General features: G+C 43.2%; 1 protein-coding gene across 3 annotated transcripts; it reads right to left on the reverse strand.

Moving 5' to 3' along the window:
• Nucleotides 1-9,370: 9,370 nt before the first annotated feature.
• Nucleotides 9,371-36,649, reverse strand: LOC106556150 (gap junction beta-3 protein-like). Of its 3 annotated transcripts, none has more exons than XM_087727022.1 (2): nucleotides 36,466-36,649; nucleotides 9,371-12,470 (listed from the first exon to the last, which is right to left on the reverse strand). In XM_087727022.1, the coding sequence occupies exon 2, from the start codon at nucleotides 12,434-12,436 to the stop codon at nucleotides 11,633-11,635; it is 804 nt and encodes a 267-aa protein (XP_087583148.1). In that variant the 5' UTR covers nucleotides 12,437-12,470; nucleotides 36,466-36,649; the 3' UTR covers nucleotides 9,371-11,632. The 3 variants fall into 3 exon arrangements, with proteins under 3 accessions (XP_087583148.1, XP_087583149.1, XP_087583150.1); XM_087727023.1 differs by lacking the exon at nucleotides 36,466-36,649 and adding an exon at nucleotides 34,987-35,064; XM_087727024.1 differs by lacking the exon at nucleotides 36,466-36,649 and adding an exon at nucleotides 34,200-34,272.
• Nucleotides 36,650-72,089: the final 35,440 nt, after the last annotated feature.

Consider the following 72,089-nt stretch of genomic DNA (forward strand, 5'->3'; position numbering starts at 1 on the left):
CACCCAATTATGGGATGGAGCCTACTGCCTTCGCTTTCACCTTTCAACCCCAATCCAGGAGCCTTCACAGGCTAGTCACAAACTATTTTTTTTGTTGAATTTATATTTCCATCCATTGCTTTTTGCCCTGCCTTCAGGTGCTTTGGAGAAGAGCTTGACACCCTCTTCTCTGTGGCAGCCCCTAAACTATACTGCTATCATGTCTCCCCTAGTCTTTCTTTTCATCAGACTAAACATATTCAATTTCAGCAACTGTTCTTCATACGTTTTAGCCTCCAGTCCCTTAGTCATCACAAAAGAGAATAACTCAATCCAATCTGAGTCAGTGACTGGGACCAGAGGTGTTTTCTTCCAAGTTTTCTCACTTGGATTCGTGTTTGAGGTTGAAAAGTTCCCTGAGGATGGGCTCCACAGCATGAGTGCAAAAGCTTGGAAGAACGAATCTCTGGTCCCAGTGTTTGACTCAGATTAGATCCTGCAACGTTATCCTGGGATACATATATTTGCCTTCCTTCACGAGAATGACAAAATTAGAAGGGACTTTAGAGGTCTTGTAGTCCAGCCCCATGCTCAAGCAGGGGACCCTATTCCTGTGATGGCGAATCTATGGCACCTGTGCCACAGGTGGCATGCGGAACCATTTCTGAGGGCACACGAGGCGTTGCCCTGTCAGCTCCAGTGCACATGTGCATGTTGGCCAGCTGATTTTGGGCCTTGATTTTCAGCCATTTTTTTCCCTCCGGAGGGAGAAAAATGGCCCAATGGGCAACCCGGAAGTCCATTCCCGAACTTCCGGTTTGTGTGTTGGGCTGTTTTTTTTAAAATAATTTTTTTGTTTTGTTACATAAACAACACATACCCACAACAGTGGGGGAAAAAAAGTCATAACAGAAAAGAACAAAAAACAAAACAGAGAAAAAAAACACAACAAGTATATGTTATAAAAAAGTAAGCTGGTTACAACAAGTTTTTGTGCATCTCTTCTATTAATTCATATTAATTCAAATATCTTAATGCAAATGTTTACCATATTAACATCATCATACCTCCACTTTTAGTTGACTACAGTTGTTTAAACATCCTTCATCCTTAACTATACCAAAAATTTAATCCATAACCACATGCTGGCATTTCATTTACTTGTTTATAAAATCCTCCATTAACATCAAATCCTCATATCCTGTTTTAGCTAAACATCCATAATATTTAATACCAAAAATTTCATCCTCCATGTATATAATTTATTATCATTCTCCTTTCTTTATTTAATTATATCGTATATCATAGCATTTTCCCAATATTAGTTAAGATTTAACTATATATAGTTTTCTTTTATTTTTTATAATAATAATTATTGTTATTAATAACCTTTATATATAGTCCAAAGATATTTCTAACCTTCCCTTCTCATATCCAATTATTATTTATCATAGCAACTCAACATTATATACATTACTATCATTATCTATTATTATTCAACTATATCTATTACAAATGAATTTAACTAGGTTTAGCTAGTTTTAAATTATACTCTTCCATCTATCAGCCTGTGTCTCTCCAGTAACAGAACCGCCTTACATCTGTTGCCATTCGTGGGTCCAGTTCTCCAAACATATTTATGAGCAAGTCCATATGAAGAAATCTTTGCACCTTTTTGCTTATGGTGCCTCTCATATAGTGCTGCCGCCCTACTTTTATTTCCTTTATCAGCTTGTCTTTAATTCTCAGTGGTGGTATCAAAACTTTTGCAGATGGTATTTCATAAAGTATAAATTCTTTAATGCTTCTCACTCCTCCTGCGCCCTGTCTTTCGAAGTAAATCTTCTGTGTGGCTGTTCCCTCTTCAGACATTCCATCTTTTTCTCCCTCAGATGTAAACCAGTTGCCCCGAATATCAGCAAATTGAGAATCTTTATTTCTGACATCCTTAGTTTGTATTTGAAGAACATTCTCAATTTTTCCCTCGTATTTTGTTGCTAAAAACACAAAATAATCCAATTTTCTCTCAATTCTAGCCTGTGTGGCAGATAATTGCTGTAGCGGTGAAAAAATCATTTGAATAGGCGCTTGAATAGACACCATGTTTATACGCAGTTAGTATTTTTTCTTGAGAACTCTGAGGTATTTGCAGGCTCGGAGCTGTGCAATCTTATCAGATCTTAGACCGATACAGCCAAGCAATAAATGTGTCAAGTTGTAAACAACCAAATTATAGTGAATTGGTTTACAGCCCGCTTGCAGAGGATCAGAGGAGATGTTGGAGTAATCTATCCTTTGTCCGTGTGAATAACATTTAAAACATTTAAAAAGTAGAATAACCACCTCCAAAAACCAATAAAAAGATCAAAATCGCTGCTAGATTCTTCTGTTCTTTAATTTAAATTAGCTTGAATTTTTAGGCGGACTGTTTATCTCTGAGTAATAAAATAATCTTACCAGTTGAAAACACTTTCGTCATTCTTTGGGGCTGCCTGCAGTTTCAATTAGCCTTATGGCTAATCCGGAAGTCACTGGCAAAGGAGGTTATTTTCCAGTTCCCCAGAGACTTAGCGAACATCTCTGGGACCACTGGATCTCCTCCTACCTTTCACTGTCTCTCCGGGACAGCTTGGGTCCAAAAAGGGACCATCCAAATGCTTCGGAATAGAGGAATTTCAGGAGTAGCCTGAAAGCCCGTCTTCTCACTGCTAAGCCCCGCCTTCTCCCTGCTAAGCCCTGCCTTCTCCCGTGTTGGGCTGTTTTTTGCCCTCCCCAGATTCCTAGAAAGCCTCTGGAGCCTGGGGAGGGTGAAAATTGGACCTACCAGGCTCACTGGAAGTCAGGTGTGTGTGTGTATGTCAGACATGCATGCACAAGGGGGCACGGCATGGGGGGGCATTAAATTATGGGGATGGGCATGTGCATGCTTTTGGCACTCGAGGCAAAATCACCATCCCTGCCTTATTCCATTCCAGGCAAATGGCTGTCCAATCTCTTCGTAGAAACCTCCAGTGGTGGAGCACCCACAACTTCTGGAAAACACTGTCCCACTGATTTATTACTCTCATTGCCTGAAATGTATCCAGCAGTTGTCCAGATGTGGCCTCTTTTGGCTTAGCACAATGAAAGGAACCGGTGTTTCTCAATGTTGGTTCAACTTGAAGAAGTGTGGACTCAGTGGTGAAATTCAAATATTTTTATTATCACTTCTGTGGGTGTGGCTTGGTGGGTGTGGCATGGTGGCCATGGCAGGGTAAGGATGCTGCAAAATCCCCATTTCCTCCTGATTAGCTGGGACTCGGGAAGCAGAGAATAGATAGGGGCGGGGCCAGCCAGAGATGGCATTTGCCAGTTCTCCGAACTACTCAAAATTTCTGCTATGGGTTCTCCAAAACCTGTCAGAACCTGCTGGATTTTACCCCTGTGTGGACTTCTTCCTAAGCTAGCATGAATTCTGAGAGTTGAAATTGCACATCTTCAAGTGGCCATTTGGAAACAAAACTATAACCATTGCTCAATTTCTTCTTTCTGGTAACTTTCTTTAAAAGCTTTAATGGCACTTTTGGATCCTGGTTTTCTTTCCTTTCTTATTTCAATGTCAAATATTTTCATCTGCCACCATTTAAACAAGCTGCAATTACAAGAGAAGAAATTTTATCTAAATTTATGCAGCCCCAATATACCAGAAAGGATCAGATAAAGCTAGTATATTTCCTTTCTCCACATTTTACTTCCTTTTCTACGTTTTTAGATTTGCCTGTGACTTTAATAACATATTTTTTAAACTCAAAAGCCCAGAATATTGAAGCTTGGTCTCTTCCTCCTCTTCCTTCTTTTTGGAGAAAAGGTGAGATTATTAACCTTCTCTTTAAAAAGAAAAGAGATTAAAAAGAGAGTCGAACCATTAAATGTTCACCTTGGGGATAGAGAAGCTGAGATAATTTATATGTTTCTTTTTTTAGAGGATCTTTTAAAAAAAACAAAATAGATTTATTAAAAGATTTTACTTGCTTAATAAGAAATAGCCAAAGGAAAAAAATATAGCAAAGTAAATGTGGAAAAGAAAAAAAAGGAAGGAAAGAGAAAATGTGAATGTTCAAATTTGAGAGGGTCTCCAGCCCTTCAAATCTAGGATTACATGCTTACTTAGACTAAATGCTCTTTTGCATCTATCAATGGTGGGATTAAAAAATATATATTACTGGTTCTGTGAGCGTGGCTTGGCTTGGCTTGGTGGGCGTGGCAGTGAAAGGATACTGCAAAATCTCCATTCCCTCCCGACTCCAGGGCAAGAATACTGTAAAATCTGCATCCCTCCACTCCAGGGGAAGGATACTGCAAAATCTCCATTCCCTCCCCATTCCCGGGGGAAGGATTCTGTAAAATCTCCATTCTCTCTCCACTCCTGGGGGAAAGATACTGCAAAATGCTCATTCCTTCCCCACTCCTGTGGGAAAGATACTGTAAAATCTCCATTCCCTCCCCATTCCCAGGGGAAGGATTCTGTAAAATCTCCATTCCCTCCTCACTCCTCGGGGAAGGATACTGTAAAATCTCCATTCCCTCTCCACCCCACCCCACTAACCTGCTCTCCCGCTCCATACTCCTGTGCAGGGCAGCAGAAGAAGACCCAGCCGATCAGCTGGGACTTGGGAAGCAGAGAAGAGATGGGGGAGGGGCCAGCCAGAGGTGGTATTTGCTGGTTCTCCAAACTACTCAAAATTTCCGCTACCAGTTCTCCAGAACTGGTCAGAACTGGCTGAATGCCACCTATGTTTATGTGCCTTCCATCTTGAGATGATAGGCAGGTATAAGTAGTCCTTGACTTACAACTCTTTGCTTAGTGACCATTCAGTACTGAAAAAAGTGACTTATGACTGCAACTGTTTCATATTTATGACTGTTGCAGTGTCCCAGGGTCATGTGGTCCCTTTTTGGGACCTCCTGTCAAGCAAAGTCAATGGGGAAGCCAGACTCACTTAACAACCATGTTACCAACTAAACAAAGGCAGCGATTCGCTTAATAATGATGGCATGAAATTTCTTAAAATGGAGCAAAACTCATGTAACAAATGTCTCATTTAGCAACAGAAATTTTGCGCTCAGTCATGGTCATAAGGTGAGAACCACCTGTATATTGTTTTCTGTCAAACTGCTGCATTCTGCCAGAGGTTGATGGAGTGAAAAAAGTAAATAATCAGTCAAACACAGCCATTTTTTAAAATTACTAGACTCTGGATCCAAGGTTCCAGGAAGTTATGTTTTTAGAAAATAACAGGGAGGCTAGTGTTAGGCTGAAAAATACCCAGGAAAAAGACAATGGCAAGCCACTTTTCCATTGCTACCACTGAAAGTGTACCGTTGGGTCCGTGAACTCATCAAGGGGTTGAACTCAACTTGAGGACATGTTTATCTTTGCTTTGATCAGCTCTACGGCCAGTCAACCGATGTGTAAGCCAGAGATGACTGAGCATTAGATACCGAAATGCTGACATTCCAGCAAAGAATGTGTTTCTTGAGAGTCAGGAGGTCAGAGTGGGTGGCACACATAACTTCTTGGTTAGCTGCTTTGAAGGCCCCTTGAAAGAAGAAATGAGGTGGAAATCTGCTTTTGTTTATAATAGTTATTAAGTGTTGTGAGTAAGAGTGGATTTCCTGCTGCGAGCTGGCACTTGAGGAAGCAGAAAGAAAGAGCAAGGGAGGGAGAGGCAAACCTGAATGGGCCTAAATTCTCCTGCTCCTTGAGTTGATGGCAATGAAACTCTGGATAAAACTGCCAAAAATTAATCATTTTTCATGAGCTGAGAGCTGCATTTAGCTAAGAGCGGTGCTTCAAGATTAAGTGGGGCCAGAAGAGGAGACAGCTTGGTCAAAGGCTAAATAGATATTAAAAGTCAACTAAGTGACAGTTTAAATGATTCTTCCCCATGTTCTTAATAGCGTTTCCTCTTCTGTTCCATTAATGATCACAATTTCATTTCGGGAATCTAGGGAGGTTCTGGGCTACATCCTTGACCAAAATGTATACAACTTGAGGAAGTTCAGAGGTAGTTTATTCAGATGGGTAACATTTCTCTCGTAACGTGCATTTAATGGGATTCCTCAGCGACTGACTCATTGGCTTGGTGTGGCTGCCTACCCGTATATTATGATTCAAACTCTAATTACAACTGGAGAAGAAGACAGTAGATAGTTTTGCCGATAAAGATTTGGAGCAATACATGAATACCCTCTTATCACACTTGGGTGTGTTCAAGAAATGTTTTAGCTGCTGAATAATCTTCGTTTGTCCTTGAAGACTCATCTGCAAGGTAGTTAGCATTGCCTGGACATGATTTAGGCAAGGAGAGAGAGTGGAGAGAGAAGAGTTGGAAGGAAAGGTTCCAATTGATGTTTCCAGATTTCAGGAAGGACTAGATGGTCTCACTGATCTCAAGAGGCATTAATACGAAGAAGGATAGGATAGAAATTGTGGAGAAGGAGCCAGTTTGGCCTAGCGGTGGAGGCTTCAGGCTATAAACCAGGAGAGTTGTGAATTCTAATCCCATGTTAGGCATGGAAGCCAGCTGGATGATTTGGGGGGGGAGGGTTGGACTAGATGACCTGCAAGGTGCCTTCCAATTCTGTTAATCTATAAGTAGGTCTGTAAGTAGGAGACTGTGAGTTCTAGTCCCACCCTAGGCATGGTAGCCAGCTGTATGACTTTGGGCCAATCATCAGGAGAGTGTAAGTTCTAGTCCCACTTTAGGCATGGAAGCCAGCTGGGTGACTTGGGGTAATCACCAGGAGATGATGAATTCTAGTCCTGCCCTAGGCATGAAAGCTGGCTGGTGATATTGGGCCAATCACCAGGAAGTGATGAGTTCTAGTTCTGTCTTAGGTATGACAGCTGGTTGGGTGACAACCAGCCCCTCTTTCTCAGCTGAACCTTCATAGGGATTTGTCTCCTATGAGGAAACTAGAAAGAAGAAGAAGAGGGAATATTATATATGTATGCCGCCTTGAGTTATTTATATATAAAAAAGACGGGATATAAATAAAGAAGTAAATACATTTCTTCAGTTCACATATTAATATAAGTACCTTCTTCACATTTCCAGAAGCAATATCATAACCAAAGGGTTTTTATCTTCTAAGATTTAAGTTTCCAGACCATATTTGATCATTGGTATATCACTCTGGTCTTGATTTCTTTATTATTATTATTTCTTTTATTCATTAAACATAAAACTCAGTCTACTGAACATTTAAAGATTTGTCACAAATACCATTGACTTGTACTAATGGTTGATATGGGTTGCTGCCAGCATCTTAGGTATCAACCAAGGATCTTCTTAAACTATATGATGTTTCTAGTAGCACAGTTTTTTGCAGCTCTGCTGGTGTTATTGCAGGAAGCTGCAATTTGCTGATATATCTTATAAAATACTTGGACATGGTGCCAAGTGCCCCGATGACAATGGGTGTCACTGTTACATGATTCATCCATAGCCATGTAGTTTCGATGGCCAGGTTGTGATATTTCGTGTTTTTTTCCAGTTCTTTTTCTTCGACTCTGCGTCTCCTGGTACAGCGATATCAATAAACTGTACAATGATGATGATGATTATCTGGAAATATAATGAATGAACTGGAACTGGTAGCAGCAATGCTGTGAAGCCCAACAATTATGGAAAACAGCTGTTGTAGAATGGAACAAATGTTAAAATTCAGAATCCAATTTCCTGATAGTTTTTTTCCCTTATTAAACTTCCCTAGGCCATACATTTCTTTAAAATACACTGTGTTGGCATTGTATAAGCTAATAACTTTATAATAAAAGGATTTTATTTTTAAAAAATCAGGGAAAATCTTTCCCTGTGGAAGAATGTAGATTTTGATGGCTGGAGAAATTTTGTAAAGTAGATTATTCAATTCTGTCTGAAAACCAGATTTACACTACAATTTTTGTCCATGCAATTGTGCCACATTCAAAATTTGGGTTTTAGAGTTTATAGTCTTATTTGACATACAGTATTATCAGTATATAATTTACAATGCTGTTTTAATGTATTGTTTATCACATAATTTTTCTTTCTCCTTTCTTTAATGACTTCAACTATATTATCCAAATGTTTTTAAAGTTGGATAGAGACATATTTTGATTAAAATTGGATATAGTACAATATGTACTAGACTACATACATTACATCTTAAACTATGGGAACTTTCAAATGGTTGTCCTGGAATATGTTAGTCCTGATATTTTGCATTTGCTAGCTATCTGCCTGTATTTTGCTGTTTATATTTTTATTCATAGTATCTATTTCTTAATGTATTCTTTAAAACTTGTATTTTTATACCTATGATGATAATAGAATACACAATAGAATGCAGAATAACAGAGTTGGAATGGACCTTGGAGGTCTTCTAGTCCAACCCACTCCTCAAGCAGGAGGACCTACTCATTATGGAAAATGGTTGTCCAATCTCATCTTAAAAGCCTCCAGTGATGGAGCACCCACAACTTCTGAAGGTAAGATGTTCCACTAATTAAATTGTTCTCAGTGTCAATTAAGAAACTTCTCCTTAATTCTAAGTTGGATCACTCTTTGATAAGCTTCCATCTGTTACTTCCTATCCTGCCCTCACATGCTTTGGAGAATTATGTTGACTCCTTTATCTCTGAGACAACCCCTCCAATATTGGAAGATTGCTATCGTGCCACTCCTAGTTCTCTTTGTTAGATCAGACATACCCAGTTCCTACAACTGTTCATTGTATGCTTTAGCCTCCAGTCTCCTAATTATTTTTATTGTTCTTCTTTGCACTCTTTCTAGAGTCTCAACATATTTGTTGTATTATGGTGACCCAAAGTAGATGCAATATTCCAAGTGTGATCTTACCAATGCAGTGTAAAAAGATTGAAAGTGTTTGCAAGTGAAAACGAGCTGGCAAAAATGTAGCTGATTGAAATGTGGTAAATTTATAATAATTATTCTCTAGAATTATCCTCCTCCTCCTCCTCCTCATCATCATAAAAAATGAAATGAAAGAAACTTAAGGTTAAAGAGATAAACTGAACAAACCTGCCATTCCAAAGTTTTTTTTTTTGTTTATCTTTCCAGTAACTTCTCTGCTATTTCTGCTTGGATAAGCTGGAAGTGTCAGGTCAGTGTCAGAAATAATTGGAACGCCTGCCGCTTCTCTTATAATGGAGAAATGGTTGGTGACGACGACAAAATTTGCAGAGACCAGTTAATAAAAACGTCTGTAAGAAAAACTAATAAAAGAAAGGAACTTGTGTCTACTCTCTGTTGCTAACTGATCCAAAATGAGTCATGAGCCCTGCCTAAACTTTGTCCATGGTGGATTTTATTTCCCGCAGCAACAAAAGCATCAGCCAAACAAACACTTTAAACATGATTTTAATTCCTGCTCTGCATGGAAGACAGTCAGAAGACATGGAACTCAGTGAAGGAGACTCACAATCTATTTACAAAAAATCCTGTAGTCATAAGATTCTATAGTCATGAGATCCACAGTTGTCTCAAAATAGCTTAAACATTTTTGCAAATAGCAAAATTTGTTCTGTTGCTTGATTTGTTCCTTTTGGCTAAATTGAGCAGTAAACATTGATTTTGAATAATGTTTCCCTCTATTTCTCTTCTTAAGACATGTTCTCCCATTTTCTCTGGACTAATCCTTCCAGAATCCTTTCAAATGTTACATCACACTTGATTTCAGTGGGAATTTCAGTGGGAGTTTCAGACAAGATGAGAGACCAAGAGTAGAGAATTGGGGAAAGTTTCATCAAAATAATGAATAAAAAGTAGGAGAAAATTCAGGAAGAAGAAAAACCAGGGATGCTCTTCCCCCTTTTTTATGCCCTCATCATTCCTTCTATCTATACGGAATTTAGCTTTCTATGTCATGATACCTCTGTCTTTTCCCAAGAATAGAAGGCCATGTCCTGGCTAGAAGGCTTTTGAGAAGAAAATACTGTCTCATTCCTTTTCAACTCAACTCAACATCTTTGTTGTTGTCCAGTAAATAATTATCATATAAACAATGCTTTGTTAAAGTACTTTCTTTTGAAAAATGGGTACTGTCATCAAGACTCAAGCTCAACTATAAATGGGATAGGAATGGTGTAAGCAGTTTCTCTGTTCTGTTTTGCAAAATTTTGCCTAGCTAGCAAGACTTTGTTTCCCTGGGAATTCCTCGAAAATGAACTCCAAATTCATAGTGGATTTCCTCCAGGTGAAATTCAGGAGAGGAAATTCAGCTAAAACAACCTTTCAGTGTGTTCTGTTTAGGCTAGTGGTCACCAACTGGTGGTCTGCAGGAAAATTTTGGTGGACTGCAAAAAAATTATTTGCATTTTTTATATTGCACTAAATCAGAGGTCCTAAAACTATGGTCCTTGGGCTGGATACATGCAATGAACTTTTGTGTTTATTGCAGAAAGTCTCCCCCTTCAGGGTCTTTTTGTGTGGGTCGGAGGAGGGCAGAAATTCCGACTTGGTGTCTGCTTCAGCTTCCTGGTGTGGGGCTTTGGGTGAAGTCTGGAGGGAAGTGCTGCTAGTGGCGAAGAGCTGGAGGGCCTTGTTTTAGTGGGACTGCATCATGGTCTGGAACTGTCTGACCAGCTCAGCCCACTGAGCCTCCAGGCACCAGTACCTGGCCTTGCATTCCCGCAGGTCTTCCATCTGCTTGGAAAGCCTATGCTCATAGTCCTCAGTGAGATGCTTCTGCTGAGCCAGCTGTTTTGCCAACTGTTTCTCATGGTGGCTGCTTAGCTCCAACAACTACTTCCTGTTGGGGCTCTAAGGAGCCCAGGCAGGCAGGCGAGGAGTTGTTGGGTGTGGAGGGGTGAGTAGGGGCCGGTGAGGCGCCCCTTGACGTGAGTGACATAAGTTGGCCACATCCACCCAGTCACATGACCATCTAGCCACGCCCACCCACCCAGTCATTAGGCAGATCATATTAATGGTCCATGCGATTTAAAATTATGAATTTAGTGGTCCCTGAGGCCTGACAGGTTGGTGACTCCTGCTTTAGACTACTTTGCAGATTGCATTAGCATCTGTTATTTCAGAGAACTCTGGTGTGCAAGAGAAAGGAAGATATCTAGGTTAAATTATCCATGTTTACTTAATTTCTTTAATTAATTTACTCCCCTCCTTCTCAGGCAATTCAGTGACTAACACTCTATAAACAACTCTACAAACAACTAAATAAACCAGTTGAAGAAATCAAGGGTCATAGATTTTGGCTGTCCTAGGTTTTAAAGACGGCAACATAGTGTGCTCAGATGTCTATCTATCTTCTGAGAGACTTTCAAAAAGTAGAAAGCATAAACCTGAGAATGTAGAAGGTTACAACTTTTCTAGAAGGGTTTAGAGGAACAAAACCCAACACAGATTGCCAGAGCATATGAAGTGTGCATGCTTAGCTTAGTTATAACGTGTAAACAAATGGACTTGACTTTAGCCCTGAATAAACATGGCAGTGTTCCTGTCAGCTCCTCTTCAATCCTTGTGGCCCTTCCCTTGTGGAAAATTTGCTTAGTGATTCAATGGAAGTCCTCCCTCCCTCCCTCCAGTTCATGTTTGAAAAACCATTCATGTGTCCTGGCATGGGGCCATTTTGGCTTTGTTTCTTCTCCCTCTCAGATAAAAGTCAGGTTAGGCGCAGAAGCCCTGAGGCCATCTAAGGGGGAATTTTTTAATTTCCCATCCTGTCCGTGCTCCATCTTTGAATGGCAATGACATGTGGAGGCCTTGCTGTAGGTCAAGGACTTCTTGTTGCTCTTCCATTTGTTCATTGAGCGGATCATTCTCTTGAAGATGAGGTAGAAGATCTCACACACAGTAAGGACGATGCAAAGAGCAGATGCCCCTACCATGAAGTATGTGAAAATCCTCTTCTCAGTCGGCCTAGCAATGTAGCAATCAATTGTATTGGGGCAAGGTTTCAGATCACACTTGACCAGGCGTGGCAGGTCAAAACTGTCCCAAATTCTGTGGAGCAGATAGAGGAAGATGATCTCAATACCCAGCTTGAAGAAGAGTGTCAGGAGATAAGTCCACCAAAGACCACCATGTTTCCTTCCAGTGTTGCTATACAGTTTGGGACAGTTTTCCCCATTTTTTTCCCGGTTCTTCCTTTCCCTGTCCTCACGGTATGCCACGTGCATGATGACGAGCAGGGATGGACAGGTGACAAAAATCAGCTGCAGGGCCCAGAGACGGATATGGGAGATGGGGAAAAAATAATCGTAGCAAACATTGGTGCAACCAGGTTGCCGATGATTGCAGTCGAAATCCTTCTGCTCATCTCCCCACACCCGCTCAGCAGCTACCACATAAACAAGGACACGAAAAACAAAGACCACAGAGAGCCAGATGCGGCCAAAAGCAGTGGAGTATTTGTTCACGCCACTCAACAGGCCCTGTAACGTCTTCCAGTCCATGGTGATAGAAGTTGGAGGCCCAGCTCACGAGCACCTGGAAAGTCAACAGAAGCGTATAGTTAAACAGGTTTCCTAGCGTTCAGTTGTTAGGTAACTTTTTAATGCTTACAATACAACATAACATCTTTTAGGGCGTTACTCAGAGCAGTAGTTTTAACCCAGAAAGAAGGTGGGGCTCAAAGAAGTAGTTGGAGCAGAGCAGGAAGAAAAGGCAATTGATATTTAATAATTGAAGTACGTGCATGAACTAATGCTCTGCTTTTCTTCCTGCCAAAATGTGGTTGAATTGGACTACAATTTCTCTGAAATGGCATAGGGCCGGGATGGTGAACCTATGGCACGTGTGCCACAGGTGGCACGCAGAGCCATTTGTCAGGGCACCTGAGGCGTTGAGGAGCCGAGGTGGCGCAGTGGTTAGGGTGCAGTACTGCAGGCCACTTCAGTTGACTGTTATATGCAATTCAGCGGTTCTAATCTCACCGGCTCAAGGTTGACTCAGCCTTCCATCCTTCCAAGGTGTGTAAAATGAGGACCCAGACTGTGGGGGCAATATGCTGACTCTGAGAGGGCTGAAAGCCCTATGAAGCGATATATAAGTCTAACTGCTATTGCTATTGCTGTCAGCTGGCCAGTGCGCATGCGTGTGCTGGCCAGGTGAGTTCATCCTTTTTTAAAGCCATTTTTCACCCTCCCCAGGCTCCAGAGGCTTTATAGGAGCCTGGGGAGGGCAAAAACAGCCTCCCCTGCCCCCCAAGAGGCCCTCCGGAGGCTTCAGGAGCTTCCGCAGCGCAAAAAACAGGCCCAAGGGCAAACTAGACATTTGAAACTGACTTCCAGTTTGCTCGTAGGGTTGGTTTAAGCCTTCCGGAGCCTTCAGGGGCTCGTAGGGTCATTTGTAGTCCTCCAGAACCTTCAGGGAAGCCTCCTGAAGGCTCGGGTGGGGGAGAGACTGTTTTCGACCTCCCCAGGCTCCTATAAAGCCTCTGGAGCCTAGAGAGGGTGAAAAAAGCATGCAAAAAAGTGGGGGGGGGACCGCCTGTCATGCATGCATGCGCACTGGGGGGATCGTGCATTGCATGACCCCCCTGCACTTCCCCCGCTTATGGCACGTGAGTCAAAAAAGGTTTGCCATCACTGGTGTAGGATTTCCTGCTTGAGCAGGGGGTTAGCTAGAAAACCTCCAAGGTCCCTTCCACTTCTGTTATGTTTCCTTTCAAAATACCACTGTCCGGAACTCTATCAATTGGTAATTTTGAAAAATTTCCATCAGAATTATGTAGGAATGGACTGTGGAAGTCATTTCTGCATCAATAGGACAGAAAGAAGTTGATAAGAATCCTTGCATGGCCCATAGGGTGGGTTCACACAATATCCTAAGCTCTAGAGGCACCAAAATAATCTAGACAATGTAAGGTTTCCTTCTGCAGCAAGGGGTTGGACTAGATGACCTCTGAGTAGACTCTAACCCTAAATAGCTGTGCTGTTTTTTTTTTTTTTCTTTCTTTCTTTCTTTCTTTCTTTCTTTCTTTCTTTCTTTCTTTCTTTCTTTCTTTCTTTCCAGTTTGTTCTGGGTCAGCTGACCCAGAAACAAACTGCAGAATGTCACTTTGCAAACCTCCTTCCAAGCAGCTTTTCAATTTAAAATCCAAAGTTTGCAGCTTTAAGACTTGTGGACATCAATTCCCAAAATCCCACAGCCAGGCATGCTCAGTTCCGATTTAAAGTGACAGCATTTGTTTTTCTTCTTTGCTGAATCTGCCAGCTGAAAAGTGAGTTTCCTTCTTTCTTTCCTTTTCTTTCTCTCTCCCCTCCCTCCCTCCTCCACCCTCTCTCTTTTACTTTTTAAAACCCTTTCCCCTTGCCTGAACTGGCAGAGAAAAAAACTTTTAAAAAAGCTTCTGACAAAGCTTCTATTGGGAGAACAGGTTCGGGGGAGTGGCGAAGCCACCATTACTACCAGTCCTATCCAGTATGCCAGATTTTTACTGCCTCTTCTGGTGTACTGTACTGTATTGGGAGGAACCCACCTCTGATTCATTCATTCCAAACCAACAAGCCTACAAATAAATCACATTCACTTGAAATTATCTTGGTCACTTTTCTTCTCTGCTTTTATTTCAGGCAGATAGTTTGCTCTGGCTGAAAATGTCAGTACCACAATATTTATTCACCAGGCCTGGAGATAACTCATTATTCAGTTATTATGTTTAGTTGACTCATAGCTTAGTGGTTTCCCGGCATATCCTTGAAATAAATTATTGGAGATAAGCAGTTTCCAAGATCATAGTTGAGGAAGGTTTTGACTTAATACACCCTGTCTCCCATTCAGCAACTGGTACTCAGGGATGTGAAAGGACATAGGGTCTCAGGCCCCCACTACAGCATGGACATACTGCCTACCAAGAGTCTAACTCAGTGTTCCTCAATCTTGCTGGTTGGGGAATGCTGGACATTGAAGTCCAAATGTCTTAAAGTTGCCAAGGTTGAGAAACACTAGTCTAACTGAGCTGGGAGAAATATCAACAATCTCAAGTCTCAATCTAAAGTGAAGAGGAACTAAAAAGCCTTGATGCAGGTGAAGAAGGAGAGTGCAAACATTGGCTTGAAACTCAACATTAAGAAAACTAAAATCAAAGCATCCGGCCTTCTCAATTCCTGGCAAATAGATAGGGAAGAAATGGAGGTAGTGACAGATTTTATTTTCCTGGGCTCCAGGATCACTGCAGATGGGGACTGCAGCCAAGAAATTAAAGACACTTGCTCCTGGGGAAGAAAGCTATGGCAAATCTAGACAGCAGACTAAAAAGCAGAGACATCCCCCTGCCAACAAAAGTCAAGGCTATTGTTTTCCCAGTTGCAATGTACGGCTGTGAAGGTTGGACCATAAGGAAGACTGAGCACCAAAGAATTGAGGCCTTTGAACTATGGTGTTGGAGAAGACTCCTGCGAGTCCCTTGGACTGCAAGGTGATCCAACCGGTCAGTCCTAGAGGAGAATCAACCCTGAAATCCAGATCCTGAAGAGGAAACTCAAATACTTTGACCACCTAATGAGAAGGATGGACTCACTGGAGAAGAGCCTAATCCTGGGAACGATTGAAGGCAAAAGAAGAAAGGGATGGCAGAGAATGAGGTGGCTGGATGGAGTCAGTGAAACAGTCGGCTTGAGTTTAAATGGACTCCAGAGGATGATAGAGGACAGGAAGACCTGGAGGAATGTTGTCCATGGGGTCGCAATGGGTCAGACACGTCTTTGCAACTAACAATAAAAACAAGTCTAACTGACTGCTCTTTGGATGCTCGGGTAAAGAATGAAATGCTTTAGGATTTCACATTCTCAGGATGTGATTGCTTTCCTGACTGCCACCTACCTATTTTTTTTTAAAATAATGTCCTCTTAACTCATTCAAAGATAGCTTACCATAATCAGTTCAGACACAATGCAATCAGAAAATATGGAGCTAATTTTTGTCCCAAACTTTAACAAGATAGTCCTAAAAAAATTCAGGTTTAGTTGAGAATTTGCATCAGACATCCCCATCCATGATAAACAATCATTTAGGACTAGTGGGTGGTTCTCAGTCTTTTTAAAAGTTGTTGCCCATTGGACAAAGAGGAAAATGCATAATATGCTTGTGAAGAAACTGCATTTTAATGAGGTGTCAGTGAAGTCAAATTGAATTTTGCTCTGGCCTCACCGACTCATCCCAAGTCCTGCTCTGCTGCCCCATTGTGGTTGGGTGGTGGGTGGTTGATGTTGGTTTTCCTGGGAGGGATAAGCAAAGAATGATGTAAGTGTATGTCAGGAGCATTACATTTCCAGCAGGGTCATCCAAGGTGTGAAGGTCATCCCATCTGCCCAGGAAGCAGGTATCTATCTATATTAGGCAGCAGCAACACAGGAAGATGCTGGAAGTGGGTGATCACTTTAGGGACAATGGCAAAGCCATCAATTCATACTATCCAGGGGAAGACAATGGTAAAATAACTGTGTATTATTTTTTTTTACCAAAAAAGCACATGGAGAGACAAAGCAAAGAAGAACTGTAAGACTAGATTAGGAACAGATCATAGAAAAAAATCTATGTGGTTGTTGACAACTTGATGGCATATATAGCAATAGCAGTTAGACTTATATACCGCTTCATAGGGCTTTCAGCCCTCTCTAAGCGGTTTACAGAGTCAGCATATTGCCCCCAACAACAATCCGGGTCCTCATTTTACCCACCTCAGAAGGATGGAAGGCTGAGTCAACCCTGAGCCGGTGAGATTTGAACAGCCGAACTGCAGAACTGCAGTCAGCTGAAGTAGCCTGCAGTGCTGCATTTAACCACTGTGCCACCTTGGCTCCATCCATCCATCCATCCATCCATCCATCCATCCATCCATCCATCCATTATCTATCTATCATCTATCTCTATTACATTTCTTCACTGCCCATCTCCCTCAGAGAGAGGCTCTGGGTGATGTACAATAAAATCAATAAAATTAACATTAAAAATCAGAATTAACTTAAAAGTTAAAAGTTTTACAATTATAAAAATAACATGATAAAATTTCAAAAGGTGAAAAATTTCAAGATTGGGGTGGGATGGGATGTTAGCGGTTGTTAATAAAGGCATTGGGGGGGGGGGAGGGAATTCTTATGAGGCCATCCAGGCTCAGGGTTGTGCGGGCTTCTGTGTCCCCCAGGCAAGGCCACATAGCCATGTTTTGGCTAGTTATTGGCAGTGTGCAGCATTTTCTTCCCCCTTCATCTGTTCCTAATTCGTTCTTTCCCCTCCTCTCTCAGAAACTTCATTGCTGGAAAAAATATTGACAAAATGCTGTCTTGATGTAATCAAACTATCAGTTGACCGACTCCTAGAAGGATGTGGCATTTTAGCAGACGTGCCTGTATCCCCTCTTTTTTTCAGCAGTTTGGTACAAGTATCTTGTGGACCCAATCCCAGAGAATGTTAAGCCTTCTAGTTTAATGAGATCCTGGTCTTTAAAAAAACCTGGAATTTGGAAGAGGGTGGCCCATGCAACACCACCGCTCCATGAGCTGCACTGGCTGCTGGTTTGCTTGTGGGTGCAATTCAAGGTGTTGGTAATTGCCTTTACAGCCCTTCATGGCATGGGTTCAGGTTAATTAAGGGACCATCTCTTGGGATTGGCCTGCTTCACCTGTGCCAGCAAAGGAGACATGATGTGGGTCCCATTGGCCAAGGAATTCTGGCTGGTGGGGTCCAGGAGAAGGGCCTTCTCTGCCATTATATATATATATATATATATATATATATATATATATATATATATATATATATATATATATATATATATATATATATATATATATATATATATATATATATATATATATATATATATATATATATATATATATATATATATATATATATATATATAAATAAATGGGAACAGTGGAACTGGGAGGGCAGGCACGCTGGTGCACTTATGCACGCCCCCTTAGGGATCTCTTAAGAAATGCGTAAGGTCCAGCTTAAGGTCAAAAGTATGGGGGTTAGAGGAACTAAAAACAGGTTCAGGTAGGGTGTTCCACACATTTACTACTCTATTGCTGAAATCGTTTTTTCTGCAATCAAGATTAGAACGGATTACATTAAGTGTGTATCTATTGATAGTCCTGGTGTTACTGCAGTAGAAGTCAAAATTAGTTGCTAAGAGGTAGGACACTATGGCAGATAATCTTGTGTACTAAGCTTAGGTTGTAGAAGGCACAGTTCAAGGTTATTCAGGCCTAAAATTTCAAACCTGGTGGTATACAGAATTGCATGTTGGAAGTGACTGATAGGTTCATATGGCATCCCACCTCCCCAGTGGTGGGATTCAAATGTTTTTACTACCAGTACTGTGGGCGTGGTTTGGTGGACATGGCATGGCTTGGTGGGTGTGGCTTGGTGGGTGTGACAGGGGAAGGATACTGTAAAATCTCCATTCTCTCCCCACTCCAGTGAAAGGTTACTGCAAAATCAGCTGGGGCTCAGGAGACAAAGAATAGATGGGGGCAGGGCCAGCCAGAGGTGGTATTTACCGTTCTCTGAACTACTGAAAATTCCTGCCTCCAGTTTTCCAGAACTGGTCAGAACCTGCCGAATACCACCTCTGCACCTCCGCCCTGCTCATCCTACCCCTTCCCTCCCCATCTTTTAGCTTCTGTACTTTTATATTTTTGCAGTATTATATATTTATAGTTCTGTCTTTCAATATTGTAAGTCGCCCAGACGTTCCCTGCGGTAAGATGGGCAACCAATAAAATTGACAAATAAATAAATAAAAAATAAAAGTGTGGTTTTTTTAACCATCCTAGGCTTAAGCTCAAATTTGCTTCTGCCTCATTTCCTCTTTCTTGCCTGTTCATCTCCCCTCCTTCGCCACCCACTCTTTCCTCTAGGTCCTGTTCTTCTGGCCATGATGGATTTCATCCCACTCTCTGGGTTACACCCATCAACGGTCAGCCTGCTTCCTCCAATTCACCTCTCATCTCTAAGTTAGAACTGGGTGACACATGCCCGCCCACTGTTTCCAGACCCATCTTGAATGACATTTCCTCTACTTTCTGCTCCTCCTCCTTCATATGTCATGATGTACGAATGCCTCTTCTACGTTCCCCTGCCAAATGCCATTTCTTACATAGCAACCTCTTTGTTTTTAAATTATGTCTTGGATTTTCCTGTGTTTCAGGACCCGTTCCAAGTCTTTCACCTTGTTTTGCTTGGGATTTAATTACTTTTTATGTATTACTTTTATCTTTCTCATCTGTTACACAGCCTTCTCTTAATGGTGTCATTATTATGATTATTATTACTTTGAAATTATGATTATTATTACTCTGTTGCTTTGCATGTAAACTGAGAACCTATGTACACAATATCTTGTGTGTCCAATCACACTTGACCAATAAAGAATTCTATTCTATTCTATTCTATTCTATTCTATTCTATTCTATTCTATTCTATTCTATTCTATTCTATTCCATTCTATTTTACTCTACTCTACTCTACTCTACTCTACTCTACTCTACTCTATCTACTCTACTCTTGTGGAATGTTCTCACTGAATATTTTGGGGGGGGGGAATATTGGACTGCCATCTGTCAGAAATGGTGTAGGGTCTGCTGCTTGGGCACAAGGGGGTTGGACTAGATGGCCTACAAGGTCCCTTCCAACTCTGTTATTCTGATAAATGTTTGAGTTTCTCTGATTCCTTTCTCCTCATTATTGGTGTGTAATATTGGCCATTTCAACTAGTTAACTTCTTGGCAACTTTGTCCAACTGGCACTTCTGCTCATCATTACTGCAATTTGTCTGTCAAATCTTGGTTTCTGAAGAAGTCATAGAGGGAAAACAATGAAACCCATTCCAGGTAAGAGATTGTTTATTCAATAAATTTGACCTCCTGCCCACTGCCACTTGACTCAATTGGATTTGTTAAGTGACAACATTAGTGTTATCACAATTATTTTATTGGGTGTCCAATATGGGCTGCTTCTAAGCTGTTCATGGATGAAAGTAACATAATATTCTTTTATAGATTGGTTCACATATTTTATTAAGTTGTGGTTGATTTAACCTGCCAAAAAGAAATTTAGTTCATAAACTGAGCTAAGCAATTGGGTCATGGTTTGTTCAAGCATAGTTAGCTGAACAAACTGCAATTTTCTGGATATACGTAATACACTGAGTCACGGGTGTCCAACCTTTTGGTTTCTGTGGGCTGCATTGAGGGAAGATGAATTGCCACATATAAAATATTTCATACTAGTTGATAATCCGGTGTTGCCGTGGTATTTATTTATAGAGGGAAAATATTCAGATCAAAAATAATTTCTAATGTTGGATTTTCTCCCTTGTGGAGGGAGCTCCCTTGTGGAGTACTGTGAAGCCATTACCATGGCAACTCCACTGTGCTGTACAGCAGAAGCCATTTTACGGCAGTACAGTAGAAGTCATTTTAAGGCACAACAGGCTGTATCTTAACAGAATACACACCCCAAGGGTTGTTAGGAGTGTCTTACTCCCATAGTATTTTTTTCCCGAGAGTAAATCATTTGTGTACCAAGTTTGGTTGAAATTGCTTGAGGCGTTCCAGAGTTATGCTGGAATACACACAGCCATTTATATAGAGATAGATTGTTTGTGTGTGTGTGTGTGTGTGTCTGTGTGTGTCTCTGTGTGTGTCTCTGTGTGTGTCTGTGTCTGTGCATGCGTGCGTGCGTGCGTACGTACGCGCACACACACACACACACACACACACACACACACAACTAATTTCTTTTATTTTTTTAATCTTGTATTATATCTTGTGGGGCCACATTCCTAGCTGTCCAGGACTACATGCGGCTTGCAGGCCACAGATTACATATTCCTGTCCTATGTCATAAAGCACAGTTTGCAAGATACAGTGGCTAGGCTCAGATCTGGTGGAATGGGGCAACTCGCCGCAGCCAACTTGCCAGAGTCCACCTGCCATGGTCAATTCATTATGGAATAACTTGCCATGGTCAACTCACCATGGGACAACTTAAAAGATAAAAGGTAAAGTTCCCCTTGCACATATGTACTAGTCATTCCCTACTCTAGGGGGCGGTGCTCATCTCCATTTCAAAGCCAAAGAGCCAGTACTGTCTGAAGACATCTCCATGGTCATATGGCCAGCATGACTAAACACTGAAGGCATACAGAACGCTGTTACCTTCCCACCAAAGGTGGTCCCTATTTTTCCATTTGATTTTTACTTGCTTTCGAAGAGCTAGGTAAGCTGGGACAAGTAATGGGAGCTCACTCCGTTATGTGGTGCTAGGGATTCGAACCGCCAAACAGCTGACTTTTCTGATCGACAAACTCAGCGTCTTAGCCACTGAGCAACCACATCCCTATGGAACAACTTGCTTAATTCAATTTAATTATTTAAAATAATCAAAAATTATTTTAATCTTTGCCATTCATATTTCATTATGTCCCTCCTTTGTCATCCTGTCTGTCAGGATGCTACTCCACTATTTCTATGGATTCTGTTTTCTATTTTTTCATATTTCTATTTCGATATTAGTGTAACTCTTTTCCCGCAGAGTTTGCCATGATGAGTTGTCCTGCTGCGAGTTGTCTACATCAAATTGGCTGGCAAGTTGGTCTGTGAATTGGCTGTGGCAAGTTGTCATAGACCTCAAATTAGGTGCTAAGAATCTTGTGCATGGTTAGAAAAGTGTGTGAACTCAAACTAGGATGTGGCATGATCTATGAACCTAACTACAGCTCTCTTCTACATCTTAGTCTAACTCCAACTGCTTAATTTTTCCATTGTCTCTTGGAATTGTATGTTGAATAGGGGTTTGAGGTGGTATTTAGCAGGTTCTGACCAGTTCTGGAGAACCGGTAGTGATAATTTTGAATAGTTTGCAGAACCGGCAAATGCCACCTCTGGCTGGCCCCACCCCCATGTATTCTCTGCCTCTTGAGTCCCAGCTGATGGGGAGGGAATATGGATTTTGCAGTGTCCTTTCCCCTGGAGTGGGGAGGGAATGGGGATTTCGCAGTATCCTTTCCCTGCCATGCCCACCAAGCCACACCCACAGAACCAGTATTAAAAATTTTTGAATCCACCACAGAAACAAACATCTCATTGAAGTTCTGGCCAGCAACAGAAAAGTAGTTCTCAACTCACCACCAATTTAGTGACTGTTCAAAGTTACAACAGCACTAAAAAAATGACTTATGACCATTTTTCACATTTATGTCCATTGCAGCGTTCCTGTGGTCACGGGATCAAAATTTGGATGCTTGGCAACTGGTGCATTTATGAAGGTTGCAATGATCTGGGATCATGGATCCCCTTTTGTGATCTTTTCACAAGCAAAATCAATGGGGAACCCAGATTCATTTAACCATGTTACTAACTTAACAACTGCAGTACTTTGCCTACTGTAATAGGTGTGGCAAGGAAAGTGGTAAAATGGGGTAAAACTCATTCTGCAGCTGTCTTGCTCAGCCATGGAAATTTTGGGTTCAATAGTGGTCATAAATTGAGGACTATTTATATATTCGCTGTTGCAAAGTTCAGTTCACTCAGGTTTTGCCAGAATAGCAACTGTTCTTAGCTAGGAAATCCTGCTTCTGTTTTGGGAGCTGTCCAATTTCGCTTTCTCTCCTCTAATTGTGGTGTTTAAGAGCAATTAGATCTAAGTTTTTTTGTGCATCTGCAAAGAACCCATCCAACAGGTGGAGCCGCTTGTATTTGGACTGTAGGTTTCCTACCATTTTTTTCCCAACAGACGTTTTAAAGAAAAGTTTCCTAAAACAACATAAGAATGTGCAAAATTACAACAACATTTCCTGAGATTTAAATCAGAAATGGATTATCTGGATTTTGTCTATCTGCTCAGAAATTTCCTGACTACCAAGAGACAAGCATAGGCTCCATACATAATGTTAGGTTAATTTTAAAATAATAGTTTGTTGAATAAATCGTAATGGCTTGTTTTAGGGCTAATACACTTATAAGAGGTGGGCTAGAATGAATAATAACTATAATAAGGCTAAGCCTCTTTGATGCAACCTGCTGAATCTTAAACCTGATTAACAAAACAAAATGTGTAATCTACCTCCAAAACAAACCGAATTATGGTTTGATATGATAGCTTATTTTTTTGAATTGAGGCCTTTGAACTGTGGTGCTGGAGAAGACTCCTGCGAGTCCCTTGGACTGCAAGGCGATCCAATCGGTCAGTCCTAGAGGAGATCAACCCTGACTGCTCTTTAGAAGGCCAGATCCTGAAGAGGAAACTGAAATACTTTGGCCACCTAATGAGAAGGAAGGACTCCCATACATATTGGTCCCCTTTATCTAGTTTTTTCTTAACTTTTAATGTTTTAATATTTAGCACTTGATGTTTTTATGGTTCTAATTGTTTTATATTACCATACTAGCTGATAACTTGGCGTTGCCCAGTTATTTATTTATAGGGGGAAAATATCCAGACCAAACATAATTTCTAATGTTGCATTTTCTCTTTTACTGGAAGGAGCCCCATTGTGGAGTACTATGAAGCCATTAGCATGGCAACTCCACTGTGCTGTACAGTAGAAGCCATTTTACGACAGTAGAGTAGAACCCATTTTAAGGCACAACAGGCTGTATCTTAACAGAACACATACCCGAGGGCTCTTAGGGGTGTCTTACCCCCACAGTATTTGTTTCCAGAGAGTAAGTCATCTGTGTACCAAGTTTGGTTGAAATTGCTTGATGCATTCCAGAGTTATGCAAGGGTGGACACACACACACACACACACACACACACACACACACATGAAGGAAGAAAGAAAGAAAGAAGGAAAGAAGGAAGGAAAGAAAAGATGAAAGGAAGGAAGAAGGAAAGGAGGAAAGGGAGGAAGAAAGGAAGAAAGGAAGGAAGGAAGAAGGAAAGAAAGAAATAGATAGATAATAGAATTCGGGTAGAACTTTTTTCTTTTTGGACTTCCAACCCATTTTATTTTTTCTGCTTTCATAAAGTAGAGCTTTCAAAAATGGTATTCTTCCCACACCTTCCCTTTGATATAATCTTTTCTCCCTTCCTTAGCTCTGAAACAGCTTATTCTCTTGCGAGTTGACGTTAAGCAGGCCTCCTTCTGCAAGTAATAAACTAACCCGGGGGAGGTTTATATACGCTCTTCAAAAGAAACAGGAAAAACAAGATGATCTTGCCTCCCCCCTCTCTCATCCCCTTCTGTAAGTAATAAACTAACTTGTAACTAGTGGTTAGCATCAGTCCACTGTGAATTCCCATAAATGAACAAAGACATGTTTTCCATACAACCAATTCCTCCACAGAGAAAGCTAGCAGACAAACTGCAGCTTTCTCCCCAACAGATTAGTTTTCTATCTGCATGGATTTCTTTCCTCCATGTGATAATTGGATTCTGCATAATCCAAGAACCATATAATATTATCGTATGTTCCACATTACTTAGTTCAAAGGACAATCAAAGTAAAAGGCTATAAAGTAAAACTTTTTAAAGTTTGGGTCCTGCTTTGCATTGAAGTCTAGTATTCGAAATTGAATTCTAAGAAATGTCTAGGCCAGGGAAAAAAAAGAAGTCTGAACATCTTTAGAACACCCATATTATTCCCCCCCTTTTTTGGATACTTAAATAAAAGCACATATGGTTCAAACAGACAAGATTAAACCATTCTGGGGCTACTGTGAAAAATTTTGCAAATGGTTCTTGAAATTTTGCTTTGCCATGGCCTTGATAGTGAGGAAAGTAAATGGCAGCAAAAAAGTAATCATAGACATAGTAGTAGTAATTTTCTCTCCTTTTTCTCTGATCTTGATTTTTCCTTCCTTCCTTCCTTCCTTCCTTCCTTCCTTCCTTCCTTCCTTCCTTCCTTCCTTCCTTTTTTCCCTTTCCTTCCTCTCCCTTCCTTCCTTCCTTCCCTTCCCTCCCTCCTTCCTTCCTTCCTTCCTCAAAATCAATCATATTTCCTTTTATTAAAGATTTTTTAATATCCCTGCAAGAAAAGAGAACATAAGAAGTTACCAGCTGTTGCTGCCTGAAATGTAGCCACTGTGTAGAGAAAAAGCAAGTCGGGAGAGTAAAAATGTTGGAAGGCCGTGTGGTTTAGCTGGCCAGGCAGAAGAATCTAAGAATCTGTCCAATACTACTGAGCAGATCTTGAACTTGACTAATTTTCTTTATTTCTCCTTGTCCTTCTTGACATGGTTTTACTGTTCTTTTAAGGCTTTGACAGGCAACTTCAGCTGGCATTCTTGATAGGGGTCTTAAAATCCCTGCTTTGCCAGCTGCAATTCATAGCTCTCTCTGCTGGAACTGATCTGGCATCTCACTGACTTGGCCAAACTTCAGTTTTTCAATCAGCAGTTTATAAATCTGATCCATGCTTTCCTTTCCACTTCATGGCTGCTCCACTTATGGCACAATACTATGTTTTATGTGTTGGGAAGTCAAAAGATGCATCATGTGTTCTGGGAGGCAAAAGCTGTTTGTGTGTGTGTGCGTATGTGTGCGTGTCTTTGCTTTGCTTTTAAAAAAATTAGGAGGCCAGTCTTGCTAGCGGTTTAATAGCATCACCCAGCCATACAGGTAGTCCTCAACTTTTGACCACAACTGAGTCCAAAATTTCTGTTGTTAAATGAGACATTTGTTCAGTGAGTTTCGCCCCATTTTATGACCTTTCTTGCTGCAGTTGTTAAAGGGATTCCTGCAGTTAGTAACCAGTGGTGGGATTCCAAATCTTTTCCTACTGGTTCTATGAGAGAGCACTTTGCGCTTGTGCCCAGCACTCAAAGGCCGCCCTCGGTGTCAGCGCTGGTGAGCCGAGCTGTTTTTTTTAGCTCAGCTGATGCACGGCAATCTACTCTGTTGCACAAATCAGCTGAGCTAAAAAACAAGGGAATACAGGACAGAGAATGGCAGGGGCGGGAGGGCGGGGCCAACCAGATATGATATTTGCTGGTTCTCCAAACTACTCAAAGTTTCGCTAAAAGTTCCGAACCAGCTGAATACCACCTTTGCTTCAGATTGTTCATTGGTCCCCAAACAGGCAGAGAATAGATGGGGGCAGGGCCAGCCAGAGGTGGTATTTGCTGGTTCTCTGAACTACTCAAAATTTCCGCTATTGGTTCACCCAAACCAGTCCCAACCGGCTGAATATCACCTCTGTTAGTAACCTGGCTTTTAAGTGAATCTGGCTTCCACATTGACTTTGCCAAGGTGGCGCAGTGGTTAAATGCAGCACTGCAGGCTACTGTTAGATCAGCAGGTCAGCGGTTCAAATCTCACCGGCTCAGGGTTGACTCAGCCTTCCATCCTTCCGAGGTGGGTAAAATGAGGACCCAGATTGTTGGGGGCAATATGCTGACTCTCTGTAAACCGCTTAGAGAGGCCTGAAAGGCCTATGAAGCGGTATATAAGTCTACTGCTATTGCTATTGCTATTGCTATTGCTATTTTCAGAAAGTCACAAAAGGGGATCCCATCATCCCGGGAAACTACAACAGTCATAAATATGTACCAGTTGCTAAATGTCTGAACTTTGATCACATGATCATGGGCATGCTGCAAAGGTCCTATGAAAACGGCTCCTATATCAATGTTTTCAATGCCATTGTAACTTTGAACAGTCACTAAATGAACTGTTGTAAATTGAGGACTACCTGTATTGTAGGCAGGCAGGCTTTAGATGGCCACCCTGATCAGTCAGAGGCAGTTTGCATGTTGCCCATTTCAACCTGGTGAAAAGAATGAATCTGTTTTCTGCCCACTGGAGGTCTAAAGTTGTGGGCTGAAAAAAATTAGGCATGGGTATGTGTGGGTCACAGGGTTGCCAATTCTGCTGTATAAAGGGGATCATATGGTTAAAATGGCGGATTGAGTACTGAGATGACCCTAATTTAAGTCTATACTAAGTTGAGGAAGTCCACTGATGGCTCTCTATCCTTAGCTTCTCTGTCAGCCCTTTGAAGTCGCCCAGATAGGATACCAAAACCACGAATAAACACATGTTATAGGAAGGTTGCAGTAACAGAGTCTTGCAATTCTGAAAACACAGCTCCCTTCCCTTGCCTTTGCCTTCCAGAGACCAAGAGAGGATGTTTGTTTGTTTTTATTAAATGGATACACCGTGACTCTGGGATCCTTTTTGAGATGCCTTCTCCATACCCATTCCTTTCCAGAGAACTAGGGAGGATACTAGTTAATCAATCAATGAACCAATTCATTGATTAATTAAATGGATATGCCACCATCTCACTGAAAAGGGGACTCTGAGATCCTTTGTGATATGTCTTCTCCATCCACATTCCTTTCCAGAGAACTAGGGAGGATCATTCCTGAAATGTTTTCTTCATTCCTTTTCCTTCTATGGACCGAGATGGACTCTTGTCTGACTGTTGCCCTGGCTGCAACTCTCCATCCTTTCTCCTTATTTCAACAGCCCATGAGATCCTCTTTGTCTTAGCCCAAGAATCATTGTTGTGATGTGGTCAAGGTGTTGGAATGGTAGTAAAAGTAAAGGTTCCCCTTTCACATATGTGCTAATCATTCCTGACTCTAGGGGGCAGTACTCATCTCTGATTGATTGGTTGATTGATAGATTGGTATTTATTAGATGCCCAACAATGGATTCTGAGCAGTGTACAAAAGTAGGGGAATCTCCCCTCCCATAAAAACAGGCAAAACCCATGAAAATAGGAGAAAGTGCTATGTATGTATGCTGTCTTGAGCTTGAGAAGGAAAGGGGATTGCAACCTAATAAATATGGAATTTCTATTTATTAAAAGCTCCTTTACAAAACCATTAATTCTTGCATATTTCAACTATCCATAACTGCACTGTGAAGGGTGTGTCTATCTGTCAGTTCAAAGACGCTCTTGTTCTCTCGTGATGCCCAGGAAGGGTTCTCCAAAGTGGTCAGTACTGAATCTCCCACAGGGTTAGGCTTAAATGTTTGGGGACCAATGAACAATCTGAAGCAGAGGTGGTATTCAGCCGGTTTGGACCGGTTTGGGTGAACCGGTAGCGGAATTTTGAGTAGTTTGGAGAACCGGCAAATACCACCACTGGCTAGCCCCGCTCTCCCACCCCTGTCGTTTCCTGTCCTATATTCCTTTGGTTTTTTTAGCTCAGCAAATTGCCGCGCCTCAGCTGAGCTAAAAAAAATAGCTCAGCTCACCAGCGCTGACAATGAAGGCGGTCTTTGAGTGCTGTGTGCATGCGCAAAGCACTGTCTCAGAATTGGCAGGAAAAGATTTGGAATCCCATCACTGATCTGAAGCTTCATAAAAGGGTCAACAGGCTGAAGAACTTGGGGATCCCTGTCTACACCCCCTTAGTTTAGAGTCAAAAGTACAGCACTTTTCTTGACGCTGTTAACAGACAACTTAGGCACGGCAACATAATCCCTACCAATCTGATATCAAAAGTCACTTAGTCGCATTCTTCATCTCAGGTTCTGCAACTGGAATTCATATTTTAAATGCAATATGCAATCATACCTCCCGGTTTGAATACTTGGAGTAAAACTCAATCATTTCTGTGGAGTTTATTTTTCAGAGTGCTGATTATATTTAAGTGAATCGAGAGGTTTTTATGCAGCCGGATAATAGATTCATGAGCTCGCCTTTAATGCATTATATTTCAATATACCTTTGGGAGACTTTACATTTTATATTCTCCATACGGAACATATTTACATCTTGCATAGATGCATTAAAAATACCGTTGTGCAAATACTGTTTGTCCCCATTTTTTTCTGGATGGTTTCATTTGGCTTTGGCAGCTATCCTGCACAGAATCTCATGAGCCATTAATTATTGAAGGTGGTGTCAGGTATTAAATAACTATGGTGCATTTGACCTAAAATGTTAGCGTGGGGGAAAGAAACCAGTGGTTCTCCACCCAATGGCAAATAGTTATAAGCAGAGCCATGCTGCCTTTCTCTTCCTTGATGACTCATTTTCTTGGCTCAAATTTTGTTTGGACTAAAATGCCTGAGAAGCACCAACACAGATACATTTGCTAGGAATGCCAACCAGGCAGAAAACAGCTGGATCTAAGCCTTTAGCAGTAGCACCAACTGCAGAAATAAGCAGGTAGAGATAATCACAATGAATCTAACTGCAGATGGAGGTGCAGGAGGGGCCTCTGGAGCAAAAAACTCTCCTGTGTATTGTTCTTCCACCTGACTACAATCCCCACAATGGATGAAGGGTTGCAAATCTGATGGGAGTTTGAAGAGATGGCTAAATTGGCTACTTTGACAAAAATAAAAAGGAAACACACAATTTTGTTTCTGTTTGGAAACCGTTTCTGGACTTTGTGCTTGAGGCAGGGGGAAAAAAAGAAAATTTGATTTTCGTTTTACTGATTAAATAGATCTGTTGTTATAGAAATGGCTACTTTATACTATTATGTAAAAGTGAAAAGTTGGGGTTTGTTATTGCTATCTTATTCTACTGCATCAGTGGTGGGTTCGTACTGGTTTGGACCGGTTCGGCTGAACCGGTAGTGATTTGGCAGCCTGGGTTGCTGGAAACTCCCCCAAAGTGGTTCCCCAGGCACCGTGGGCAGTGGTGACAGCTTGGTTTTCAGTTCTACTCATGCGCAGAACACTTTAAATTGCATTGCCAAGGTGGCGCAGTGGTTAAATGCAGCACTGCAGGCTACTTCAGCTGACTGCAGTTCAGCAGTTCGGCTGTTCAAATCTCACTGGCTCAGGGTTGACTCAGCCTTCCATCCTTCCGAGGTGGGTGAAATGAGGACCCAGACTGTGGGGGCGATATGCTGACTCTGTAAACCGCTTAGAGAGGGCTGAAAGCTCTATGAAGCGGTATATAAGTCTAACTGCTATTTTTGGCAAACGTGCATGCACACGGAGTGTGCGTCTGGTGAACAGGCAGTAATGCCGACAGCAACCCACCTCTGCACTGCACCAAAGGGAGTTGGAAGTCAATGCCCTTTCTTTATTTTTCCCTTCTCTTCTACATTCAATTTTCTACATTTTCCCTCCCCTATTTTTCCTATTATTTGCTTTTGTACTTTGGTATTTTATATAATAAACAAAAAAAGAGAAAACATATTGTTCTTCTGCCTGCTGTATGGTTGAAGCAACCGTATTTAGAACAGCCAAAGGTTGTAGTATAGCCTTTGTTGTCATTGTACAAAATAAATACAACAAAATAGGTTAAAAGTGGCTCATCTTTTAACAGCAAGGTCCCAAATGCGCAGCAATGGAGCCCAACTCTTGTCAAGGGTCGCCACTCGGCCTTTCTTTAAAGACACGATCAGATGCAGAAGTTAGGGGGGAACCCGGCTGAGGTCCTGAACTATAATGCAATTCTGGAATTAAGGTGCTCAGTGATGTCAGTGGTTCTCCCTCATCATCATATTACTTCACCAAGCTCTAGAACCTGCAAACAGTTGCTTGTTTTAAGAGATATGTGTCTTCTACTCTCTCCAAAGCCTGTTTGTAACAGGACTTTGACATCTGCATTCCAAGAAGTTCTGAAATGGGAGTTCCCAGGGTGAGAGGGGTGAATGTCTTGCAGGTGATCTCTTAGTCTAATGTCTGAGATTAAAAGGAAGATATTAACCTCTTTACTGCTGGAATACTTAGAAACTACTAGTTAAAATGAGCTGGCTTTAGGTGTTGTTCTGAGCTACAATCTAAGTGTGTTGGTTGGCTTTGGCCTGTGTATTTTGTGAATCTAGCCTATTGTGCTTTAGCTTTTAAACCATGGTTAGGGTGATATGGCTTGATGTGATGCATAAACCTAGTTGAGATCTACTTGAACCCCACCTGCCATGTTTCTTAATCCCATTGCTGGATTGGTTAATCCAAACTGAGATCTAGTGAACAGAGAAACATGGTTACAAATTGTCTTCCAATGATGGACTCTGGTTAGATTCAATTTTTTTACTTAACTATTGTGTGATCAACTTGATTTGAGGTTTAGCTTGTTGTATGAAGCTAACTACCCTGGCTTGTATGTCTTTATTAAGGATTAGTAGGTTGTTTTAACCAAGATGTTGTATGGGTTCCACAAACCTCAGTGAAATGTCTATCCAATGTTGACTGTTTTTGGAAGCTAAACAAAGGAGATCCTAGAGTAGTATAATAGAATTAGAAGGGACCAGAGGTTGTATTCAACAGGTTCTGACCAGTTCTGGAGAACCAGTAGTGGAAATTTTGAGTAGTTTGGAGAATTACCACCTCTGTCTGGCCCCGCCACCATCTATTTTCTGCCTCCTGAGTCCCAGCTGATCAGGAGGAAATGGGGATTTTGCAGTATCCTTCCCCTGGAGTGGGGAGGGAATGGGGATTTTGAAGTATCCCTGCCACCATATTTTGCAGTATCTCTGCCCACCAAGCCAGACCCACCAAGCCATGCTACACCCACCAAGCCACACTCACAGAACCAGTAGTTAAATTTTGAATCCCACCCCTGGAAGGGACCTTCGAGGTCTTCTATTCTAACTCCCTGCTTTGGAGGAAATCCTATGCCACTTCAGACAAATGGTTATCCCTCTGATTAGTTCTTAAGCAGGGAACCATCTGGGATATACAGATTTGTATGCCAAACTAGGAAGTTGAAAAAGCAACCTTGAACAAGGAAATAGCAAAATATTTCTATTGTTTCTGTCTATAAAACTACATGGATGGAGCCATGTCAATGATGCAGATGACATCAAAGTAGGGGGAATGGGTAGGGGCAAAGGCAGGGGTGGCATTCACCAGGTTCTGACCAGTTCTGGAAAACTGGTAGTAGAAATTTTGAGTAGTTCGGAGAACTGGCAAATACAACCTCTGGCTGGCCACAGGAGTTGGGAGGGAATGGGGATTTTGCAGTATTCTTCCTCTGCTATGCCACCAAGCCATGGCTACAGAACCAGTAATAAAAAAATTGAATTTCACCACTGGGCACAAGTATAGTATAGGTGGTACCTGGCTCAGCAGGAATAACTGTGAGAGTATCTAGATCTCTCAATAGACCACAATTTAAGCATGTGCCAGCAGAGTGCTGTGGCTGCCAAAAAAAGCTAATGCATTCCTAGTTGCAACAACAGAGAGATAGCTTCCATACCACATGAAGCAATAGTGCCAATTTATACTGAAAACCACACTTGGAATACTGCATCCATTTCTGGTCACTATGATACAAAAAAAATGTTAAGACCCCAGAAAGGGTGCCGATAAGAGCAACAAAGATGATTAGGGTCTGGGGGATGAACAATAGGTATGTCTAGTTTAATGAAGTGAAGAATTAGGAGTGATATGATAGTTACCATATTTTTCGGAGTATAAGATGCATCACAGTGTATAAGAGGCACCAAGGTTTTGAAGAGGCAAATTAAAAAAAAAAAGTTTTTGCACTCTGCAAACCTCCCAAAAACGGGCCCCATTTTTTGTCAAAAAAGGGCATGGATAGGCTTTAGGAGGCTTATAGAGTGGGGGCTGGGTGTGTGTGCAAAATTGAGCAAAAAGTGACCCTAACCCTCCTAAAGGCAATGCATGGCCATTTTGGTGAAGGGGGCATGGTTTTTGGAGGCCAAAAATGCTGTATTCAGTGTATAAGATGCACCCAGATTTTCAGCCTCTTTTTTGAGGGAAAAAGGTGTGTCTTATACTCTGAAAAATATGGTAGTTTTCTAGTACTTGAGGGGCTGTTACCAAGAAGAGGGGGTTGACCAGAGGGCAGGACAAGAAGTAAGGGATGACAGATCATTAAAGAGAGATCCAACCTAAAACTAAAAAGAAATTTCCTGATAGAACAATTAATCCGTGGAATGACTTACCACCAGAAATTGTGGGTGCTTCATCACTGGATGTTTTCAAGAAGAGACTGGATGCAATTTGTCCAGAATAGTATAGGGTCTCCTGCTTGAACAGGGGTTTGGCTAGAAGATCTCTAAGGTCCCTTCCAACCCGATTAGTCTATATTTTATATTCTAACCAGGGGTAGGTTGCTGCAGGCATTATTGCGAATTGGCAATCAGCATACAATGCGCGTGCGCTGCATATGCATGCACTTTTCAATGTAAATTGTTCTACGCACATGTGCAGAACAATTTACAGTGAACTGTGCATGCACAGTAAACTAAAATCCAAAATGACGGCAGCCAAACGGCAGTGAGGAAACTGGTTCAGGGGTGTGGCAGGCCTGGGTTGATGCCGGTTCTGCGACTCAAGGCTGAATCGCAGCCAGTTCGGCTGGACTGGGCCAAACCAGCAGCAACCCACTTCTGGTTCTAACTCACCAGCAGTTGAGTTTTCATGGAGACTTAATACAATAATATTAAATCTGATGTGGGTTTTTTTTTTTTTTGACAATGCTGAGAATTTCTTGAACACACTGAATTATGGCCCTAACAAAAGTCGGATTATAATTTACCCAAAATTTCAGTGGCTGAAGAAGTAAGCCAAGGTGGAGGCAACTGTGCATGCCAAAACATTTGTCAGATTCTGAAGCAAGCACCCATATCCTTGTGACCAACCTAAGTAATCCTCAACTTACAACCATTCATTTAGCGACCATTCAAAGTTGTAATGACACTAAATAAAGTGACTTACAATGGATCCTTGCACTTGCAACATCCCCACCATCATGTGATCAAAAATGGGGCGCTTGGCAACTGGCATGTATGTATGAGCATTGCAGCATCCTTGGCAGAGGTGGTATTCAGCTGGTTCATACCGGTTAGGGCGAACTGGTAGCGGCAGCTGCTGGAGGCTCTGCCCACCTACCCCAACATAATGTGTCACCTTCTGCGCATGCTCACATTTGTGAACTGGTAGCAAAGGTAAGTGAATCCCTTCCCAAATCCTTGAGTCATGTGTTCACCCTTTGAGACGTTCCCAGTTCCTTCTAATAAGTATTCGTCAATGTGGGAATCCATATTTGCTTAAGAATCATGTGATTCAGAGGTAGGTTCCTACTGGTTTGGACCAGTTTGGCCGAGTTGGTAGTAACCATGCCTCTCAACCGATTCTATTGAATAGGTGCCACTGTCTTGTTTTTTGCATTTGCGCATGCTCAAAAGCAATTTTTAAACTACTGTGCATGCACACACAGTGCACATCAAGTGCGCATGCCCCAATCACGTCCCTGAGCAAACTGGTGGTAAAAGAAGCCAGAACCCACTCCTGATGTGATTCACTTAACAACCGCAGGGATTCACTTAATAACCATGGCAATATTTTTTGTAAAATTGGATGAGACTTACTTAATCACCATCTTGCTTAGCGATGGAAATTTTGGCCGCAACTGTGATTGTAAATTGAGGAGTTTCCTGCAGTTTCCTGCAGTAATGATGCTGTCTGGATGGCTGTTGGAAGCAGTTCCAGTCATGCAATGTGCTGCTGCAGCCACCACATTTGCTGGCATAGACAAAAGAATAATTGAAGGGCCTTAGCTCAGTGGTGCTGTACCTGCCATATACCTCCAAAGTGATAGGTTAAGCCCTGGCACCCTCAGCTTCTCCGAGACTTCCGTTCAAACTTTCAGAGAGTCACTGCCATGATTGCAAACATTACCCAGACCTCATGAATGGAGGCTAAAGTAATCTTTTCATTTTCAGCCTCTCTCCTTGAAAATGAAGAACTCATGCAAACAAGTCTCCCTGGAAATTCCCTGGAATTTTCTTCTCTTTATGTTAGCTACTTGGGCTAACAGTCTTTAGCCAAAACAATAAATAAAGTTTTGAGTTCTCCAACACTGGAGGTTTTGAATAAAAATTAAAAAAAAACATCGAGGGAAGAATTCAAAAAAGAAATCCTTCTAAATCCTGTACCTATGGGACGACTGAGTCATGAATTTCTCTCTCTGGGTTAATTCCAACACTTGCAAAAGCAATTTCTTTGGAACATTAGTAAGCTCTCGGGATCCCCGTTTTGGATGCCAACCTAAACAATGTGACCGAATTACATCTCAAATGGTCCCCTCCCTTTGCTAGGACCCACACTTAAACCAACAACCACCCCATTTGACAGTTCTCAGTCATTCCTCCTTACCACCGTCCACCCCCTGGTGCTCCCTGTAGCAAGTCAGGTCTTCGCAGGAAGCGTCTCGTTTTTCTGTTGTTTTTCTGTTGTTTTTCTGTCCGTGCGAAGTTTATTAAATGTCCTTTCCTAACCAGCTGCCCTATCTTCACCAAACTGCAGAAGCTTTGGGAGAACACTCCAGGAACTGCTTTTATTTTATTTTTTGTTTCCTCTCTTTTGTCTGGTTGCTACCTCCCTTTATAAGCAGTGCATTTCAAAAGCAAAGGTATTTACAAGAGTATATACTTTGGCTGCAAAAGGAGAAAAAAATTAACCCCTGCTTCCCCATGCCTGCCTACCCCCTTTCCATCGTTCTCAGATCACACACGGTTTGCTTTTTTCTCCCTGTGCCAGTATTAAATTTACTACTGCTGCTACTACAACTAATTTTAAAATGAAGGAAATTTGCTGAAGGGAGAGCTTGATAATCGTCGTTCAGCTCCATGGGATGGATGAAAAAGTTACCATTCAGATGACTGCACAATTAAGGTTGATTTTTCTCCATACCCGTCTGCCTGCCTTTCATTCCTCTCAGGTGACAAACACCCTTTGTGCATCTTTTTTATTCTGGCTAGCATTAAATTTACTACTACTGCTGCTTCTAATTTTAAAAGAAAGGCAATTTGCTGTATGGGGAACCTGTTAATTGCCACCCAACACCAAAAGATGAATGGCCAAGTCGCCATTCAGACGCCTGATGCACAATTAAACCCGATTTCTGTACACCAAGATCTTTCGTCTTTTCTTTCTGCCTCTTGGTGGAAGAACTAACTTTGTGCTTAGCTTCAGTTCTTTAAAGCGCTTAACTTCAATGGCCTCCTAGTCCATAAAAAGCCAAGAAGATGAAACAACTGAATTGCCTTCATTGCTCCCTTAAACCCCAACCTCCAAGCCCCTGCTCAGCTCAGTTTTTGAGGTTCACAAGGCGCTTGGGCACAGACTGGGCTTAAGGAGATCAGCAGGACGAAGTGAGAGGCACGTCCTGATTACGGACATTAAAGCACCTTGCTATTTTCCTGATGTTTCTTATCGAAGCAAACTCTACGAAGCAAGTTGTTTTAATTTGCTGTTCAGCCACTAAACCCATCAAACTATTTCATCTTGGGGTCCTGAGTAGTATTAAGGACCTGTTATGGGTAGTCTTTAAACACTGGGTGCTGAAAATGCCTACTCAGACTGCTAGTTGCTTGAACAAGCAATATGATCTTATTATCCACTGAAGTTATACCTCCATCTCATGTTTAATTCATTTTGTACTATGAAATTGTTCCCAGTAATCTCTGATCAGGGTTACAGCGTTGGCACCTGGTCCTTCTTTCCTGGTTGCAAACCATGAATACTTCCAAACATATAGATATATTTTTAATGAGAAAGTCTACTGAGAGAGTCTACCTCTCCATCTTCCGACACTTGCACCCGTCCCACAGTAAGAAGGGAAATTCTACTCACCAACTTCTTCAGATCTTCTTTGGCCTTTCCTCAGGTTGGCCAGCTTCCCCACCACCGCCCGAGAAAAGCAGAGATTTCTTCTTCTTTGTGGCAGCTCTCCTGAAATCTGAAGAGTTTAAGCCATGAAACTTTCTCCTTGTCCTGCATGAAAAAAAAGCACCAGAGGAATCCAGCTCACAGGGCACTGTAATGAGATGCCTTATTTTCTGTGAGTAATAAGGGTGTGGTCTCAATTTTGTAGAGTTGTGCAAGGAGAAAGGAATTCTCTCTGTGTAGTGAAGTGGGCGGGGGGGCTGTCAGACTTTTTAATTTGGCTGGCTTTACAACCAATCTGATTCTGTCTGTCTTAGACCTTGGGCAGAGATTGATTGCCATAAGGAAGCACCGCAAGAACTCCTTCTTTTCCCCCCAGATCAATGCTTCTTCAATCCATTTTGTATTCCTGTTCAAATTTGGTACATGCCAAGCAAATATCTCAGTCCATGACACAAAGAGGGAGCAAAATCAACGGGTCTTGGGCAGCTGTGGTGCAATGTGAAAAAAATGGATTACAGGTAGTGCTCAACTGATTTAGGGACCTTTCCAAGTTAATAAGCCACACTTTTCAATCATTGTAGCACCCTCCTGGTGATCTGATCAAAACTTGGATACTTGACAATTGAAATGCATTTATGACAGTTGCCATGTCCTGGGATCATGTGGTCCCCTTTTGCGACCTTCTGATAAGTAAAGTCAATGGGGAAGCCAGATTCACTTACCAACCGTGTTAGTAATATAACAACTACACTCATTCACTGAACAACTATGGAAAGAACTGTGGCAAAATTCATTTAACAATTGTCGCACTTAGCAACAAAAATTTTGCACTGGTCATAAGTCAAGGACTACCTGTAGTGGAGGGTAGTGTTGTGGCCCACCAGTGGCCAGCAGAGCTGGCAGCAGAGTCGAACAGTGAGGAGGTTGGGGAGAAACATGGGCCAGTCCTGGAGTCTGGGGAAGGCTCTCATGAGGGCTCTGTGTCGGAGGCAGAGAGGGGGCCAGGGCCATATGCCAGTTATTAGCTGCCTTCGGAGTCAGACATCAGAGAGGCAGATGAACAGCTGGAGCCTGTTCCAAAGATTGGTTGTTAATTCTTTTACTACCGGTCCGGGCGTGCTCCCACTCTTTCACTCTCTCACACATGTGACACTTCTGCGCATATGCAGGAGCTTTTGTGCATGCACCAGAAGCATCAGGGTAGATGGGCAGGGCCCAGCAACAACCCACATATGGCCTGTTCCCAGTGTGCGTATGCGCAGAGTTGCCAGATGAAGGGAACAGCTAAGGAGCAAGGGTCGACTTGGGAGTAAGGCCACAAGTGGATGGTGAATGGCCCCTCCCATAGGGAATAAAAGAGGAGCAAAAGGGGAGTGGAATTTGCAGGAGACAATTAGTTCATTCCTGCATTCTCGCCAAATATTGCATCTGAAAGATATTGACCTGGCCACTCTCCAAGCCTGATAAAGGTCAGTAATTGTGAACTATCTCAAAAGATTGTGGGAGAGGAAAGACTTTGCTGGAGAGGAATTCACTGTAAATTAAATAAAAGGGCTTTGTCGGGATGAGGACTTGGCTTCATGCTTTTAGGAAAGCCTAGATCAGAACACCTAGTGGAACTGGCTACCAATCTGGTGCAGTGGTAAAGGATTTGGAGTAGAAGTGAGGAGACCCAGTTTCCAGCTCACCTTAGCCATAGATGGTCTTGGGGTGACTCTAGGCCAGTCCTTCCTTCTCAGCCCAACAGTTCATTTGGTCAAGTGAATATATATAAATATGTAAACCAGGGTCTAGTCTTCCTTCAAACATTGAACGTTCCTACAGGACTTTGAGCCAGTCTCTTTCCCTCAGCCCAACCTACTTCCAGGGACTGCTCTTGTGAAAGGATGGGAAGAGAAGGTACAGTACTTGTCATCTTGAACCCTTCAGGTGGGGAGGGGTGGGGACAGAAGGAGCTATATAACTTGCAAGAAGCTAATCAATGAATGAAAAAGTTGCCTTCCAATATGAACAGAGATGGAGAAAGGTCAAGGGAGGTAAGTAAAGGAGTAAGTTTAAAGAAGGGATTAAAAAGAGCAAATATTTATAACATTGAAATGATTTCATTGCCCAAACAAATTGGCCACACTCTATAGGGCATGTCTGGGCTCACACAGCACATCTCTCACCAAATCAAAAACATAGAAGTAGTAACTTGATTTGTCCAACATGAGAAGCTTAAGAAGTTTTTTTCTTTTGTTGTTGATGTTGGGTAGCCTAGCATTTTGGGCCACATTATGACACCCCCCCTTCTTTTTATAATTCCAGAAAATGGGTTCAATCACTAATGAGGTGAAATCTTGCATGTGAATGCAGCTAAAGATGGTTTTAATTCAGACCCAACATTCCACTTTTGGTCATTGCGTTTCTCTTTGATGAGAAAGCAAGTCAGTAATATTTACCATTATTTATCTGGGTTGGGTTGGATAGCAAACCCTCAAGTATAATCTTGTCCAGGTAGACCATGACTTACAATCACAATTGAGCCCAACATTTTTGTTGCTAAGCAAGGTTTGTTAAGTGAGTGTTGCCTCCTTTTGTCACCATTCTTGCCACAGTTATAAGCGGGTAACATGTTAAGTGAAACTGTCTTCCCTGTTGATTTCACTTATCAGAAGGTCGCAATATGACCCAGAGAAACTGCAGCTGTCAGAAATGTGAAACTGTTGTCAAGCATCTGAAGTTTGATTATGTGGCCATGGGAATACTACAATGGTTGTAAGTGTGAAAAATAGTCATTTTTTCAGTGCCTCTGTAACCTTGAATGGTCACTAAATGAACTGTTGTAAATTGAGGACTATCTGTATTTATTTATGTAGAAAGTTGTAATAGCAATAGTATAGCAATAGCAGTTAGACTTATATACCGGTTCATAAGGCTTTCAGCCCTCTCTAAGCAGTTTACAGAGTCAGCATATTGCCCCCAACAACAATCCGGGTCCTCATTTTACCCACCTCGGAAGGATGGAAGGCTGAGTCAACCCTGAGCCGGTGAGATTTGAACAGCCGAACTGCAGTCAGCTGAAGCAGCCTGCAGTGCTGCATTTAACCACTGTGCCACCTCGGCGCCACCTTGTACGCCTATGCATCTCAACATAGAGTTAACCCAATACCAAAGACAACTGAGGAACTATAACATAAATTCGCACACATCTGTGATGCTCCTAGAACAGTGATGGTGAACCTTTTCGGTATCTAGTGCCCAAACTGGAACCTGCGTGCATGTGTGCATGTGTGTGCCCTGGAGCGCTGGAAACCCAAAGACCAGCTGGCTGGTGTGCACTTGCCTTTGTTTGGGCCATTTTTGTCTGTTTTTTAGATTGTTTTCAGGCTGTTTTCTGGGCCATTTTTGGGCTGGAAAAACAGCCCGAAAATAGTCCTGAAAATGGCCCCAAAAATGATCTGGTTTTTGGCTGTTTTCAGGCTGTTTTCTGGTGCTCTGGCACCAGCGAAGATTAGCTGGTCGGTGTGCCTGTGTGTGCTGAAACCAGAAGAGCAGTAGGAAATAGCACCTTTGCCACAGCGAGGGCTCTGCATGCCATAGGTTCACCATCACAGTCCTAGTGTTAGCGTTCCAAATATCATGCAGAATTAAATCAGAGTCCAAGGCAGAGCTATCCTTAAAGTTCCAATTTAATAAGTCAGACATGTTGGCACAAACTGTGGAATCCCAAATCTAAAAGCTTCCTGGGATTCCACCCAGTTGAAAGTTCATGATCTTATCCCCATACCCATAAATCTATCACATGATCCAATCTTCTTCGGCCATGCTGGTATCTCCACCCAGCTGGTTCCAGTCAGGTGCAGAGGTGCAGAGACAAAAGATGACCTTGGCTTCTAGGAAGGAATGACAACAACACGTTCCTTTCTATTCTCCCCTCCCAACTACTACACTAATGAAACAGCATAGTGAAATAATAGAGAGTGTGGCAGGCCAAAGACCCCAAAAGGAACATAACTATAGACACCTAGAACATCCCAACCCCAATGTCTAAAAATAATAACAGGTCTTAAGGGCTTTCTGGAACATTAAGGGTTACTTATAAACAGAGAGGTTGTATAGAAGTCCTGTAATAGCAAGTACACGAATAAGCCAGTCTAAACTCCACCCACATAATGTACTAAGGGTCTATCTACTTTGCTTGCCATGGTGGGCTGTGTTTAGAATGCCATGTTGCATTCTGTTAATTCTGCCAACTGCCAGCAGTTCAATCCTGGCATGGCTCAGGGTTGATTCAGCCTTCCATCCTTCCATGGTGGGTAAAATGAGGAGCCAGATTGTTGGGGGGCAATAGGCTGACTCTGTAAACCACTTAGAGCGGGCTGTAAAGCACTGTGAAGCAGTATGTAAATCTAAGTGCTGTTGCTATTGCTATTGATCCTTTCATGTGGATTCTACAGTATTTAATTGCCAATTATATATAGGCAGTTTTGCTATAATTTATGGCTGGATCATGGTGTGGTCTCTTGGGCTCTTAGAACATAGAATCAAAGATGGGAGCTCAGAGGTCTTCTAGTCCAACCCTCTGCTCAAGACAGGAGACCTTTTACCATACCATCAAATGGTTGTCCAGGCTATTTTGAAAACCTCCAGTGATGAAGCACCAGGGGTGCGTTTCAGCCGATACGCACCGATATGGGCATACTGGTTGGTGAAATTTACCATGCCTTCCCATACCCCTTCTTCCAGAGGCCCTGTACTGGAATGCACCCTCCCTAGCCTGCTCACCTCCCTGTTGTTCCCCCTGCCCACCCGTTTGCTGCTTGCCCCACCCATTCACACCATGCTTGCCCCGCCCACTGACTTCCTTTTCTTGCCCAGCCAAGGTTCCAAGGCTGCAGGCGGCCGGGGAAGTGGGCGGGGAATGATTCTCATCTGCCTGCCCCCTCCAGAAGAAACTGGTCGGGTCCTGGGACGGTCAGCAGTCCACGTGTCACTGCCATGTGACCACTCTGGGGGCACAGCACCTGCCCGGATACAGATGCAGCTGGCAACAAGATACAAAGGAGAGGCTGTCCAACAGAGTGTTCTGACGTCAGTGGGTTGGCAGGGAAATTGCATGGGGCTGGACTGGAGGCAGCAGGAAGGCAGGGGTTGAGGCTACGCCCCCGTACCCGTGATAAAAAGAATATCCCATTTCTGCCATCCCAAAACTGCTCCGCGAGGTAAGGGAAGTAGGTCTTGGGAAAGACCTTCTCTCCCCCTTCAGAGCATCCGTATGGGGAGTTAGGAGGTGGCCTGGTTTGAACACAGGCAGGCAGCAGTGAAGGAGGCATGCGAGAAAGCACCTTCATTGCCTGAACATGTGAAGGAGGCAAGCTGCAGACTCCTTTGCCCTTGGCTATGCACACTTCCTTTCATTCTCCATCTGCCTCCTTCACTCGTTCGTGAAGTGGGGCTGCTTTCTTGCATGCCTTCTTTCTTTCTCTGAAGACGTATGAGAAAGCACCTCCATTGCCCAAACGTGTGAAGGAAGCAAGCGCAAGCTCCTTTGCCCTCAGCTACATGCACCTCCTTTCATTCTCTGCCTGCCTGAATGAATGAAGGAGGCACTCACTGGCCAATAAACTGCCCATTAGCCATCATTCAAACCAGCCCGCTTCCTCTCTCCCGGCATGGGCTCTCTGGAGAGGGAGGGAAGGTCCTTCCCAAAACCTCACTTGTCCTGGTGGCACCCTGGCAATAGCAACTGAGCGAGGGAAGGAGGAATTCTGGGACTTTGGGTTTTTTTTCTAAAGGGTTAGGGGTGCAAGGATCTTGTAACTTGACAGCTTTAAGACTTGCACACTTCAATGCCAGAGTTTCTGAGCCAACATTTTGGTTGCTAAACAAGAGCATTGTTAAGTGAGTTTAACCACATTTTACAATTGCCCATGCCCACCCAGTCACATGACTGACAAGCCACTCCCACTTGGTCACATGACCACCAAGCCACTCCCACAAAACAGGCCACACCTACACAATAGGTTATAAAAGTTTTTGAAACCCACCACTGTGAAGCACCCACAACTCTGGGAGGCAAGTTTTCCATTGATCACTTGTTCTCACTGACAGAAAATCTCTCCTTACTTCTAGGTTTGATCTCTGTTTAACAAACTTCCACTCATTACTCTTTACTTTTCTCTTCTCTGTCAAGGAGTGAGATCTAAAAGGATCTTCCTGCTGGCTTTCTAGAGATCTGTGCAAAAGCCAAAGGCCTACAATCTCTCCCTAGGTAGAGACACAACTTCTCTACCAGAGGTGGGTTGCTCTTGGTTCGGCCAAACTGGTAGTGTAATTCAGGCCTGGGTCACAGAACTAGCCTGCCACACCCGCAAACTGGTTCCCTCGCTGCTGCTGGGCCACTGACATTTTGGGTTTTAGTGACTGTGCATGCAGTCGCAGAACCAACAGCGACCCAGGCCTGCCACGCCCCCAAACCGGTTCTCTCACTGCCGCTGGGCCACCGCCATTTTGGTTTTTAGTGACTGCACATACATAGTTCACTGTAAATTGTTCTGTGCATGTGCAAAGAACAATTTACATTAAACAGCACATGCGGCTTGCGAACCAGTAGTAAAAACGGGTGCAACCCCCCCGTGTCCTGTACATAGGAACGCATACAGTTCTAGAAATCTTAAAAGAAGTTATGTGGACCTTTGCTTTCCTTGTTCTATCTTCTTCTAGAAGTCTTTCCAAGATTATCAAGAGCTGGGTGTCTCCCCCCCCCCCGAAAACACCTTTCACTTGAGTCATTGTTTTTCTCTGTTCTTTTGATGTTACTGCCTCTACTTGTAAGCCCATGTTGAATTACTACAAAGCAGACGTAAGAACAGATAAAGGATTATTGTATGATGATGACCTGAACACCTGGGGCAAACAGAATATATTACTAATAATGCATTGCCCAACATGCACTTTGAGGGTGAAGAGGTGTGTAAACAAAACAACTACTAAAGCTCCAAATCTTCTTGGGAAAAAAAGTTACAACCCAAAGCTACAAGTGTAGGCTTTGTACCCCCTTGTGCAAATCACCAATAATGAAAGAGCCAGCTGAAAAGCTGAGATGGCAAAGAAATTCTGAATCATTCAAACAGTGCAAGACCAAAGATAAATTGGAGATGACTTGGAAGTGCTGACATTTACTCCTTAACATGAAACAAAGAAAACAAAGGTTTACTCTGCAAAACAAAACATGATAGTACAGTATTTTTTAAAAGTTGAGTTCGCTTCTTTCATCTTGGCAGACCCAACCAACTGTTTCAAAAGTGTGGTGAAGCAGAAAACAATACTCTCAAACAACATGCTGCATTTTAGTTTCATAACATTACTTGTTATGTGGGTTCTTTGCTGCTCCAGGGTAATATTTATCTGCTATTTTTCTTGGATGTCGCCCAGATGTCTTCGGTGAGAACATTTATTTAGGTTTGCAAAAAATTGAAAAATAAAAGGAAGGAAAAAAAAATCCCAGGTGAGCTAAAAGTCTTGGAGAGCCTTTGGGAATGATGATGGCATTGTTGTTGTTGTTGACTTATTCCCTCTATTAATGAAATTAAAATGGAATTTCTTAGAAACATGCCAGTTTCTGACAATGCCTATCTGATTGCCAGCTTTTGCCTTGTTTGCAAACACACAAGAGAAAGTCTTTCAAAAGTGAGAAAGGGGATCTTGATGGCACAGGGGTACTATTTATTTAATTTATTAGATTTAATCAGAGAATAGCTTGACTTTAGTATGACTTTGGCTGCCAGTCATTTCTTCATAAATCCATCTACATGTAGTTGAGTAGCCTGAACTTTCTTTGAAAGTTCTTTGCATTTACATTTTTTTCTCTTTTTTATCCTGTGCTGAACTCTGAACGCCTCTATCATCTGAACAATTTGTCAAAACTCTATACAGGTTGCTTAATGACCATTTGCATTTAGAAAGGTCATGGAATGAGGGTTTTACAGATTGTAAAGCACCCCCTGGCAATCATAAATGGTTTCATACCCCTTCCATTACGTGTTGGGTGCTTGGCAACCAGTCACCTTTATAACCCGTTGCAGCATTCTGTAGTCATGTGACCATGATTTGCTATATATATATATATATATATATATATATATATATATATATATATATATATATATATATATATATATATATATATATATATATATATATATATAGTAGATTGTAGAAGTTTATTTATATGCCGCCCTTTTCGCGGCTCACAACCCAAGGGGGAGGGGGAGACAAACTTTTAACATATAAGACAATACATAATTAAAAACATAACATTCATACCATTCGGGCGGTTACAGTCTTAGCCCCAGGCCTGACGGGATAGCCAGATTCTGAGGGCTGTGCGGAAGGTCTGGAGGGTGGTGAGGCAAATATATATATTTGCCGGTTTCTGGAAAAAAACAACCCCAGTCAAATGAATGGATTTGCAGCAACGATCACCATAATCATTTAATGACCTGTGTAAAACAGATCATAAAACCTCTTCTGGTCACATGGGCACCTTGACTTCTGACCTTAAGTTTTTATAACTGGATTTATAAGTGGTAAGTTATAAGTTGAGTAAGTTGTGGTATGTTGAGAACTACTTGCAAGTGACCTGGAATCCAAATTTCAGTTTTTGTCTTCCTTGTCCTGCTTTTCCCCCCATTGTACCTAGATCTTTGATTTAGCATGATGTAAGTTATAAGTTGAGTAAGTTGTGGTATGTTGAGAACTTCTTGCAAGTGTCCTGGAATCCAAATTTCAGTTTTTGTCTTCCTTGTCCTGCTTTTTTCCCCATTGTACCTAGATCTTTGATTTAGCATGATGTAAGTTATAAGTTGAGTAAGTTGTGGTATGTTGAGAACTTCTTGCAAGTGTCCTGGAATCCAAATTTCAGTTTTTGTCTTCCTTGTCCTGCTTTTTTCCCCATTGTACCTAGATCTTTGATTAAGGATGAGATCAACCTGAGATTTCCTTGGAATGATGAGAAATTATCCAATGTTATGTGTCTATGGCAGTGTTTTTCAACCTTGGCAGCTTGAAGAAGGGTAGACTTCAACTCCCAGAATTCCCCAACCAGTATGCTGTCTAGGGAGTTCTGGGAGTTGACCCATCTTCAAGCTACCAAGGGGGAGAAACACTGGTCTATGGGGATTCTCAGCAATCCAGGACATAGTTATCTTAAATTATAAATAATGAATTATAACTGAGGAAGCTTCTTGGATAAGAAGCAAAATGTCTTCCTCTTCTTCCTCAAAAAAAAAAAAAATCAACACAGGTATCAAAGGCTATTTTTCATTCTTTCTATCTGGCATCATTACTGCTTGGCAGCCTGATGAAAATTAACAAATAGTCTCTTCTATCAGAGCAAATATTCCTTTTCTTCTCTTAACCCAATCAGTTCAAAATAATTTTTAGCATCTTTCCACAGAACATCCAGTCACCTCAAGAATATTAGCTAGGTATTCTCAGTGCTATAATTCCATCCCTTTTGACTCTCTGCGTTATCATTTTCCACCTTTTTTCTTCTTCTTTGCATCTTTAAAATGTTCAGTATTTCTTGCCACGGTTCACTGTTCCCATCAGCAACTGAGATTCGGATGGTCCAGAGTCAAGTCCTCTCCTATTTCCTTAGATATTCTCCCACTCACTCTACATTTGTTTAATGTTATTTTCTTTTTTATCCATCTTTTCAATTTCAGTTTGTTTGAAATAACATACCTGCCCACAGATGAATCAACCCTCTCTGTGGCTTCTTTTGTGAGATGGAGGACGGTAGCTCTTTGCCCTTGTGAAAAATAAACAGGCCCTTTAAATCTGAACTTGAAAAAATATGTAAGTACTGTCTATTGATGTCTGGGTTCACTCATTTTCTTTGCTTAAGCTATTATCTGACAATTTTGAGCCTTAATGAGCCTTTGAGATATTCATTTCCTAAAGTAGAAATAGTTTCCCAGGTTACAGAGCATGTAGGTGAGTAACACATGCTTGTGAACAGAGATTGCTAAAAATATGTTAGTATAATAGTGTTTTGCTGTTAAATGCTGTACTTAGATGGCCACGGAACCCAGAAATGGTGTCCAATATTACTTACAATGCTTTGTCAATTCATTGGACCTCTACAGAGAATAAACTTCAGTGAGATGGATTTTGATTCAAGATAGAAACAGACGGTATCAGATTTCGCAATAGTCCAGAGCAGGGGTGAAATCCAGCAGGTTCTGGAGACCGGTAGTGGAAATTTTGAATAGTTCGGAGAACCGGCAAGTACCACCTCTGGCTGGCCCCAGAATGGGGTGGGAATGGAGATTTCACAGTATCCTTCCCCCAGGAATGGGGATTTTGCAGTATCCTTTTCCTGGAGTGGGGTGGGAATTGATATTTTGCAGTATCCTTTTCCTGCCATGCCCACCAAGCTAAGCACACCAAGCTACATCATGCCCACCAAGCCACGCCCACAGAACCAGTAGTAAAAAAATTGAAATTCACCACTGGACTCCAGAGATATATACAGCAGGGGTGAAATTCAGCCGGTTCTGACAGGTTCTGGAGAACCAGTAGCGGAAATTTTGAGTAGTTTGGAGAACTGGCAAATACCACCTCTGGCTAGCCCCAGAGTGGGGAGGGAATGGGGATTTTGCAGTATCCTTCCCCTGCCATGCCCACCAAGCCACGCCCACCAAGCCATGCCCACCAAGCCACGCCCACCAAGCCATGCCCACAGAACCAGTAGTAAAAAAAATGAATTTTGCCACTGATATACAGGTAGTCTTTAACTTACATCAGTTCGTTTAGTGATCATTCAAAGGTATAACGATACTTTAAAAAAGAGATTTATGACCATTTTTCATACTTACGATTGTTGTAGCATCCCCATGATCATGTGATCAAAATTCAGACGCTCAAAAATTTGGGCTCTGTCGTGGTCATAAGTCGAGGACTACCTGTATATGGCAGAAACTGCTACAAGCACGATGCTACTCTGAGGTAAATTTTCTGTTCAACCACTTGAATGGGGGGGGGGGGAGTTTTCACCATCTTAGCCGTAACCTAGCTAACCATTCTTGAAGTTGTTGCTAAAACAGGATTGTTAAAAAGGTAGGGACGACTGATAGGTACTGTCTTATTAAGAGATTATTTATTAAACGTTGGCAAACTGTACAGTTGCGGAAGGATGAGAAGCTCAACCTCCCAATCCAGCTTGACACCCAGTGACAGCAGCATCTGAGGTGGGTGGATATCAACACCAGCAAGGTGACAGGTGAAGTGTTGCGCTGCAAGTTGATGCCATATTATTCATTTTGGTGTCTCTGAGTCATCCTCGTCTCTTGGCCTGGACTAGTCCCATCAGTTTCCTTGGCAAGGTCTTTCAGAAATGGCTTGCCCTTGGTTGCTTCCCAGTTGAGAGAGGGAGAGAGAGGGACTGGCCCAAGATCTCCCAGCTGGCTTCCTGTCAAAGGCAGGACTAGAACTCACAACCTCCTAATGTCTAGTCTTGTGCCTTAATTGCAACACCGAACTGGCTCTCAGTGTCACAAGCATGTTCTAAAGAGGGAGAGTGTTCACCCTACACCAGTGATGGTGAATTTTTTCGTCCATGTTTGGGCTGCAACCTGGAAGAGGAGCTGCCCAGGGGGCATGCACGTGCTGGAAAATGAACTTCTGGCTTCCGGCATCTGCATGTGCCCCAGCCAGCCAGTCTTTTGGTTACTGGTGCACATGCACACATGACGATCAGCTGGCCAGCGAGCACACTCATGCCAGAAAACAGAAGACCAGCTCTTCCAGTTTCTGGCACTGCCGTATGCACAAAGGCAAGCTAATCATTGCACATGCATGTGCACCAGAAACTGGGAAGAGGAACGGGTAATGCCATGTGTGCCAGGTGACATGGCTCTGCATGGCACTTCAGGCACGTGTGCCATAAGTTCACCATCAGGGTTCTACACCCTCCATCTACCCTTCTTCATAAGTATGACCATCTCCCTCTAGAAATGCAGCTGCCAGGTGACTTTATCCATATAAAATGATAAAAATTAAACTTGGGCCCATGGTTTCTTTCTGTTCTTTTTCTAAAAAAACTTCCCTATCTTGTCTGCAGTTCTAAAATCTCTCGCCTCTTATCTAGGTACTACTAACCAGGCCTAACCGTGATTGCTTCTAACAAAACAACAAAAGGCAACAAAAGAGTAATTTGATGTTTTTCTCTGCTGAGGCTACAGCTTTCCAACCAGTTCTGTGGTAGTTGAAGGAATCACCAAGTTAGTTATTAGTGCTTTCTAAAAAGTGAAAAAGGTGGAATGAATCCCTTGGCTCTCCCATATGTTAAAAAAACACACAACAAAAAAAATGCAATCCTTGTCAACTAAAAATAATGTACTAAAATGTATGAGACCAAAAGGGGATGCGGTGGCTCAGTGGCTAAGATGCTGAGCTTGTCGATCAGAAAGGTTGGCAGTTCGGCGGTTCGAATCCTTATTATCATACATTCCAATTATCATACACTCCAATTATCATACACTCCAATTATGCATTGGCTCGTCCATTACTTTTGTGGCTGTTGTGGCATTCATCTCATCATACACTATTCAGTATATAGAAAATGCTGGATGGTTTGCAAACTGGACAACTAATCAACAACTGGTCTATTTGGAGGACAATTATTTTCTTCTTGGCATCTTGGTATTTACTGGGTCCCACATAAGCTTTTTGGCAATGAACAGAAGGCTTCAAGATACAACAAGAGTTTTCATGGCTAATCGCAGGGAGGGTGGAGATAAAACATCATCCGTTAAATGCCTGGGCAAATTAATTCTAAGGAAATGGAAATCAATTGCTGAGAACTTGTAGAAGAATTGAAAACGATGTGGTTTTGTAAGACAAACATTTCCTTAGAAGAAGTTCAAGAGAAAGGAGTTATGAAATAACTTGTGTGGAATGTAGCAGATTTCTGAGAAACAGTTGAAATTTGATAGTAGATAAACACATGGAAGCAGTGACTCAGTGGCTAAGACACTGAGCTCATCAATCAGAAAGGTCGACAGTTTGGTGGTTCGAATCCCTAGCTCTGTATAACGGAGTGAACTCCTGTTACTTGTCCCAGCTTCTGCCAACCTAGCAGTTCAAAAGCATGTAAAATAGAAACCATCTTTGGTGGGAAGGTAACAGTGTTCTGTGCACCTTCGGTGTTTAGTCATGCTGGCCACATGACCATGGAGATGTCTTCGGACAGTGCCGGCTCTTCAGCTTTGAAACAGAGACGAGCACTACCCCCTAGAGTCGGGAACAACTAGCACATATGTGCGACGGGAACCTTTACCTTATGAGACCAAATAAATGTTTAAGTTTCTCAGGAAGGAGAAGAAAGTCACAATGATTGCATATCGTAATTAACCCAAGAAAATGTCCTTGTGCACAAGTTTAAAATACTGCAAAGGCATTATAGAGAAAGCCAAGGTAATTTTTAGGTTTAGATTTTGTTTTATTTCGTTTTATTTATTTAATTTTTAATAATTAGAGAGCCTTCCTTTCAAAGTTGCCTGGAACCAAAGCATTTTTCAAATTCAGTTGATGGAGCTGGTTTCTGCCAACTGCCACAGACAAATCAAGTGCCATATTGACAAAATTTATTAGATTATTCAGTTGAATGTGTTTTCAAAATAATCCTTTGGGTGTTTTTGAGGCTTTTCAAGGGTTTTTTTTTTTTTTTTTTTTAGGCTTTTGAAAGTCAATGACACAATTCCTTGGTGTTTTCTTCAAACAAAACAGTATTTTCCCAGATAAGCAATTGTGTCAGAAAGTACAAAGCTAGGGATGCGGTAGCTCAGTATCTAAGATGCTGAGCTTGTCAATCAGAAAGGTCAGCAGTTCAGCGGTTTGAATCCCTAGTGTCGCGTAATGGAGGGAGCTCCTATTACTTGTCCCAGACTCTGCCAACCTAGCAGTTCGAAAGCATGTAAAAATGCAAGTAGAAAAATAGGAGCCACTTTTGGTGGGAAGGGAACAGCATTCGGTGTGCCTTGAGCATTTAGTCATGCCGGCCACATGACCACGGAGACATTTTTGGACAGTGCTGGTTCTTTTGCTTTGAAATGGAGATGAGCATCACCCCCTAGAGTCGGGAAGGACTGCCACAAATGTGCGAGGGGAACCTTTACTTTAAAAAAGCTGGTTGTGTGCCCTTGAAAGCAAACCCTACAGGAAATTTGCTACAGCTGCTTTTAGGGCATGGAGAAGTGTTTGTTCCTTAAATCCGTATGGAAAACACTGCATTTTCTTTGTGAAGGTTAAACTAAGATGCTTTTTGAAAAATTAAGACAATTGGATTTACGGTAGGCCTTTTCAACAATCCATGATTAGCCTTGAACCAATCAGTTATGGAACATATTCTTCAGAGTGGAGTTTATTTTATTTTATTATTTTATTTTATTATTTTATTTTATTATTTTATTTTATTATTTTATTATTTTATTTTATTTTATTATTTTATTATTTTATTATTTTATTTTATTATTTTATTTTATTATTTTATTTTATTATTTTATTTTATTATTTTATTTTATTATTTTATTTTATTATTTTATTTTATTATTTTATTATTATTTTATTATTATTTTATTTTATTATTTTATTTTATTATTTTATTTTATTATTTTATTATTATTTTATTTTTTATTAGGGGCGGTGTTTATCTCTGTTTCAAAGCTGAAGAGTCAGCACTGTCTGAAGACGTCTCCATGGTCATGTGACCGGCATGACTAAATGCCAAAGGCGCACGTAAGGCTGTTACCTTCCCACTAAAGGTGGTTCTTATTTTCTACTTGCATTTTTATGTGCTTTCAAACTGCTAGGTTGGCAGAAGCTGGGACAACTAACAGGAGCTCACTCCATTACATGGCACTAGGGATTTGAACCGCCGAACTGCCCACCTTTCTGATTGACAAGCTCAGCTTCTCAGCCCAAATCCTTCTGCTGCTTTGCAGGACTGTATATGCTTTACTGACCTCAATTAAAGCGAGAGATGAAGTGGAGTCATGTAATAAAAATGTCAAAGGAAATTCAGTAGTCAAATTAGTTGGCAAAGAAGTTAGCTGTAGGAGTCACTTGATCATGAAGCTGCGTGATGCAAGAAGGGACAAGCTATAGGAAGGAGTGAATGCTTGCCTTTGTATTAGGCATCCTTCTCTATTACCATCTGGAAACAAAGTTCACTGAGACCTACCTCTGGAGATCCAGAACTTCTTCTATTGTGCAAGGATGAGTGGCCTAAATACCTTAGCAATGTTTCAGACAAAAGTTCGCTAGCCAGGGACAACTCAGGTTAGGTTCATTATTATACCAGAAAAGAACACCTAGTCTTTATTAACCAAAGTCATTATGTTTACCAAGGTCTACGCTAGATCAATCAAGTATACATCATGGAAAACAATAATGTTTTGGGCTGCTGAGATTTCCAGTCATTAGGGTGGGGTGAATTGGTTCCAGTTTGAATCATTGAATTGATTCATATCATTGAAGCTTCTGATTCTGAGATTCAATCTGAATTGTTGATTAAGTTTGGACCTTAATCGGTTGGATCTAAACATTTGCTGGGATGGCTTACTAAATGAACCTCTGAAATGAAGCTTCATTGCTGTAGTAGGAAGTATTTTGCCTTAATTTTCTATGGTTCTTTTTGTTCATGATGTTTTCTAATGTAATCAAGCTCTGTAGCTTGCAGAATTAGCTTTGACTAGTTTAATGAAAAGGGATGCAGTGGCTCAGTGGCTAAAATCCTGAGCTTATCGATCAGAAAGGTTGGCAGTTCGGTGGTTCGAATCCCTAGCACCACATAATGGAGTGAGCTCCTGTTACTTGTCCCAGCATACTCTGGTTTCTCTTCAGATTGTATAAATCTTTCGCCTTTTTTACTTGTCCCAGCTTCCATCAACCTAGCAGTTCAAAAGCATATACAAATGCAAATAGAAAAATAGGAACCACCTTTGGTGGGAAAGTAACAGCGTTCCGTGTGCCTTCGGCATTTAGTCATGCCGGCCACAGGACCATGGAGATGTCTTCGGATAGAGCTGGCTCTTCAGCTTTGAAACGGAGATGAACATCACCCCTTAGAGTCGGGAATGACTAGCACAGATGTGCGAGGGGAACGTTTACCTTTTAGTTTAATGAAAAGAAGGACTAGGGGTGATATGAAAGCAGTGTTCCAATATTTGAGTGACTGCCACAAGGGAGAGGATGTCAATCTATTCTCCAAAGCACCTGAAGGCAGGACGAAAGGCAATGGATGGGAACTAATCAATGAGAGATCCAACCTAGAACTAAGGATAAATTTCCTGACAGTTAAAACAAATAATCAGTGGAACAGCTTGCCTCAAGAAGTTGTGGGTGCTCCAACACTGCAGATCTTTCCCTGAGTCCCCCCAGGGAAAAGGGCGGCATACAAATAAAGTGAAACTGAAACTTTTAAGAAGAGATTTGACAGCCATTTGTCTGAAATGGTATAGGGTTTCCTTCTAGAGCAGAAGGTTGGACTAGAAGACCTCCAAGGTCCCTTCCAACTCTGTTAGTCTGTACTGAACTAATATCTAATTGTCATAATCCCTATCAACATATTTACAGTATATAAATACAATGTATATAACATTTCCTTGATGTACACCTTTTTCTCGTATATTTCTTTCTTTCCTCTTAAATAACTGTATTTTTCTGTATACCATTTTTAGAAGCATACATTGATTTTCAAATTTAGCTTGCTTGTGTTCAAGAATGTATGGCCTCTTTTCCTACAAAAAATATGCACTTTGGTTGGTTCTCTTTCATGAAGTAATTCAGGGTGCAATAAAATCTCTCCAGTGGAATTGCCTATTTTTCAATTTGGTAGCTATCGGGTTATCTGAAATTAAATGAAATAAAGTAGAAAAGAGAAGGCGAGGGAGGGAACGGAAAGAAAGGAAAGGAAAGGAGAGGGGAGGGAAGGAAAGGAAAGGAAAGGAAAGGGAAAGGGAAAGGAAGGGAAGAGAAGGGAAGGGGAGGGGAGGAGAGGAAAGGAAAAGAAATGGAAGGGAAGGGAAGGAAAGGAAAGGGAAAGGAAGGGAAGAGGAGGAGAGAAGGGGAATGGAATGGAATGGAATGATATGAAAAGGAAAGGAAATGGAAGGGAAGGGAAAGGAAGGAAAGGGAAGGATAGTAGAGGAGAAGAATGGAAAAGAAAGGAAATAGAAGGGAAGAGAAGGGAAGGACAGGACAGGAAAGGGAAGTGGGACAGACCATGGAGACTAGAGAAATAGACATGGCCAAGGGATAAAAGACCGCATAGCCCATAGCTGGATAGTAGGTAAGGCAAGAAACTTAGAAGAGATGCCCCCTCATTAGTTTATCAGATGTAAAGGAAATGGAGGGGGATTTTTATTTTCAGACTTCAAATTTCTGTCAACAAAGTGAAATGAGCTCTTCTGATTGTGATTCCTATCTGGTTTTCTGGGCAAGGCAAAAATGAAAGGAAGGAAGAAATGGATTAATGCAATTGAACAAATCTTTAATAATTATTGTTATTGACAGAGCTGGCTAGCATCAATTCAGAGATCACACAATTTGATTGCTATGGATTATAATTATGATATTGAGATTCCTCCCTTGCTTGACCTTACTTGGCCCTTAAGGAATTCAGCATTTGGATTTTGATATTCCAGATGGCTGACATTGCAACTTGTCTTCCTGAACTCATTTACCTTATCTTTACTGCATGAATGCACATTTTCATATTAAAAACCTAACATCTCACCTAACTTCACCCTAAAACAAAGGGTATTTATTTATTTATTATTTATTTGCACCATTCTTTCTTAAAGATGCTGTTTATTTGAGGTAGATTAAGCTTTAGCAAGGATGAAAAGTTAAGAAACACCATTTTTATTGAAGTTACAGCTGCCTCCTGGTCATGTTCTAAAGGACTTCTAGGGTTCTTCTTTTTATTTTATGATGTTAAAAATAAACTCCCGTGCATCAGCTGACTTAGATTCACCTTAATATGATGGTTTGCTTCAGCTAGTTTGTCTGTATTATTTCAAAACTTCAACATCAGCTTTAATAACAGGTATCTGTGTTCCACCTGGTTATTGAATTAACCAATTTTCTGAAATTACACAAACCTCCAAACCACAAACCCAACAGGCTGGTTTCACATATTTTAAAACCAGGGGTGGGATTCAAAAATGTTACCAGCCAGTTCTCTGCCCGGTTGGCTGAGTGGGTGTGGCCATGGTGGGCATGGCCTACTCAACCTCTTACACCATGGTGGGAGGGCGTTTTCACCCTCCCCAGGCTATGATGGCTTTTTTCGAGCCTCCGGGAGGGTGAAAACAGCCTCCAGAGGCCCCCGGAATCTAGAAATGGGCCTATTTCTGGACTTCCAGGAGACCTGTTTTTCACCCACCCAGAGCCTCCACACTCACCTGGCATCCACAATGGAGAGTCCTGGGAGGGGCGGGGTGGGGCGCAGCCAGACAATCCTTGCAACTACAGGTTCGGTGAACCAGAAGTAAAATTAGCATCTGGTTTGCCTGAACCAGACTGAACAGGCTGAATCCTACCCCTGTTTAGGATCCATAGAAATGCACAGGGAGACACTCACGATTTAGTCAAGATTCTCATTTAATAAACCTAACCGATACAGGTAGTACTTGATTTACAACAATTTATTTGAACAGTGACTGTTCAAAGCTGCAATGGCACTGAAAAAAGTGAGTTATGGCCATTTTCCCACATTTACAACTATTGCAGTATCACACATGGTCATGTGATCAAAATTCAGACACTTGACAACTGACTCATATTTATAACGGTCACAGCTTCCTGGGAGCATGTGATCACCTTTTGCAAGCCTTCTGACAAGCAAAGTCAACAGGGAAGCCGTTATTCTTAATGACTGTAGTGATTCACCTAACAACTGTGGCAAGAAAGGTCATAAAATGGGACAAAACTCAATTAACAAATGTGATGTTGTAACTTCAACCTGTCACTAAATGAACTGTGGTAAGTTGAGGACTGGCTGTATTGTTCTGGAAGTTCAAACCAAGTGGCCTAGGATCCTGAAGTGACTAAAAATGTTAGCTTTGAAAGAAGACTTTTTATATTCTACTGGACAATTACTGCTGAGAAGAGAAATTCTCCTGCCGGCTTTTGTCAAATGAGACAATGGCCAATGGAAACTTGAGGATAAACATTTTGCTCTACAGGTAAACAATCAGCTCCTCCAGAACTTAACCCAGTAGTTTCTTGTATTTCTAGACCTTTCTTGTATACAATTCTGGTCGTTTTCTTTCCATTGAAACGGTCTTATATTACAGGGTTAAAAAACAGGCCTTCAGCCGTTTGGCTTTTTCATTCAGATTTGGAAAATGCAGCTTTTTTTTTAAAAAAAAAATGCTCATGTAGAAGCATTTTCATCATTTTGACTTGCCTTTCAAACCAGCCACTTGGAAACATTGCAGTTTTCCATCCTTCTGACGAATGGTGTTTACGCTTCCAGCCTGTGGCTTAGTAAATCAATATTTTGGCTGCCCATAATTTGGGCTGGTTCAGGATTAGGGGAAGCTCTTTTTGACTAGATGCTGGAATTCTTCCCTTAATTAAAGAGCGGGTCTCTCTTCTTCGACTGCAGACAGCTCAGCCTGTTTGTTCTGCTGCAGGCGGTGGGTTGGGAATGATATCCTTTCCCTCAACATGCTGCTTCTCATTCCTTTTTCCTCCAAACATCGATGGACCGTCATCTCCAGGCCTTTTGCTTATTGACCTTGTTGCCAGCTGCTGCAGAGTTGATTATACCCTTCCTTGGTGTGCTCAGCTCTAGTTGGCACACAATAACTTTCAAGACAGGGATTTGGTTTCTTCCATCTACCATCTTCCTTCTGCCTAGCCCAATCTGCACAATGAAAATGTTTAGTTCTTGGTTCTGTTCACTGAGTAGCTGGTAAAACTATTGGATAGGCAGGAAGGGTGAATTTCTCAATCAGTCAATCAATGGATCAGAAAGTTTTCTCCAGCCAATTTCCCCCATATACCGTATTTTTCAGAGTATATGATGCACCGGTGTATAAGACGCACCAAGGTTTTGAAGAGGCAAATTTTTAAAAAAAGTTTTTGCACTCTGCAAACCTCCCCAAAACAACCCATTTTTTCACAAAAATGGGCCCGTTTTTTAAAAGGGCACAAATAACCCTTAGGAAGCCTGTTCTTGCAGTGGTGAAGGCAAAAGCAAGCAAAAACCGGTCAGTTTTTCACAAAAACGGGCCTGTTTTTTGTCAAAAAAGGCTTTACGCCTGTTTTTTGTTCATTTCTGCCCTCCCAAGCTCTCAGGAGCTCTCTTAAAGACTCCTACAAGCTATGCACAGCCATTTTGGTGAAGGGATGGGGTTTCAGGAGGCAAAAAATGCTGTATTCAGTGTATAAGACGCACCCAGATTTTCATCCTCTTTTTTGAGGGAAAAAGTCTTATACTCTGAAAAATACAGTAGTTACATGGCTGCCATTTTCCCCCAATATTTTTTTTTACTTTTTATTTCATCTGTATTTCTTCCTTCTAATGCTGAGCATCCCTCTTGCACCAAAGTTCTCATAGATGCCATAATTGCACCTTATGTTGTATATCAGACTTCCCATCCTGGCAGCTTCCAGTTGCATTGGGACTAGAACTCCCAGCATGGCTTATATTTAACAAAGTAGTATGAGGTCCTTTCCTTAGGAGGGATTCCAAATTGAGCTCTACTATCCAGCTGTGGTTCTCAACAGTGAAAAAAAGTCTCTCTGCACATGCTACTAATAAGAAGTAAGGCTACTTCTTATTAATTCCAAAAATGGAGTGACTGGCAGGGGAAAAGGTCATTGGATACAAGAGGGATATTGGCAGATTGGAGCAACAGTGAGTGAAAGGGGATTTAATGCCGCTAACATCATGTAAATGCATGTGATTATTATCCTATTTTTATCCTGTCTTAAAATAGGGAAAGCTGTATTTTAAAATTTTAGGATTTGCTCCATTTTCTATACAAAACAGGCAACTGTGTCATGTCAGAAAGTTCCACAGGGAAGAGATTCAGGGGTCCTCTGCAGCTTTTAGATTATCCACTATTTCTTTTTAAGACAGAGCGCAGGATTCCGTTAATCTATTTTAGGGGCTGAATTCACAAAATATGTTTATAACCAGGTCATTTACAAAGACAGAGCAACTGCATGCCCACATTCTCCTAAGCCTGGTTAGTGAAGAGCTTGGGTGGATTATTGGTAGGAATGTCCATGGCGCAGGTTCAAAAAAATTAAGATGGCAGTTTTTTAAAAAAAATATTTTTTATTGTTTACATATAAATATATTCAATACAGTGTAATTATCCTGGCATTCCACTTGCCATGAAACAAAGGTTAAAACAAAATAACATATATACCAGTGGTGGGATTCATTTTTTTTTTACTACCGGTTCTATGGGCGTGGCTTGGTGGGTGTGATATGACTTGGTGGGCATGGCAGGGGAAGGATACTGTAAAATCCCCATTTCCTCCCAATCAACTGGGACTCGGGAGGTGGAGAATAGTTGGGGGCCGTGCCAGTCAGAGGTGGTATTTGCTGGTTCTCCAAACTACTCATAATTTCTGCTGCCAGTTCTTCAGAACTGGTCAGAACCTGATGAATACTACCTCTGATATTAAACAGTGCTGGTGTTGTACAGTAATTTCTGACCATCATATTCTAGTATGTTAACTTATCTATCATTCTAATACTTACATAGTATCTCTTTCCATGTCCACCTAACCTGATTCTTTCGCGTTCCAACTTCTATCTCATGTTTCTAACCACGGGTAGAATCTATTCCATGTAGTATTAAGATGGCAGTTTTGATCAGATGACTAAAATGGGTGCTGGAAGGGACTTCTGGAGGGTTTGACTGCCAAATTGGAACCATCCTCTTCAGAAGCTCCTGATTAATTTTGACAGGGAAGCCCCAGCCTTTGGTTTTCATTTCAATGTACTGCAGGAAAAAAACAATTTGTAAATTTAGGACCGTAATTAAACAGCCATGAATTTATTTTGAAGTGATCCTGTGGGAGGCAACTCTTAGCATTGTGCCCAGATCCTTGGAGGGGGATTGAAATGTTTTTAAAAAATGCTTTATAGTATTTTAAATGTTCCTCCATCTCTAGTTTGGAATTAGAAAAAAGATTTTTTTTTTGCCAAAATGACTTTTAAGAATGCCAAAAACATAGACTGAGATTGCTTTCATGCTTGTTCTGCATCTGATCAATACAGTGTAAAAAGAGAAGTTGTTTTTAAAAGATTCTCTCCATCTTTTCTTCCTTAAATGGAGTATTCCCTCAAAAGGGGCTACAACTCGCTAAACTCTTTCCAAGGTGGTAAAGGATTAAAGCAAAATAATTTAACAACAGCTTATTAAAAATAACCCTCCCTTCTAAAATAAGAGTCAATAAATCCAGCTTATGTATATTAAAAGCTGTCCTAGGGATAGAACAATAAAAATTCTCTGCACAGTTCCTAAAGTGCCATTTGGAACTTGACTCTGTCATTTTGCGAAGCTTCTTCTCCAGTAACATTGTACTGCAAACTAGGGCATACAAAACCTTTGCCAGACCAATTCTCGAATACAGCTCATCTGCCTGGAACAGACATTGTATATCGAACATTAATACAATCGAGTGAGTTCAGAGGTATTTCACGAGAAGAGTCCTCCACTCCTCTGCTCACAATAGAATCCCTTATGCCACCAGGCTTGAAATTTTGAGCTTGGACCACCTGAAAATATGCCGTCTACGATCCAAACTAAGCATAGTACACAAAATTGTCTGCTACAAAGTCCTACCTGTCAATGACTACTTCAGCTTCAACCGCAATAATACACGGGCAAACAATAGATACAAACTCAAAGTAAACTGCTCCAAACTCTATTGCAGAAAATATGACTTCAGCAACAGAGTGGTCAATGCCTGGAATGCTCTTCCTGACTCTGTTGTTACTTCCTCAAACCCCCATAACTTTAATCTTAAACTGTCTACCGTGGACCTCATATCATTCCTAAGAGATCTGTAAGGGGCGTGCATAAGCGTACCAGTGTGCCTACTATCCCTGTCCTACTGTCTCCATTTATTTGTACACACTTCTGTGTTCATGTCCATGTTTATACTTATACCTGTTATCTTGTACATGTTTGACAAACTAATTAACTAAAAAAAATAAGCATAATTTTGATAGAATTACAGTCAGCAGACCTAGGATTCGAAGGAAAAATAGATCCAGCAAGGGTCGACAAATATTTTAATAAATCAGTAAAAAAGAAATTCAAGGGTGGAAATATGCCCTTTTTGAAAAAAGGGCATAACAAGATGGAAATTGGGAACCTCCATGTGCGAAGGAACATGGCTGCCGGGCTCTTCGCTCCGGCGTTCACATGGGAAAAATAGCCAAAGAAGGAGAAATTGCCCCCAGAAATCGAGCTTGAGAGAGACCAGGGCACGAGCGATTTCTCGGAGGGTCTGGTGCTGGCAGCGGACTGGAGAGATTTGGCTCTCCAAGGCTGCCTCTCATGAAAAATGCCGACGCCGCTCGGAGGTGCCCGGAAGACGCCGCGGCTCAGCTGATTAGTGAGGCGCTCAAAGACACCGCCCGGGCGCCGTTCGGAGGCTGAAGAGAGATCAGGGCACGAGCGATCTTACGGAGAGTCTGGTGCTGGCAGCGGACTGGAGAGATTTTGCTCTCCGAGGCTGCCGTTTGCGAAAGACGCTGACGCCGTTCGGGGACGCCCGGAAGACGCCGCGGCCCAGCTGATTCAGAGCGGCGTTAAAAGACACCGCCCGGGTGCCGCTTGGAAGGCGTCGCGGCCCAACTCGGTTAGAGACGTTGGGTAACTATTGTTGGAGACGTTGGGTAACTATTATTGGAGGTTCGTTGAGACCCGGCTGACCTGAGAGAGCCTTGACTCTCCTCCACTTGCTGGCTGAGAGAATCTCCCCCCCCCCTTTTATGATACTTTCTTTGTCTCGTCTGTGTTTCTGGTTGCTGTGGACTTGCGCTGGACTATTCATCGCCCCAGGGAGAAGGCGGTTAGCCTGGAACAGCACTGGGAGAGAATGGGAGGCTGTCTTCATCTGCTGCTATTGCACCCCCCTTCCTCTCCCCTCGGCTTGGCCTCCCCTGTTGGTGCATTCTCCCCTCCTCTGGGCCGTCGCCATCGCAGGGCCTTTTGCTGGGTGAGATTAGACTCCTCTTGGAATGCGGCTTTTGGACTTTTTGGAGTATATCTTCATCTGCTCTTTTATTTGCACTTTCATCTGCCACGGCCACTGTTGCCTGATGCCGCCTTGGACCTGCTGCCACAGATAGCGCCACTACTGGCCGAGCGGGGGTACTTACAGCACATAGAAGGCCCTCTCCTTGCCTCAACCATCTTGGACTTTTTTGGACCTTCCCAGAACTATTCGCACTTTAAACTAATCAATTTTTTGCACAATTTATAATTTCTTTCTTTTCTTTCATCTTTCTCTTCTTTCTTTGTATGGGCTATGCATGAGGTACGCTTGAGATGAATGAATGTCCCACTTTTATGATCATATTGTTGTAAATTTTGTGTTTTTAACTTCTTACGTGGGGACTGTTTGGGGGAGTGTATGAGTATGCGTGATTCGGAGGACCTGCCGGGAGTTGCGGGGGCCACGGGGGTGGTTGAGGGGACCAGAGACACGGGAGAGGGTCGGGGTATTGCGGTCGTAACAGGGAGGGGCAGATACGGCGGGGACTTTAGGGCAGGCCATTACCGGGGAAGGAGGGTTCGCTACATTACAGAGATCCCTCCTTCCGGCCCTAGGAGTCCCACTCCAAGACCAGATGGCGCAAGTAGTCAGGACCCTGGTCTCAGGCTGTTGTCGCTAAATGCCAGGTCTGTTGTACATAAAGCTCCTCTCGTCCGGGACTTAATTTTAGACGAGAGGGCAGACCTGGCATGTATTACTGAAACCTGGCTGGGCCCAGAGGGAGGAGTCCCCCTTGTAGAGCTGTGCCCAGAAGGATTTCAGGTGCTGCATCAGCCGAGAGCCCAGGGAAGGGGTGGGGGTGTGGCCGCTGTTATCCGAGAGTCGTTAGCTCCTCGTAGGGTCCCTGCTCCGGAGATTGTCGGGTGTGAGTCTTTGCTGTTAAAGTTGGACCTCAAGGGTCAAGTGGGTCTGCTGCTAACGTACCTGCCTCCCAACAGCGTTGCAGCAGCCCTCCCCTCGCTCCTCGAGTCGGTAGCCGAGCTGGCAATTGAGTTCCCTAGGTTGATGGTCCTGGGGGACTTTAATTTGCCGTCGCTCGGTGAAAACTCTGATGGGGCGCAGGAGTTCATGGCTTCCATGACAGCCATGGGCTTGACCCAAGTAATTCGGGGCCCAACCCATTCAGCGGGACACATGCTTGACCTCGTATTTCTCTCGGAGCAGTGGATTTGTGATCTTGGTCTGAGGGGGAGTGACATCATACCCCTGTCGTGGTCAGACCATTGCCTACTGAGGCTCGACTTCCGGAGGCCAAACCCCCACTGTAGGGAGGAGGAACCGACCAGGTGGTTCCGCCCCAGGCGTCTTATGGAGCCGGCAAGGTTCCAGACAGAGCTTAGGGTTATTCCTGACACTTTCGCCCACAGTCCGGTGGAGACTCTGGCTGCTGCGTGGCACTCGGCAGCGTCGGAGGCCCTCGACCGGATTGCGCCACTGCGGCTCCTCCGAGGCGGCGGATCCCGGAGACCCCCTTGGTTCACCGAGGAACTCCGGGAGATGAAGCGCCAGAGGAGATGCCTAGAGCACCGTTGGAGGTCCGATAAGTCCGAATCGAACCGGGCAATGGTAACCACCTGCACCAGGGAATACACCAGGGCACTTAGGGCAGCAAAAAGATCGCACATAGCCACCCTGGTAGCATCCGCTGAGTCCCGCCCAGCCGCCCTGTTTAGGATAACCCGCTCCCTATTGAACAAAAGGGAGGCGGGGGAACCCTTGCAGGGCAGAGCTGAAGAATATGCCCAATTCTTAGCGGACAAAATTGCTCGGTTTCGGTCGGACTTTGACTCCACCCCCGCAGTTCCAGCCGAGGCGCAGGGGGACCAAGTAGAACAGCTCTGGGTTGAGTTTCAGGACGTTACCCCCGGGGATGTGGACAAGGCCATGAGAGCTGTAAGTACCTCCACCTGCGTCCTGGATCCGTGTCCCTCATGGCTGGTTACTAACTGCAGTGAGGTGACACGAGGCTGGATCCAGGCGGTTGTAACCGCCTCCCTTCGGGAGGGGAACTTCCCCGCCACACTGAAAGCGGCGGTGGTGAGACCCCTCCTGAAGAAACCATCCTTGGATCCAGCTGTTCTTAATAGCTATCGTCCAGTCTCCAACCTTCCCTTCCTGGGGAAGGTTGTTGAGAAGGTGGTGGCCTTCCAGCTCCAACGGTCCTTGGAGGAAGCAAACTACCTAGACCCCTTCCAGTCTGGCTTCAGGCCCGGTTACAGCACAGAAACCGCTTTGGTCGCATTGATGGATGATCTTTGGAGAGCCAGAGATGAAGGACGTTCCTCCATCCTGGTCCTCCTTGACCTCTCAGCGGCTTTCGATACCATCGACCATGGTATCCTTCTGCGACGACTGCGGGAGGTGGGAGTGGGAGGCACCGTGCTACGGTGGTTCTCCTCCTACCTCTCGGACAGGTCACAGTCGGTGTTAGTGGGGGGGCAGAGATCGTCCCCTAGGCCCCTAAATTATGGGGTGCCTCAGGGCTCGGTCTTATCCCCCCTACTATTTAACATCTACATGAAACCGCTGGGAGAGATCATCCACAGGCACGGGATTAGATACCATCAATATGCGGACGATACTCAATTGTATCTGTCCGCCCCGTGCCAACTCAATGAAGCGGTAGACGTGATGAGCCGGGGCCTTGAGGCCGTTATGGACTGGATGAGGGTTAACAAGCTTGTGCTCAACCCAGAAAAGACCGAGTGGCTGTTGTGTTTCCCTCCCAAAGATTTGGCTACTATTCCACCACTCAGGCTGGGGGGTCAAATTTTATACCCCTCAGAGAGGGTTCGCAACTTGGGAGTCCTCCTGGATCCACAGCTGTCATTTGACCACCACTTAACGGCTGTGACCAGGGGGGCATTCGCCCAGGTTCGCCTGGTGCGCCAGTTGCGACCCTACCTGAATCGGGAGGCTCTCACAACAGTCACTCGGGCCCTCGTGACCTCTAGGCTGGAATACTGCAATGTGCTCTACATGGGGCTGCCCTTGAGGAGCATCCGGCGACTTCAGCTAGTGCAGAATGCAGCCGCGCGAGTGATTGCGGGTGCACCCCGATTCACCCGCATAACACCTATCCTCCGCGAGCTGCGCTGGCTACCTGTTGATCTCCGGATGCGCTTCAAGGTGCTATTAATCACCCATAAAGCCCTACATGGCAGTGGATCTGGATACTTGAGAGACCGCCTTCTGCCAATTACATCCCTGCGACCGATAAGATCTCATAGATTAGGCCTCCTCCGTATTCCATCGGCCAGCCAGTGTCGGCTGGCAACTACAAGGAGGAGGGCCTTCTCAGCAGTAGCCCCGACCCTTTGGAACGAGCTCCCCGTGGAGATTCGTACCCTCTCCACCGTCCAAGCCTTCCGCATAGCCTTGAAGAACTGGCTCGCCCGTCAGGCCTGGGGATAGGATAGTTACCCCTCCCGAATGATGAATGTATGTTGCTTGCTATTTTATTACATGTTTTGTCCTAATGTCTGTATTCCCCCTTCCCAGTTTTTGTGTGAGCCGCCCTGAGTCCCCTCAGGGAAAAGGGCGGCCTACAAATTCTAATAAAATTCTAAAAAAAAAAATTCTAAAAAAAAAAATTCCGCTTGTTGCGAAGACTGCTGTGCAATTTCCTATCCATATGGGAAACAAGAAGTGCAAAACCCCCTTTAACCTAGACTTGGATCCAAGAATGGCAGTTTTTTTAAAAAAATATTTTTTATTGTTTACATATAAATATATTCAATACAGTGTAATTATCCTGGCATTCCACTTGCCATGAAACAAAGGTTAAAACAAAATAACATATATACCAGTGGTGGGATTCATTTTTTTTTTTACTACCGGTTCTATGGGCGTGGCTTGGTGGGTGTGATATGACTTGGTGGGCATGGCAGGGGAAGGATACTGTAAAATCCCCATTTCCTCCCAATCAACTGGGACTCGGGAGGTGGAGAATAGTTGGGGGCCGTGCCAGTCAGAGGTGGTATTTGCTGGTTCTCCAAACTACTCATAATTTCTGCTGCCAGTTCTTCAGAACTGGTCAGAACCTGATGAATACTACCTCTGATATTAAACAGTGCTGGTGTTGTACAGTAATTTCTGACCATCATATTCTAGTATGTTAACTTATCTATCATTCTAATACTTACATAGTATCTCTTTCCATGTCCACCTAACCTGATTCTTTCGCGTTCCAACTTCTATCTCATGTTTCTAACCACGGGTAGAATCTATTCCATGTAGTATTAAGATGGCAGTTTTGATCAGATGACTAAAATGGGTGCTGGAAGGGACTTCTGGAGGGTTTGACTGCCAAATTGGAACCATCCTCTTCAGAAGCTCCTGATTAATTTTGACAGGGAAGCCCCAGCCTTTGGTTTTCATTTCAATGTACTGCAGGAAAAAAACAATTTGTAAATTTAGGACCGTAATTAAACAGCCATGAATTTATTTTGAAGTGATCCTGTGGGAGGCAACTCTTAGCATTGTGCCCAGATCCTTGGAGGGGGATTGAAATGTTTTTAAAAAATGCTTTATAGTATTTTAAATGTTCCTCCATCTCTAGTTTGGAATTAGAAAAAAGATTTTTTTTTTGCCAAAATGACTTTTAAGAATGCCAAAAACATAGACTGAGATTGCTTTCATGCTTGTTCTGCATCTGATCAATACAGTGTAAAAAGAGAAGTTGTTTTTAAAAGATTCTCTCCATCTTTTCTTCCTTAAATGGAGTATTCCCTCAAAAGGGGCTACAACTCGCTAAACTCTTTCCAAGGTGGTAAAGGATTAAAGCAAAATAATTTAACAACAGCTTATTAAAAATAACCCTCCCTTCTAAAATAAGAGTCAATAAATCCAGCTTATGTATATTAAAAGCTGTCCTAGGGATAGAACAATAAAAATTCTCTGCACAGTTCCTAAAGTGCCATTTGGAACTTGACTCTGTCATTTTGCGAAGCTTCTTCTCCAGTAACATTGTACTGCAAACTAGGGCATACAAAACCTTTGCCAGACCAATTCTCGAATACAGCTCATCTGCCTGGAACAGACATTGTATATCGAACATTAATACAATCGAGTGAGTTCAGAGGTATTTCACGAGAAGAGTCCTCCACTCCTCTGCTCACAATAGAATCCCTTATGCCACCAGGCTTGAAATTTTGAGCTTGGACCACCTGAAAATATGCCGTCTACGATCCAAACTAAGCATAGTACACAAAATTGTCTGCTACAAAGTCCTACCTGTCAATGACTACTTCAGCTTCAACCGCAATAATACACGGGCAAACAATAGATACAAACTCAAAGTAAACTGCTCCAAACTCTATTGCAGAAAATATGACTTCAGCAACAGAGTGGTCAATGCCTGGAATGCTCTTCCTGACTCTGTTGTTACTTCCTCAAACCCCCATAACTTTAATCTTAAACTGTCTACCGTGGACCTCATATCATTCCTAAGAGGTCTGTAAGGGGCGTGCATAAGCGTACCAGTGTGCCTACTATCCCTGTCCTACTGTCTCCATTTATTTGTACACACTTCTGTGTTCATGTCCATGTTTATACTTATACCTGTTATCTTGTACATGTTTGACAAACTAATTAACTAAAAAAAATAAGCATAATTTTGATAGAATTACAGTCAGCAGACCTAGGATTCGAAGGAAAAATAGATCCAGCAAGGGTCGACAAATATTTTAATAAATCAGTAAAAAAGAAATTCAAGGGTGGAAATATGCCCTTTTTGAAAAAAGGGCATAACAAGATGGAAATTGGGAACCTCCATGTGCGAAGGAACATGGCTGCCGGGCTCTTCGCTCCGGCGTTCACATGGGAAAAATAGCCAAAGAAGGAGAAATTGCCCCCAGAAATCGAGCTTGAGAGAGACCAGGGCACGAGCGATTTCTCGGAGGGTCTGGTGCTGGCAGCGGACTGGAGAGATTTGGCTCTCCAAGGCTGCCTCTCATGAAAAATGCCGACGCCGCTCGGAGGTGCCCGGAAGACGCCGCGGCTCAGCTGATTAGTGAGGCGCTCAAAGACACCGCCCGGGCGCCGTTCGGAGGCTGAAGAGAGATCAGGGCACGAGCGATCTTACGGAGAGTCTGGTGCTGGCAGCGGACTGGAGAGATTTTGCTCTCCGAGGCTGCCGTTTGCGAAAGACGCTGACGCCGTTCGGGGACGCCCGGAAGACGCCGCGGCCCAGCTGATTCAGAGCGGCGTTAAAAGACACCGCCCGGGTGCCGCTTGGAAGGCGTCGCGGCCCAACTCGGTTAGAGACGTTGGGTAACTATTGTTGGAGACGTTGGGTAACTATTATTGGAGGTTCGTTGAGACCCGGCTGACCTGAGAGAGCCTTGACTCTCCTCCACTTGCTGGCTGAGAGAATCTCCCCCCCCCCTTTTATGATACTTTCTTTGTCTCGTCTGTGTTTCTGGTTGCTGTGGACTTGCGCTGGACTATTCATCGCCCCAGGGAGAAGGCGGTTAGCCTGGAACAGCACTGGGAGAGAATGGGAGGCTGTCTTCATCTGCTGCTATTGCACCCCCCTTCCTCTCCCCTCGGCTTGGCCTCCCCTGTTGGTGCATTCTCCCCTCCTCTGGGCCGTCGCCATCGCAGGGCCTTTTGCTGGGTGAGATTAGACTCCTCTTGGAATGCGGCTTTTGGACTTTTTGGAGTATATCTTCATCTGCTCTTTTATTTGCACTTTCATCTGCCACGGCCACTGTTGCCTGATGCCGCCTTGGACCTGCTGCCACAGATAGCGCCACTACTGGCCGAGCGGGGGTACTTACAGCACATAGAAGGCCCTCTCCTTGCCTCAACCATCTTGGACTTTTTTGGACCTTCCCAGAACTATTCGCACTTTAAACTAATCAATTTTTTGCACAATTTATAATTTCTTTCTTTTCTTTCATCTTTCTCTTCTTTCTTTGTATGGGCTATGCATGAGGTACGCTTGAGATGAATGAATGTCCCACTTTTATGATCATATTGTTGTAAATTTTGTGTTTTTAACTTCTTACGTGGGGACTGTTTGGGGGAGTGTATGAGTATGCGTGATTCGGAGGACCTGCCGGGAGTTGCGGGGGCCACGGGGGTGGTTGAGGGGACCAGAGACACGGGAGAGGGTCGGGGTATTGCGGTCGTAACAGGGAGGGGCAGATACGGCGGGGACTTTAGGGCAGGCCATTACCGGGGAAGGAGGGTTCGCTACATTACAGAGATCCCTCCTTCCGGCCCTAGGAGTCCCACTCCAAGACCAGATGGCGCAAGTAGTCAGGACCCTGGTCTCAGGCTGTTGTCGCTAAATGCCAGGTCTGTTGTACATAAAGCTCCTCTCGTCCGGGACTTAATTTTAGACGAGAGGGCAGACCTGGCATGTATTACTGAAACCTGGCTGGGCCCAGAGGGAGGAGTCCCCCTTGTAGAGCTGTGCCCAGAAGGATTTCAGGTGCTGCATCAGCCGAGAGCCCAGGGAAGGGGTGGGGGTGTGGCCGCTGTTATCCGAGAGTCGTTAGCTCCTCGTAGGGTCCCTGCTCCGGAGATTGTCGGGTGTGAGTCTTTGCTGTTAAAGTTGGACCTCAAGGGTCAAGTGGGTCTGCTGCTAACGTACCTGCCTCCCAACAGCGTTGCAGCAGCCCTCCCCTCGCTCCTCGAGTCGGTAGCCGAGCTGGCAATTGAGTTCCCTAGGTTGATGGTCCTGGGGGACTTTAATTTGCCGTCGCTCGGTGAAAACTCTGATGGGGCGCAGGAGTTCATGGCTTCCATGACAGCCATGGGCTTGACCCAAGTAATTCGGGGCCCAACCCATTCAGCGGGACACATGCTTGACCTCGTATTTCTCTCGGAGCAGTGGATTTGTGATCTTGGTCTGAGGGGGAGTGACATCATACCCCTGTCGTGGTCAGACCATTGCCTACTGAGGCTCGACTTCCGGAGGCCAAACCCCCACTGTAGGGAGGAGGAACCGACCAGGTGGTTCCGCCCCAGGCGTCTTATGGAGCCGGCAAGGTTCCAGACAGAGCTTAGGGTTATTCCTGACACTTTCGCCCACAGTCCGGTGGAGACTCTGGCTGCTGCGTGGCACTCGGCAGCGTCGGAGGCCCTCGACCGGATTGCGCCACTGCGGCTCCTCCGAGGCGGCGGATCCCGGAGACCCCCTTGGTTCACCGAGGAACTCCGGGAGATGAAGCGCCAGAGGAGATGCCTAGAGCACCGTTGGAGGTCCGATAAGTCCGAATCGAACCGGGCAATGGTAACCACCTGCACCAGGGAATACACCAGGGCACTTAGGGCAGCAAAAAGATCGCACATAGCCACCCTGGTAGCATCCGCTGAGTCCCGCCCAGCCGCCCTGTTTAGGATAACCCGCTCCCTATTGAACAAAAGGGAGGCGGGGGAACCCTTGCAGGGCAGAGCTGAAGAATATGCCCAATTCTTAGCGGACAAAATTGCTCGGTTTCGGTCGGACTTTGACTCCACCCCCGCAGTTCCAGCCGAGGCGCAGGGGGACCAAGTAGAACAGCTCTGGGTTGAGTTTCAGGACGTTACCCCCGGGGATGTGGACAAGGCCATGAGAGCTGTAAGTACCTCCACCTGCGTCCTGGATCCGTGTCCCTCATGGCTGGTTACTAACTGCAGTGAGGTGACACGAGGCTGGATCCAGGCGGTTGTAACCGCCTCCCTTCGGGAGGGGAACTTCCCCGCCACACTGAAAGCGGCGGTGGTGAGACCCCTCCTGAAGAAACCATCCTTGGATCCAGCTGTTCTTAATAGCTATCGTCCAGTCTCCAACCTTCCCTTCCTGGGGAAGGTTGTTGAGAAGGTGGTGGCCTTCCAGCTCCAACGGTCCTTGGAGGAAGCAAACTACCTAGACCCCTTCCAGTCTGGCTTCAGGCCCGGTTACAGCACAGAAACCGCTTTGGTCGCATTGATGGATGATCTTTGGAGAGCCAGAGATGAAGGACGTTCCTCCATCCTGGTCCTCCTTGACCTCTCAGCGGCTTTCGATACCATCGACCATGGTATCCTTCTGCGACGACTGCGGGAGGTGGGAGTGGGAGGCACCGTGCTACGGTGGTTCTCCTCCTACCTCTCGGACAGGTCACAGTCGGTGTTAGTGGGGGGGCAGAGATCGTCCCCTAGGCCCCTAAATTATGGGGTGCCTCAGGGCTCGGTCTTATCCCCCCTACTATTTAACATCTACATGAAACCGCTGGGAGAGATCATCCACAGGCACGGGATTAGATACCATCAATATGCGGACGATACTCAATTGTATCTGTCCGCCCCGTGCCAACTCAATGAAGCGGTAGACGTGATGAGCCGGGGCCTTGAGGCCGTTATGGACTGGATGAGGGTTAACAAGCTTGTGCTCAACCCAGAAAAGACCGAGTGGCTGTTGTGTTTCCCTCCCAAAGATTTGGCTACTATTCCACCACTCAGGCTGGGGGGTCAAATTTTATACCCCTCAGAGAGGGTTCGCAACTTGGGAGTCCTCCTGGATCCACAGCTGTCATTTGACCACCACTTAACGGCTGTGACCAGGGGGGCATTCGCCCAGGTTCGCCTGGTGCGCCAGTTGCGACCCTACCTGAATCGGGAGGCTCTCACAACAGTCACTCGGGCCCTCGTGACCTCTAGGCTGGAATACTGCAATGTGCTCTACATGGGGCTGCCCTTGAGGAGCATCCGGCGACTTCAGCTAGTGCAGAATGCAGCCGCGCGAGTGATTGCGGGTGCACCCCGATTCACCCGCATAACACCTATCCTCCGCGAGCTGCGCTGGCTACCTGTTGATCTCCGGATGCGCTTCAAGGTGCTATTAATCACCCATAAAGCCCTACATGGCAGTGGATCTGGATACTTGAGAGACCGCCTTCTGCCAATTACATCCCTGCGACCGATAAGATCTCATAGATTAGGCCTCCTCCGTATTCCATCGGCCAGCCAGTGTCGGCTGGCAACTACAAGGAGGAGGGCCTTCTCAGCAGTAGCCCCGACCCTTTGGAACGAGCTCCCCGTGGAGATTCGTACCCTCTCCACCGTCCAAGCCTTCCGCATAGCCTTGAAGAACTGGCTCGCCCGTCAGGCCTGGGGATAGGATAGTTACCCCTCCCGAATGATGAATGTATGTTGCTTGCTATTTTATTACATGTTTTGTCCTAATGTCTGTATTCCCCCTTCCCAGTTTTTGTGTGAGCCGCCCTGAGTCCCCTCAGGGAAAAGGGCGGCCTACAAATTCTAATAAAATTCTAAAAAAAAAAATTCTAAAAAAAAAAATTCCGCTTGTTGCGAAGACTGCTGTGCAATTTCCTATCCATATGGGAAACAAGAAGTGCAAAACCCCCTTTAACCTAGACTTGGATCCAAGAATGGCAGTTTTTTTAAAAAAATATTTTTTATTGTTTACATATAAATATATTCAATACAGTGTAATTATCCTGGCATTCCACTTGCCATGAAACAAAGGTTAAAACAAAATAACATATATACCAGTGGTGGGATTCATTTTTTTTTTTACTACCGGTTCTATGGGCGTGGCTTGGTGGGTGTGATATGACTTGGTGGGCATGGCAGGGGAAGGATACTGTAAAATCCCCATTTCCTCCCAATCAACTGGGACTCGGGAGGTGGAGAATAGTTGGGGGCCGTGCCAGTCAGAGGTGGTATTTGCTGGTTCTCCAAACTACTCATAATTTCTGCTGCCAGTTCTTCAGAACTGGTCAGAACCTGATGAATACTACCTCTGATATTAAACAGTGCTGGTGTTGTACAGTAATTTCTGACCATCATATTCTAGTATGTTAACTTATCTATCATTCTAATACTTACATAGTATCTCTTTCCATGTCCACCTAACCTGATTCTTTCGCGTTCCAACTTCTATCTCATGTTTCTAACCACGGGTAGAATCTATTCCATGTAGTATTAAGATGGCAGTTTTGATCAGATGACTAAAATGGGTGCTGGAAGGGACTTCTGGAGGGTTTGACTGCCAAATTGGAACCATCCTCTTCAGAAGCTCCTGATTAATTTTGACAGGGAAGCCCCAGCCTTTGGTTTTCATTTCAATGTACTGCAGGAAAAAAACAATTTGTAAATTTAGGACCGTAATTAAACAGCCATGAATTTATTTTGAAGTGATCCTGTGGGAGGCAACTCTTAGCATTGTGCCCAGATCCTTGGAGGGGGATTGAAATGTTTTTAAAAAATGCTTTATAGTATTTTAAATGTTCCTCCATCTCTAGTTTGGAATTAGAAAAAAGATTTTTTTTTTGCCAAAA

The sequence above is a fragment of the Thamnophis sirtalis genome, unplaced genomic scaffold, assembly GCF_051295495.1.
Source record: "Thamnophis sirtalis isolate CommonGarterSnake01/CBP01778 unplaced genomic scaffold, rThaSir2_p1.2 scaffold_13, whole genome shotgun sequence".
In the NCBI taxonomy this organism is placed as follows: Eukaryota; Metazoa; Chordata; class Lepidosauria; order Squamata; family Natricidae; genus Thamnophis; species Thamnophis sirtalis.

Bases quoted from the DNA above. Each gene is read 5' to 3' on its own strand.
- LOC106556150 (XM_087727022.1), bottom strand. From the start codon at position 12,436: ATGGACTGGAAGACGTTACAGGGCCTGTTGAGTGGCGTGAACAAATAC.